Source organism: Micrasema longulum, unplaced genomic scaffold, assembly GCF_059751315.1.
Source record: "Micrasema longulum isolate JH-2025_06_02 unplaced genomic scaffold, ASM5975131v1 h1tg001856l, whole genome shotgun sequence".
In the NCBI taxonomy this organism is placed as follows: domain Eukaryota; kingdom Metazoa; phylum Arthropoda; class Insecta; order Trichoptera; family Brachycentridae; genus Micrasema; species Micrasema longulum.
The window spans coordinates 33,048-105,136 of record NW_028279030.1 but is presented as its reverse complement, the minus strand read 5'-3'; the positions used below and the strand labels follow the sequence as shown (position 1 = coordinate 105,136).

The following is a 72,089-nucleotide window of genomic DNA, read 5'->3' as shown; positions in this document are numbered from 1 at the left end:
TTTCACCTACATACAAGGCAACGCCTGAAAATATTTATCATTTTTTACACTTCTTCTTGGACCAGGTGTATTTATCAGCAATGTTTTGAGTTTGTCCAAATGTTTGTGAATAATGTATGTTTTTGGCTAATTATTATTATTATGGATAACTTATATAGCGCCATTTTCGTAATATAATACCTCAAGGGCGCTTTACAAAGTGATTATATAAAGATATAAATTTAATTTTAACTTTTTAATTTAAGAAAAATAATGTACTTTGTCACCACGCGCTAAGAATTTATTCAAATGATTTAGTGAACAAGTGGGTTTTAAGTTTCTTCCGAAACATCACTTTACTCTCACAGTTTCGCACCTCTGCTGGGAGAGTATTCCATGCCGTAGGGCCTGCGACCGCAAATGCACGTTTGCTGAATTTAGTGCGCTGTTTGCGTAGAAGTATAATTACTTTTCCTTTCGACGTAGATGTATTACCAAGAAAAGGAAAAGCCATAATAAATTTAATTGAAAAATAAAAAAAATATTTGACTACAAAGTTAATGCTCTCAATATAAAAAATAATAAAAATAATTTTGGTTTTTTTCGGGAAATTTTTTTTAGCATGTTATTAAAAATGACGGTATCTAATAGAAAATCTACACTAGTTTATTTATTTACGGACTTATTTAGTCCATTAAACGATAGTAAATACATTTCTTAAATATAAATAGGTACAATTGACAAAAAATACAACCAAAGAAAATTAAAGCCAGGACAAGTATTTACTACCTTAAAACAAGATCTGGTCTATCTTAATTAATAATACTAATAATAATAAATCTTTACTAACTAACTAACTAAGTTTGTCTACCATGCAAGAGGTCTCGGGTTCGTTTCCCGACATGGTTGATATGAAATATTTATTTAAAGGGTGTTTTCACACTAGCATATTCCATAGTCCCTAGACTGGTACCTGAAGCGTAAGACTGATCATCTTACCTTTATGAGACAAAAATGATCAAGATACGCTGTGATTGATGTGTAAAAAATTCATTAAAAAAACAAATAGGTATAAATATATATTTTATAAATATATTTTTTTGTTAAGAAAATACAAACAGTTAAAACATTATGGAAGATTGTTAAAATCTAGAAAGACTTGCACCAAAATAGTCCAGATGTTGTCTCGAGTTTACAATGCGACACAATCGGGACATTGGTACCTGCAAGCCATGGTTTGTGCTGTGCTGATCGAGGAACAGCACATTATTATTTCGCAACAGGTGGATCGGAATATTGAATGCCACTTGTTCCAGTAACGATGGTACATTAATTAAGCCATTTAGTAAAAGTTAAGCCATTTATCTTTTGTCACTAAAATAATCTGAATAGCGTGTCTCACATTTAGCAAACGATGCCACGATTGCAGATTTGATCCAAAAATGGCCAGTCCGCCAGAGTGTGTCCCAGGCCTCAGCTAGCCAGATTTGGTGCCTTAACCAGAACAAGATTTCCAATTATTGAATCAATATGAAAACCTTAATTCGTCCTCAATTCTACATACTTCAGATCTTAAGGCGTAGGTGCCAGTGAAAGTTATGGAGATGTCAAGGATAGTCATCAAAAGGTCAATTGGATTTGGCAATGCAATATTTGCACATGGACTCGTTCGTACGACACTTTTACGTACAAGGAGAAATAATTAGAAATGCTTGGCAGGCGTTAATTATTTTCCAAGAAGAAATTCGCCCAGCATCGCCATTTCAAAAAGTCTGCGTTTTTGATGAAGCACTTTTTTTAATCTATGCTAAAAAGCTAAGCATTTTGGTTTTTTGTTCGTCAGACTCTCGAGGTTTTTCAGAGTGTTTACGATGTATACATCGTATAGGCTGTGAAATGACTGAAATGTAAGAATGAAAAGTATTTTATGAGTACATCCAGTCCACAAATATGTAATGAAATAATAATGGAACATTATTATCATTATGAATACCTTATATAGCGTCATTTTCGTTAGCCCTGTAAATGCCAAGACTTCCATATTCCCTTATTTAAGGTATTCACCATCCCTGTTGTAATTTGTTATATAATTGTAACATTTTTCTTTGTAAAGGAAAAATAAGAAACTTGCTGACAAGCCGGTTTTGCGGTTTAGTGGGTTTCATTATTTTTCTTTTTATATTTTCTGTTCATGTTTACCTTCTTAATAAAAATAAAATAAGTACAAATAAATGCACGTACACATGCTCACACTGAAAATAAACCACTACTACCAATGCGTCTACTTCACACCAAAAACAGGACATGCGTGGTTTCGAGTTCGCTGTAATTTGCGACATTAACGCAATACTCGTCATTCCATTCGTGGACATGATTGGCCGTTAGTTGTACAACAATAAACACTTATAATATTGCGAGATTCGAGATTCTGCGAAGCCCCAAAAAAATCGACTGAACTAGACGAACCGTTTGCATTAGTCATAAGAGACGTCATACTGAAATCATTGAATTAACATAACATTATAGGAAAGATTTGGACACACTCAAAACACTGTTGATTTAACTTATAGAAAAACCAAGAAGCTCAATCATTAAAGTGTTTCAAAGCTCCCTTAGTAAGTGCAGAAATTCCACAGAATCTCACTCAAATTAATTTAAAAATTGAATATTTTACCTCATAAATATCAAAAGACAGAATTGGCATACAAAGGAACATTTTAGGGGAACGCGAATTTGAATACCTAGCCTAAACAAAACCTTCAATTAAAAATATGCTCTAAAATACTTGAATCAGTACACCATATAAAATATTTGGGAATAATTATTGATAAATATTTTAAATAGACAGAACACATCGAATATACAACACAAAAAATTAGAAAACTTCCATATCTTTAAGTCAATACTTAACATCTTATCCCTAATTAAACTCAAGAAACTATATTTTATTTTATGTAATTCAATTATAACTTATGACATAATAGGATGGGGAGGCACTAATAAATCGATATTAAAACCTCTCGAATCTGCTCAAAAATCAATCATTAAAATTATTTTAAAAGGCCCTTCAGGTACCCCAGCGTCAAGTTATTTGGGGAATTCGAGATCTTAGATATAAGACTATTATATATTTTTAGAATAATAATGTTTGTGCAAGTAAATTATTCTATCAAATCCCAAAAGGAACACTCCCACACTACCAGAAGTCAAACTAGAGGATGGGTCATGGGGTCTATCGCAAACTCTGAATTCGGTCAAAGGAATTTCAGGTTTCTGGGCCCAAAAATATTCAATATGCTACCCAAAGATTGCAAAACCATGACTCGGATTCAATTTAACAAATTTGTAAAAAATTGGTTACTGGATTTAGGTCGAGAAAAATCGGAAAATTTACTAAAAATACATTCCTAATAAATGAATATTGTATAACTGTTTAGTATATTAACAAGTAGGTAGTAATGTTATTGTTTATTTTTGCATAAAAATGTCTGCCTAGTTAGGCAGACTAGACATGATCCAGAGAAATCTATTACCTAAGCATTTATGTAGTAGATAAAGTGATTGTTATTTTTGTAAATAAACTTTGATTATCATTATTTAGAGTGATAAATAGGTGCGTAGATTTTCACGGCATCTTTAAAGACTGATCTTGTGTAAGTTGGATTTGTGGACACTAGTCACGGGACCACAACCCGATTCTAAACATTTTATTTTGTAAACATGTTCAATTACCGGTTACGGACGAAGATACTTTGAATTTTCATACAAATATACACACTTTCGTACAGAAATATCGATATTAGTTTTTACCGTCTCAGTACATAGATAAAGATAGCCGTTCATAATCGCGGCCCAGGAGCCTTCTTCAAAGTTAGCTGTATTTTTCGTAGAAAAAAAAATGTGTTTATGTAAAAGTCATTTGTACCGTGTCTCAGTCGGCAGTAGCTATATTCCTTGTCATTTTTGTAATGTGTAGTACCAGGAACCATATTGAGTTTAATTTCAGCCCGTTGTCTCTGTTTATATTAGGCTAAATAAAACTCAAAATGGTTCCCGGTACTACGTACTACAAAAATGACACGGAATGTGCCTACTTAACTGCTGACTGTGACACGGTACAAATTACCAGTACATAAACACATTTTTTTATTTCAACAAAATACACAGTTTACCCTTAAGATACAAATATTAATTTAATACGTTTATGTCCGCCATTAACTGGCTTTAGTAGCCACTTTACGCAATGTGTAACATTTAGCATTCTGCTTGTGTTTTTTTATATTTTTTTTAAATATACTTGCGTTCTTAGAATTGACCCAAACATTTCAATCTTTGGACCGTTTTTAACGAGTTGTAAATAACTCACTATTAGAAAATTGGAATTACGTTGGGGTAGAGTGGGGTTCGAACCTCAAACCTCTGATCCGCGAGTCCGCAACACTAGCCACTGGTCTTCAGCTCGATTCTACGTATTTGAACGTCTATATTCCTTCATTTTTTCTACCTGTTGATTTTTAGTCCAGGTGACAATCCTTTTTTTGTGACTCGATAAAATTGGGGTAAATAATGACCTTTAAATTAATGGTGCTGGATGCATAATTATGGAACGCATCTTTAGAAGGGCGTTGGAATTAGGAAAATTTTAAAAAATCATGCAATTTGATTCGGCGTTCTCTCTCCCTCTGTCTACCCCTACGGAAAAATGGCGTGGTGGTTAGTTTGTTTATTTATTTATTTATTCATTCAAAATTACACTAGTTTAAATATTAATGAACTTATTAAGGCTTTTTAGGCTATGCCCGTGTCAAGCCACAGTAAAAATACATAGTAAAATTAATTAGATCAAATTACAATGACAGAAAAAAAAGGTAAATGTAATAAATAATAAAATTCCAAAGAATACAATGCAAAAAAGATAATCAGAAATAATTTTTAAAATATAAATTATACAAATTAAAAATCACACATAATCAAATATACAAAATAATGGTATCATTAAAATCAAAATAAAAGTATCATTGAAATCAACAGAAAAAGAATATATATATATATATAAAAACTTAATTGAAATGATAATTGAGATATGTTTTCTAGAAACTCACTCAATACTATAGTAAGAAATATAAGGACAATAAATCATATGCCAAATAATAGTACGTACTAAATTAAATTATACAAAAAAACATAAAATTATCAAGATATATAAAAAGCAAATAAAAGTAAAAGTATGGAAGGAAAGCAGATTTGTAAATTTGTTTTTTATTCTAAATTGATTTTATTACTTTAATAAAAATGAACTAATGGGCATAGAGTTTTGTAAATGATAATACTCGTATCTGACAACGGTCTTCCATATAATTTGCCAAACTCACGGCGAAAGGGCAGTGAAAGCTGAGTTAAATTCAATTAAAATCGCGATATTTGAATTCGAAAAATTGAACATTTCAAAAGAGCAACTCGTATGAATGAAATCAAATGAACGGGGCTCTTCAAAATGTTTTTTTTCGGGAAAGAGGGAATTTAGGCACTGTTAATCGTTGTGAAGTTAAAGAGTATTGATATGGGTGAGATTTATGTAAATTAAATATTTCACCTACCCTAAATTTTTCAATGTTTTAACTTCTTCACGTCCATAATAAAGCTTTTTTTGTAACAATTTTGTACTGTTAAATAATTGATAAAATAAACACCTTTGTTTACATTTGTCCCTATAAAGCAGTTTTTCCAAAGTGGGCGGTAACGCCCATTTGCGGGCGCTTAAGGTCCCCAAGAAGCCCCAGAGAAAATCGGGGGGCATTGAGACAGTCTAGGGGGGCGATGGTGGGTTGAAAAAATACTTTCAAAAGGCATATAACAGATACAAATTGGTCCCGGCCAGTATGGCATATTCTCATGATTATATTATGAATGTCTACGCATTTTATTACGTGGGAAAAGAAAAGTTCATAAAAAAACGTTATAACGTGCGTATCTAGAATTGTGAGAAAAGGTTCGATAAAAACCAACGAATAGAAGTATTTTATCAGCAAAGACGCGGGAAAATTGAATTTAGAACAAGAGCATGAGAAACTTTTACTTTTAAAAAATATAATTGGTGTTTGCTTTTGTAGGCATTGCTAAATATATTAGTACCTAGTAGTAGATTAGTCCACTCCTTTCTAGTTTTAAAAATCTTAATCATCTCACTTCACACTTCCCATCGCTGAAAGTAAAATAAACCTGTCATAAAAGTTTTTAAAAAATGTGTCCCACCAAAAAATCTTGAGACGTAGTGGGTAACAAATTCTTATATGTATTTTTTAATTATTAAATAAACGCTGCTCTGCAGCTCTGAAACTGAAAAGAACAACATTAGAAAAACACTTGACTTATTAACTTTGTAAGATTTATGTTGCTGGGGGTTGGTGGAGCTCCTACCCCAGTTAGAGATTAACGAAAGACACGAGGGTGCTGTTTAATGCGTATTTATTACATGGTGAATAAATAGTTAACTGTGTTACGCGAGTGTTACGGCGATGATGGGTTGAAGAATCTGCACTTGAACCACATGCTGGAACTGAGTGACTGACGGCTGAACTTTACTGGACTGGGCGTTGACTGCGCCCTGTTGTTTCTTTATAGGCCACGTTCTTTTGTTCTTCATATCTCGATGCTAGGGACGATTTACTACAGGACGTTGATCTCGTGTTTCGAAGAATGTAATGAATTAAATTCAATAGAAAACACTGAGATTCTTCTTGAAGTCATGACTATATTTGAGGCGAAATTATTTAACACGCGTCTGTCATCGATCAAGGACTATGAACCACAGTGTGTAAAGTGGCCACTTAAACCAGCCAATGACAATCAGTCATAAGCCCTGTAAATGCCTAGACTTCCATATTTCCTTCTCTATTCTCCATCCCTGTTGTGATTTGCTAATCTTCATGACTCCCTAGGGGCTGAAATCCAGTCTTTTCTCTACCAACATTTGGACAAACTCATAATATTGTAATAAATGTAACGTAAAAGCAAACACAATATCTTGTTGATCAAACAAATTTCTTTAAAATGACGTATAAAATTTAATTTCTTTTTAAATTTTGACTTATGACAACACTTTATTATGCAAATAAATACCAGTTTTCAGTACTTAAATAAAATAAATGAATATGGAATATGAAGTGGAAATAAAATGAAATAATGAAGCAAAAAACGTAATGGAGACATACGACGGCAGACAAGGTTATCGGTATGTTCTTTTGACGCCGCAGGGGGGTCATTGAAGACCCAGGGGATCATTTTACCCTAATTGACCATTTTATACACTTTTACCCTAAAACACATAACTATAAAATAGAATGCTTTGCTTGTTTTATATCTAATGTAGATTTTAATGGGTAAACTTTTAGATTTTAATTTGTTGCGACAGAAAGGAAAAACATTTTAAAGATGGTAATATGGAGGTCTAGGCATTTACAGGGCACACGACTTGTCATTGGCTAATTTAGGTGTAAGACACCTCTTATCAAAATTTTATTCTTCCTAATTGGCGACATCTGCCGAGTTTATGGCCAAGTTTTATAAATAAATTTGTATTAACAATGTTTGCGTATGTTCAAATGCTTGCAGACTGGCTAGATTTCCTCCCTAGGGAGTTATTAATATTAAATTTTATTTCAACAGAGAGGGAAAACATTTTTGAGAAGGGAATATGGAAGTCCAGGCATTTACAGGGCTTATGACAAAACAAAACAGATGGAAGAGTTGAGGAAATGTGGATTTTCAAACATGGGCAAAATGGTGAATCAACAATATTTTGAGTTTGTCCAAATTTTTGTAGACAAGGACTGGATTCAACTCCCTGGGGAGCTGTTCATATCAACATATTACAACAGAAACGAAAAACATTTAAGAGAAGGTAATATAGAAGAAATATAGATGTTAAAATATAGGCAGAATGGTGAATATTACACATTGTGTAAAGTGGCCACATAAACCAGCCATTGACAGATCATAAGCCCTGTAGATGCCTAGACTTCTATATTACCTTCTCTTAAATGTTCTTCGTATCTGTTGTAATATGTTGAGAATCTTGAATGTTACACAGTGTGTAAAGTGGCCACTTAAACCAGCCAATGACAGGTCATAAGCCCTGTAAATGCCTGGACTTCCATATTCCCTTCTCAAAAATGTTTTCCCTCTCTGTTGAAATAAATTTAAAAAATTTTATTACTTTATTTTACGGTTTACTATTCTCTTGGATAATATATAATATATAATACGGCTAGAATACGCTCAAGTATTAGTTTTACTTGTATTTTTTTCGTTTTTTTTTATTTCAAATTTTAACCAAATTGACAATATTTGAAAAAGTCGATATCATTTTGGACGAATACTGTAATTTTAACCCTAAATTCCACTATTGGTCTACAAGGATATAGACTAACTCAAAATGTTGAGTTTATTTTCAAAAAATATTTATCCATATTGATACATGTCAGCCTCGTGGCTTAGTGGTCAGCGCGTTTGCCTACCATGCAAGAGGTGTCGGGTTCGATTCCCGACATGGTTGGTATGAAATACATATTTTAAAGAGTACTAAATGTTATTAAATATTTGTATATAACCACTTTCCAACTTTTCTATGTCTACCGGTACGGTCTAACGTACCCGTCTTTTCGTCGGGACACCAATTAAACAAACATGCAAACCAACATGCAAAACCCACTATACACCTTCACCATAGTTGTTGCACAAAAATATTAACCCAACACGACATGCATTTTAATAAACACATGCACTGATTAGGACAAACATGCACTAATTAAATTATGAAAATATCCTCTTGTTTAAGAATTAATAAAAAAAGTAGAGGGGATGGAGGGAGAGTATAAGCTTAATAGGTTTTATGGGGTGACCATTACAGTGGAACATAGTATAAAGGACTATATTGGAAGTTTGTTTAATTATTTTTTTAAGTTTTTTTAAGTAAGGGTAAGGGTACGTCTCGAAACCGGTAGACATAGAAAAGTCGGTAAGTGGTTATAAAAAAATATTTAATAACATTTGGTTAAATGTTTGACCACAAAGTTAATGGTTTAAATATTAATAATATTTTAAAGGGTGTTTTCACACCGGAATATTTCATAGTCCCTGGACTGGTACCTGAAGTGTAAGACTGATCGTCTTACCTTCATGTAGCAAAAATGATCAAGATACGCTGCGATTGGTGTACCAGTGCAGTGCCCTATGCACCATTAGGTGCGGAAAGGGAATGATGATGATATATGAACCTAATTTGGTAGTTCTTACTAACACGTCACAAGTATTAAGGTGCGTACCTATGAAAGTGCCATTTATACAAACTGGCCATTGAAAGCCTCCACTCACTTACCCGGATCTGTTTTAAAGGTCTAATGGCCTCTTTTCAGATACATACATTGCAAAAAAATTTTTAGCCGTAATGAACGGTAATTTTTTTTATCCTATCATCCAACCAACACGCAATACAAAAACCCAATCCTTCATACTATGACAGCGTCCCCAAACACCCACTGTTAACGAAAAGGCGGACTGTAAATGAAAAACGAATTTCATTCAGTTTTGTGATTAGGAAATATTTGAAAAAGGATAGGAACATGGAATGGATACCTACATTTAATATGATCTGAATATTCTTCAACTTCTGGCACTGGATGACAAAATGAACAGTGTTTTCCACGACGCGCGAAGAATCCAACCACTTTTTATCCGATTTTATGTGAAGTCAAAAATGTCGTTTGGTTTTTGTTCTAAATCCGAATCTTCTAATTTTGAATTTCTTCTATCTTGATTTTAGGTAGGTACCAAAAATAAAAAAATGCGCTTTCAGTGTAGCTGACGCGCTACCAACGAGTTAGCAGATCCACAACTTTCATTAGGTCGTCCCTTCCGCTAGTTATAAGGCAGCGGAAACCGAAGAACGAAGCACACACAGGTTTCACTACAGCCAAAAGCCAAATTACTCGGTAAAGGACTCTTAATTCCGAAAGAAAGCGCCGCGGTCGGGTCCGTAAGGTGAGGAGTCCAGTAGTCGAATCCAAGGGCAGGCGAAGGTCTTGTAGAGTAGTCGGTATCGGCGGAGGGTAGAGCGGGAGATGATATGATGATCATATAGAAACTATAATTAACAAGGCATACAAAATGACTGGATTTATCATGCGGCTGTGTAAATCTTTTAAAAACTTAGGTTCATTTATATTGCTTTACATAACATACGTACGCCCCCATCTTGAATATTGCACTGCTATCTGGTCTCCTGTTTATTAAATTAAATATTAATAGAATCGAGGGTGTTCAAAAAAAATCCTAAAAAAAACTAGAATACAAATTTCATTTGCATTTTCCAAATTATTTAGCTTCATTAAAATTGTATAACCTTGATTCATTAGCACACAGAAGAGATATGTTTGATCAGATCCTGCTTTATAAAATTGTCAATAATAAATTCGATTCCCCGGAACTGATTAATCTACTTGCTTATCGTGTCCCCTCCAGGCCAACTAGACCCTCTGATATTTTCTATATTCGTAAATATAAAAGTAATCATCGGAAACATTCTACGATCCCTCGTATATGTGAAACATTTAACAAAAAAAATAATAGTCTTGATATATTTAACACTCCATACAATATGTACAGAAGAGAAATAATAGGCTTGATTCATGCTCTTCATTCATAATTCATTTAATCATTAAATCAAATGCAATTTTCCACTCTTACGAAAGTAATTCAATCATCTTTTACCACTCCTGATCAATTTCCTTCTTTTCCTTTCCACTATCTCATTGTTTTGTCCATATTTATCTTATTTTAATATATAGTATATTTATTATTTAGATAGTTTAAACTTCAAGCCGTCGTCGCTTTATTACAGTATCATTTAGTGAATAGTGAATTGGATGACAGGCCCTACTATGTATACATTTTATATGGTTTTTTTTTTTTTTTAATATTCATTTAACCTGTACATCTGTTTGTATTCGAAATAAATAAAAAAAAAATTTAAAAAAAATGATTTTTTTGTTTTTTTACAATATACATAAGAGGTAAATAGAGTATTAAAAAAATAAAGGATAATTACATAACAATGAAATGAAATACATATTAACAGTAAATTTAGTAAACAAAAAATCCCACAAAGGCATGGCCCGTTCGTGGGTATACAAGAAATGTTTATGAATTTTTACTCCTAAAATAAATAGACAGGTATAATATTTTTGTGAAATATAAGAAAGAGAAAAGAAAATATTCTGTAAAAGATTATAACGTACTTTTTTTAAAGTAATTAAAAAAGGAAATAAAAAATATTAAAAAAAAAACATAAAAATATTCCTTATTATTAAAGGGCAACAAAATATATCATAGAAAAAAAGAGCTAATATCTTTAGTTTGAATCCAGGATAGTGCGTGTTTTTTTGAAAGTTTGGGTTCGATTAAATATTTTCGGTAAAAAAGGATTAAAAAATTTTGGGCCTATAAAATATGCATGTCTCTGTGCTAGCCTCGTTTTACAATGTGGTATTTCTAACACACGATTCCTTCTTTGACTTGATCTATTTGAATTACTTGTAAATACATTTTGGTTCTTAAATATACATTTTAAACATTGAAAACAATGTTTTTTTAATAAAAACCTTTATTATCATAAATAAACAATACACTCAGTAAAAAAATGAAACACTTAAGGTTGAACTTGCCAAAAAAGAGTCTGGCTCTTGTGTTTGGCAAGTTTACAAAATAACATAAAAAAGAGACAAAAAATGCAAAACAAAATAATAAAATAAATAAAAAATTAAACAATTTTAATAATTAAGAAAATATAACACTAAATTTTTTTTAATAAAAACACAAAATTTATAAACACAGGCACACATTAAACATATATTTTTATTTTCAAAATACAGTTGATGTTAATTATGTCAAGAAGCTTTTTTTTATTTATCCTTAAATTTTCCGTAATTTATTTCTTGACGTAGATTTTGTGGTAAATGAATGAAAAGCTTCCGTCCTATGTAAGTATAATGATGTTTGGCCGTGGTAGTTTTAATTCTCTGTAGAGCAAGGCATCCCGTTCTTAACCTTCCCGTAATACGGTCCGATGGGAGGCTCTCCTTATGCACCTGGAGCATACAACACTTTCCGTAGATATATACTTGTCTTGAGTCTAAAAGTTAACTTCTTGGAACAATTCAAACGCAATGACAGATCATAATGCGTCAATGCCTGGACTTCCATATTTCCTTCTCAGTGTTTTTCCTCTCTGTTGCAATAGATTTAGATCAAATTTAATCATTTGACATCCAGCCAGCAATTGAGTACTCTGATAGATAAGTGGCGGATTCAATTGAAAGTCTACCACAATCCTGCTAGTGGCGGAAACAATCAAAGTACAAAATATATCATGGGTACAATGAATATTTCATATTGTATTGTTACTGATTATTTAATTGGTAGCACTGATGTTTGAATGAAACATTAATGACATCTCATTTTGTGTGATGTCTTTCGAAACAATGTCATACGTCACATTAATGTGTCATATACGAATTTGAATAGTTAACTCTTAAAAGACTGCGGTAAATAATTACTTTGCGCGCGGTGATGTAGCGTCGTGTTACCAAGCAAAAGACGGAACATTCTAAAGTTCAGACTTTAAAAAAAAAAAAATTGGATGGTACTGTTTAATGATTCCTTTTCAATAATTTATCAAAAATAAACATACAATTTACCCCTGTTTTAGCAAAATAAATTAAAAATCATAAATGCGTCGCTCGTTTTACATGCGTGCGTCAGGCGCGTGCGGTGACTTTTATCAGTAAGGATGCTGACAAAAAATAATCATGTTCTAATTTTAATTGGTTTATTCTGAATTATTTAATAAGCTATATAAGTTGTTCATTAGAGTAATAATAATTAATAGTTGACAATTAATAAATTAACGGAGCACAGGCGCTTCTAGAGGTGAAGTTGTACATTTTCTTATTTTCTTCTTCTTTTTACACTCCTAAGTGGAGCATGTGGACATCACCAGACGCCTCCGGGAGACCTTATCGTTAGCCAGCACTCTCGCCTCCTCCAACGTCAATTCTGCGTCCCTTAGTTCCGCCGAACAAAGCTGAAAGATCGCCATCGATGGTCTTCCAGGACGGTCCCGTCGGTGTGAAAAGGAGATAAACAATATAAACATCAAATCAACTAAAACAAGACCCGAGACAATCGTTCTTAAATTTGGGCCAAGTGTCGATAATGCGCTACTTCAAACTTTATGATAAACGTTATTAGAGTCGTTTTTTCTTCGCATTATACAAGTTGGATGCTTCTTATCTCTCCGAGTCTCGAAAGAGAAATCTAAAACCTTATGAATCTAAAGGCGTGCGCGAAAATTTGGACAATTGCTATGGGAACTAGACGCAACTTGACAAGCAGTATCCCGCGTATACAACAAATACTATCAACAACAAGATACCTATACTCAGTACGTACGTTGATATAGGAAATACGCGTATGTAGCTAGGTATGTATACTGAAGATATTGTTTGAATCCCGTACACCTAAACGTTCTCAGTCAGAATTTTAGGGATACATATTTGAAGGTTTTATTTCGTATTTATGACGTTTTTTTGGAAAATTCAAATTATTCTGTTCATTTTCAAAGCATGCGCCGCATCCACAGTATCTATGGACGGAACGCGCCTGGCGTGCGTCCCTCATCACTGTCACTAACTGACTGAATCTGTTTCTCACAAACACCGGCTATAGAACAGCGTATCTGTCTTCCTTGTGATGAGATCTTCGTGATCTCTCTTATACAATTGCTGTATTCGTTCTTCACGTAGCAAAGATAAATATTTTTTTTATTAAAATCCAGCATAGTTATACAAATTTTACTTTCCAAATCCGGGGTAAAAATGTCAATTTGAAGATTACAAAAATACAACTTCATTATTTTAAAAAATAAGAGAGATATATCAAGTCTTGCAGACTAATGTGACATCACAGCCCCACAAGAGTTAAATACCCTATATATCATAGGAAACCAAAGCGTCAAACTGCGGTCGACCGGTCGAAAGCCCGTCTTTTTGTAGTCACCCGCCTTTCTGATGCGTCGAAACAAGAACTACTGATTGATGACGAAATTCTTAAATTAAAATGCGACGTATTTTTAAAATAACGAACTTCTTCACAAAGTCATCTTTGGAATTTACTTTATGAAGAAAAGTATCCATGTTTGTGGAGATGTGCGGCGTATTTGACAACTTTTTTTCGGATCCATTTTCCTCTGAAAATCTACATTTTTAACAATACTCTCGTTTGACAGATGACCATTTAACAATATGTTTACGAATAGCTTTATGTAATTATGAACCAAATTATGATAAACTTAAATAAAAACTATACAATGTCATGTTTCCAGCACTCTGATACTACATAAATAGTTAATATATTTCACGAATTGTAAAACTAATAATAAGCATATTTGTTTGGACATATTTGGTGATCCTTTTCCAACTTTTACGAATAATCTGAAAATATTTTCAGGTGGTGTTGTCTAGTAGGTGAAATAATTCAGCCAGATAAATCTTACCAACATTAATAAAGGTTTCAGCTCTTTTAATTCACAAAAATCAACAGAGGGAAGAGTTTAGGAAATGGAAATGTTATTTTTTATTTATATATTACAATCTTCCATATAATCTCTCCCTTCACGCTGACTTGTAGGTAGTACACGTACACATTGCATCAAATATCTCCATAAATAAAATAAATTATGCGTTAAGATTTTCGTTATTCCACTGTTATACATTTACGAATCGGTTAAAATATTTTGCCAATAAATAATTAATTCTAATTGGGAACAGAAAAAGCGTTTCACCGAAAAATCGGAGATAAACCGCCGATACAGTAGAAAGTTTACCAATATGTCGAATGTTGCGGAGTACGTAGTAAAAGAGTAATCTTAATATATAATTGTCTCACTCATTATTTATGTCTCACTCTTGATAATACGGGTATACTTTGGAGCGAGATAAACAGTTTCATGCGTCATATGCGCGAACAGCAAAGTTTCTAGTACTTCTCCCAGACATCAGTTAATTACTATTAGCTATGCGACTTTCGTTAGGGGCGGTTCTTTCGCCCGCGCTGGGAGCACGAGCTTATGTTTTTTTTCATGTTTCGGCAATTAAATTAAAAATATTATTAATTTTGACATCAACTATAAATAATTTAATAGGTTGCATTTGAATATTCCAATTTAAAATCTGTCATTTTTTGCATGTGTAATGACTACACACCGCCGTAACGCGCAGATGTTTTTGGGATAGTAAGAGATAGGTTAAATCTTGATATCTCACTGGGGAGTGAAATCCAGCCTTGTCTAAAACATTTGGTAAATTTTTTTTATTCATTAATTTTTTAAACAAACACAGTCATAGTTATTAACAATACCTAAAGAATAACAACAAATAACAAGACCAATTACAATAGTAAGTAAATATAATATAAAATATAACAATTAATATAATATATAGTTGGCGGCCTCCGTGGTGTAGAGGTCAAGACGCTTGACTCACACGGAAGGTTCCGGGTTCGACTCCGGTGAGAACACAAAAATCAAATGTGATTTTTCTCAAGCCTGGGTGTTCTGTGATGTAATTCACCACTGTAATTGGGCCTCCTGGCCTGTTGTGGTGCAAAAAAATAAAAAATTATAAAACAATGAAAAAAGAAATAAAAATGTATTTAAATGTACACATACAACATACATACATATACATATACACACATACATATATATATATATATATATATCCACATTTAAACATGCACACACATACATACACACATTAACATATACACATACACAAATACACATACATACGCGTACATATATTTAATTAATAATAAAATACTGTTATTCTTCAATTTTCTCAACTTTCTTCACACTTCTTCTTTGTGTTTGAGAAAGTGCATTGAAAGTTTCTTAACTAATCACTTGCATGACTTTTAAAGGACTTTCTAAATTCTGGCGTCCTTTTAAAATATCGCTTACTAACTTAATAAATGAGTTGTTCCTTACATTACCTTTCCCTTCAATTAAAACTTGTTAATTAATCAAGTAACTTTCTGAAATACGAGACTTGGTAACCTTTCAAAACGCAAACACTGTATTTGAAAAATATTCCTTACTAAGTGAAACCATTTAAATTTGTTAGTGAATGTTCTTGCTGGAAGTACATTGTAATTTAGTTTAGAAATATTAGACGGTTGAAACTTGAGATGGGTGAAATCATAAGCCTTATAAATGCTTAGACTAGCTTTATTTCCTTATATTATACCCAGGCCCACGGCGCATTTATAGCTTCTACATAGGGGTGTTTTTTAAAAAAATAATATAAAAAGCTCGATGTGAAACTCTCTAGGCAGATAAAGAATACAGTTCTGTGTGTGAAATAAAACCGGAACCCTGTAGCTCAATCACAAATAACTATTGATGTGCTTAAAAACATGCTAAGCGTTTGAGCGATCACAATGAACAATAATGAACATGCTTAAGTAATTTATTATTTATTTATTTAGTTTACAGAAACAAACAGTCGACAATGATATGATAACATAAAAAAGATACGGTTTAAGGACAGACCAGCCAAGTTTTAAAATAAAAATCACACATATTAAATTGTGGTACAACAAAAGGGTGTGTTTATGTGTATTTGTATGAGAGTAAGTGTATAGGTGTGTTTATGTGTATATGAGAGTAAGTGTTCAGGTATATGCAAGTGTAAGCATCATTAAATGGCAAGTGGGATCGTATCGCAGCCAGAAAGAATAAGTCTTAATTTATTTTTAAATAAATTAAGGGGCGTGTTAAATATATCAATAGATGAAAAAAATTAAATATAGTTCGATCAAGAACAATACAGGAAAGAGTGTTGTGCATAGTTAGTGCTACAGACTGGCAGATGGAATAAATACTTATTTCTTGTCACGCGAAAGGGGACATTAAGATTAATTTTGGAGAGTAGGTTAAAAGAGTCTACTTTATTATTTGATAATTTATATAATACTCGTAGCATGTAGACTTTGTGGGCATTTTTTCCAATTCATGTTATAGCTTAATTTTAAGATGTATTTTTCTAAAGGGTATTTTTGTAATTAATATGTGTGGAAAAAAAAAAGGGGGAAGCGTACGTCACGGTACACATCTCTACGCACTTAAATGACATAGCTTTATTATGACGTCGTAGGTGAAGATAAATTATTCTCCCGGGTGATTACGAAGATACACTACCGATCCCGCATCGATTCCCGTTCTATAAACAATTTCTGATTTGCGAAATGTTCCATGGCTGAAAAACCCTGATTTATGAGGGTATTAGCAGAAATCTCCATTGAAGGAGTTACTGAGATATTTGCGGAAAACTTTGAAAATAGAATTGTGAGATTTCTAATTATGCTTCACAAACTCAATGGAGAATGCTAAGTTTGCGGTGTCAAGTAGTATAATTGAAGTCTGCTTTTGCAAGATTTAGGGACGGTTTTGAATTACGCTAATATTTAGGTAGGTAGGTTTTTATGTAAAGTTTATTTTGGCATCAATAACTAATTTTCCTTTTTTGGTAGAGATATCTAAGTTTGCTTCTAATACCCTCAAAATTTAATATGAAATGTTAAAAATGTTGACATCAAGCAACTTATTTTTTAAAATCTTCTTCATAGCCGTATTATAAAATAAAATAACCACAACTCAATAAATGGTAACACTTTATTTATTGCTTTCATACATTTACTAATCTACAAAGAGGCAGTTTAACATGACAAGGAAATATCACATAATAAAAATATTGTAAATTTATTATTATATAGGTACATTACGAGTATATACACAGAATCAAAATAATTTCAAATCTTTGGAAGTAGCTTAAAATATACTAAACATCAGACTCGACTTACAAAATCGAGACTTGCAGAAACAACTCCTTAGAAGATCAGAAATTAAAACATTGCAACCTTTCATAGGTAAAACCCCTAGAGATAGGATACCAAAAGAAGAGATTCGCTGGGTTTGCGATATAGAGGAGATTGTGAGACGGAGAAGGCAGAAGAGACGGTTCTAGAGAGACTGCATCGAGAGGATGGACCCAGCGAGAACAAGATCGATATCCTGTCTTAGATAACCTTAGAGTAATAACCTAATAGAGTCGCCCATACTGAAAAAAAACATTCTATGATTATTGTCCACGAAGTAACAGATTACAGTAATACAACGGACCGTAGGTACTTACGTTGAAAATTGCAAGCGCTTACCGAAATCGTCCATTACACGTTTGCTGTTAAACTAAAAACCAAACCAAAATTTGAAACGCTTTTGTTCTATGCGACAAAGCTTAGGGGCTTCTCTAGAGAACTATTACTCAGAGGTCTGAACCAGTGGCGTCATTGATACCAAATTTCTAGTGAAGCTCAGATTTTAACGATTAGTATAATATGCGTAAATGTTAAGTAGGTACCTTTAGTAAATAACACAGTACGGACCGTGTTTGTAGGCATCTTTGAGCAGTTTCATATTGGTTGCTAGTTTTTTATCTTCATAATGCGTTGATATAATGCGAATTAAAATACATTTTAGGTACTGGTGAATAGCAATGATTTCTCAGTGAGGCTCAGCCTCACTTGCTTCATAGGCTTCTTCGCCCCTGGCCTGAACAGGTTGCAAGATCTATACAAAGAAGTAGGAAGTAGCTCTCTGAGATGAAGTCTGTCTTGTTTGCTAAAAGATTTCACCTCTTTTGCTTCGTGAAGCCAACAGAGGGAAGAATTGGATATATATCGATGTTCAAATATAAGACAGAACGGGAAATGTTACAGTGAGTAAAGTGACTACCCAATTGGTCCTAGAATGGCAGAAGAAGTGTCGGCATGCCTCAGGCAAGGTGGTCTGACGATATGAGACGGGTTGCAGAAAGTGGCTGGTGCGGTCGGCCCAGCATAGAGAGATGCGGAGAACTAAGCGGGAGGGATGTTCACCATTGGACACAAGAGGGCTGATGGTGATGATAAGGATTAAATAAAAATTGTATAGGGTGTCTCAAAATCGACTTGATTTTTTAAAAAGGAATAACTCGCTAAGCCTCTATCTTGAGGCTTGTCAGCAGGTGGGATAGAGAGGATATGGGAGGAGGTAATGAAAAATACACCACAACACCCAGAGCTATTGAGAAAACAATCTTTCTTGCATTTTCTTCTTGCAACTGGCGAGAATCGAACCCGCGACGCCAGTTTCACAGATAGCCGTCTAACCAACTGCGCCACGGCGCCTGTCTAGAGCATATACTGCAGTTGAATGTTGAAGGTGTTTTCTTTTCAATGTAAAATATGGACACGAAGGTTACGTTTGGAATACAACATCAGACGAATGCCCGCCTTGGCATTCTTGGCAAACGTTAATCCTTTTCACGAAAGTTTCGATCACATTTTGACATAATTCAATTTCATCCAACGCAGGCCACAAAAAGTTTGTTAAGATATCGCATCGACGAAGACCATTGACGGTAATTGGGTAAAATTAATACGGGCCGATGATTCCGCCAGTCCAAAATCCACACCACATGGTCTGATAAGTATAGGTTGCTGCTGGATCACTCGTGGGTTTTCGGTCTCCCAAATTCGACAGTTCTGTTTATTGACGTGTCCATGAAGTTAGAAGCAGAAGATGTTTTTTTTTTAATCGCCATCCACTTTTTGATGCTCTATTATCCAATTGACGAATTTTCGGCGCTGCGCATGTCTTTAGATGTTGTGTTAATTGAATCTTGTAAGCGTGCATGAGAAGGTCTTTAGGTAAACTTCGTGGCAGAGAGCTTCTGAAGACGTTTGATTGTTGACAACGATGACGAATGGAGGTGGATGGGAGTTCGTGTACACTTTCTCTAACTGCCGCAATGTTTTCAAGCGATCAGCCCGTACGAGGACGGCCACCAGCTTTAGCATCCTGTACGGAGCCAACAGTTTCAAATGCATTAATTAAATTCTCCACAGCGGCTCGAGATGGTGCATAATGATGACCGTAAAATGTGAGACATTTTCGAACCGTCTCTGTAAAGTTTTCACCATTTCGGTAGTGATTTTTTACAATTTGCGTTGCTCGACTGAAAAACGCTGCATGACTTCACTTCAAACTTTACTGATAACAACCATGTAATTCGTCATTATTTCTGAAGACAAATGCAAAATATCCACGTTCCATGTTTGACACAGCAAAAATTATTCGAAACTCAACATTCAAGTATGTTTTGAGACACCCGATCGCTAGAAGTTTTCATAAAAATATATATGTACCTTAAAGCTGAAAGGCTGGAAGTAACATTCTTGCAAAATCGAGTTGTGAATGTCATTTTGTTCATATATTCAGATTCTATTAATGCTGAAAACATTGGAGTCCTCCGGTATACCACTACTGAAACAGCTTGTTCTAAAACACCAGTAGTGCAGTAATAATACTCGTGCTTTCAACAAAATTCAACGGTTTGCTGGTATTAAAGAAGTGGATACCGAATAAATTCCACAATTTTTACAACAAACTACCTCTGACGCAGCGAGGGATTTTGCACAAGATTTAGTCTTATTGTCACAATCAACCATACTTAACCACTACGTCATTTCTTTTGCCGTTAATTTCATTAATTCACTTTGCTTTTTTTCAAACTGTTTACTTTCAATAACTGTTTTATTGCTATTAATATCATGTCATTACATTTATATTCACCTGTTTTTTTCATAAATAATTAATGTTTTAATCAATGGCAAATAATTTAATGTTTTTGCCTGAAGAAAGTTTTATAAATACATTGTTTTTCATTAAATATTCTAAATTACTTTTTACACTAAAGACCGAGGAGAAATTAGGGCGCGGGCTGGGCGGTTATAACAAAATACACCGCAGACTCATAGTTATTTGATAGTCCATACTTTAAATGTTTTTTTCGTAAATATTCTTATCAATAGCCTATAAATCCTGCTAAACAGCAACAATTTGTGTTTTGACTTTGAGAGATACATTTGAAACAGTCTTACAACTTCAAACCGCTCTCCTGAACAATTGACCAAATGTGACTTTCAGCTTTAAGGTACAGATATTGTGAAATGATAAGAAAACCATTTTGTCGACCTCGTGGAGCGCGTCTGTCTACCATGCAGGGGGTCTCAGGATCGATTCCCGACATGCTTGACTTTAAATATTTATTTAAAAAGTAGTTTTTACACTAGAATATTTCATAGTCCGTAGACTGGTAACTGAAGCGTAAGACTGATCATCTTACCTTCATGTAACAACAATGATCAAGATACGCTAAAGGGAATGATGGTGAAGAAAACCCATCAATATACTTAAAAATACGTACAATTTGTACTTAAATATAATTTATAAATAAAACACCATTATATTAATTACTTATTCTGAAAATATTTCAGTATAGACGATCTGTATAGATCGTTCACATAAAAATTAACAGGCTTTAAAAGCTGAGGAATATTATCGGAAACCATAATTATTGTCAATATAATCAAGCGTCCACAATTACTACACTATAGAGGGATATAAAAAAGCTATTATATATATTTTACATTAAATGTACATGGTTAAATCTCTAAACATCGAAGACAACAATTGTAATGTTTATATTTATTTACAGACTTAATTCAGAAAACGCAAGTCCGCAAATAAAAACAATATAATATTAGGGTTAACAAAGGTTATATCCGTTTTTTTTCTGATTTGTAAATGAGCGCAAATAGTCAAACAAACCTAAAATTTCTGTTCTACAATATATTGCGTTTGCTTTTACGTTACATGTATTATTTTATTTGAATACAAGCCTTTAAAAGTGAGCATTTTCGACACCTTCTTCTGTTCGCGTTCAATCGTGGAGGAACTTCAGCCCTACGGGAAATTGGACACAATAAATGTTTTCTTAAGCGCGGTAAAAATTGGAGCTTTAAAGTGTACGGCAAAGTTTCTTGAAAATGTACGAAAAAAATAAATACATATATATATTTCAATAAAAACGAACTTCTTTGAACGACGTCACTAGTTCATATGAATCAACCAATGATAAGAGAGTTATGGAAGATTTCCGGTATGCTCACCGTCAACGGACCAATGGGCAGAACTGATCTAGAATAAACGGAAGAGAACCTCTGACGTCACACGCGGAGTATGGCGCTGATAATACATTATATAAAAATTGGAAAAAAAAACATTTGGCGTAGTTTAATAGTCGATTAACAAATAAAAAAATATATAATTAAACATATTACAAATTTGTTTATAACGTATTATCTTTCATTATTTTAAAACAAATTAGTCAATCATTCATACTGCCCAAATAATATCGCGAGCAGTTTTGGCAGCTTTAGATATTCTCTCGACTGAACGTGAACAGAAAGGGTGTCGAAAATGCTCACATTCATCCATTTGACATTCCATTTTGAAGGCTTGATATTTAAATTTTAAAAATACATGAGACCCACCCTATCCTCAAATCCATACAGTAGAAAATTGTGTATCTTTTAGAACTAATTTTAAGGAATCTGTTTAGATAGTAAAAATGACATTTAAATAAAATATAATGCATATTTAAATGTCATATATTAAAAAAAAAATGTTAAACGAATCCGTCTCTAAACATGAGTTTTCACTCTATTAGAGAGGTAGACACATTATTATTACGTCGGCCTTGTGGTGTAGTGGTCAGCGCGTTTGCCTACCATGCAAGTGGTCTCGGGTTCACTTCCGGACATGGTTGACATGAAATATTAATTTAAAAAGGTGTTTTTACTCAATTTTTTACTACTTAGAATATTTCATAGCAACTGAACTGGTATCTGAAGCGTAAGACTGATCATCTTACCTTCGTGTAATAAAAATGATCAAGATAAAAAATATTGTTTTTTTTTGCACCACAACAGGCCAGGAGAATGGGGCGAATTACACTACAGAATACCCAGGCTTGAGAAAAATCATATTTAATTTTTGTGTTCTCACAGGGAATAGAACCCAGAACCTTCCATGTGTGAGTCAAGCGTCTTGACCACTACACCACGGATACCACCGAACTGCGATAAACTGCGATTGGTATACCAATGCAGTGCCCTATGCATCATTAGGTGCGAAAAGGAATGATGATGATGTACGAAACATTTGTAATTTTATACTTAACAGAAAAGCAAACACAATATTTTGTAGAACATAAAATTTCCATTCGAACGATGTATAACCATTACCATTTTATTTTCCTTGCGGCGCTTATTTTAAAATTTGGAAAAAAAACAACACAATTTATTTTAACTCCTAACATTGACTTATATTTAGAAAATTAGGCAAAGTATCTATTTAAAAAGAGTAGAAAACTTAATTTTAAACGCTGGCCACTCCAATTAATCATAGAATTTAAATTACATACACACCTCACCACATGCACAAGTTTTTAGAATAAAAAAAAAGTAAAATAACCGTTCATTAAAGCTTAAAACTTGTTTTTGCAATGTGCGAATGTGAAAAGGGGCCATAAGACATCTAAAATGGATCCAGGTTAGCAGTGGAGGCTTTTAAAGAAACGTACAATTGAACGCAGCATTGAACACAGTTCAGCGCACCGTCAGATTCTCCAAATCTGACGGCTGACAACCCTTTACTAATTACTTAATTAACTTTTGTTTTTATACCCCAATATCCAGAATATCGTCGAACTTGGTTATTACGAGGAAGACAGGACCGACTGAATTTGCTCGTTATAAGCATTACTCGTTGTACCAGAGAAAGGCTTTTTAAATCCAATCGCCATTGCATATTATCACTATTGAAAATTGTAATAAATGCTTATCAACATACTATAGTCCTTAAAATATAGCTTGATTTAAATTACAGCTGTCAAACTAATGTCACTAGCGATGGAAAGTTATTAATCACTGATCATGTACCGATCAAATCGATTTTATCAGTTTTTTCATGCAAAGATGAGACTCTGTTTCCGAAAATTGATATAAAAATGCAAAAACAAGCCTATTATAGTGTGTTTGAGACTATTATTCACCAAAAAATCAGATATTTATACTTTTTTCATGAACAACATCAAATAAATAATTTTTTTATTCAATCAATTTACATTAGTCAAATTGTCCCATCTCTAACGTTTTTGCAAAATGATGTAACCTTGTAAGAACGTCGTTAATAATTAGGTTTTTTTTTTGTTTTAAAGCTGATTTTATATATTTATGTTGATTTATATGTCAAGCATTGCATTAAAAAAATTAATTAACACGCCAGATACGAATGATTTTTCGTGTGTCAATAAAAATCACTCGTTAGACGTTACTACAAAGTTATGTCTTCACTTTTGCTGACAACTGTCATTCTAATTAAGCTGTATTTTAAGGACTATAGTCCCCGTGCACTGAAGCAAACTTCACACAGGACATTCTAGTTAGTAAAACATTACTAGATAGTACTGAACACTACGCGTTTGCAGTGTTCAATTGTGCACTGCAAATTAGTGTGTGCAATGATGTGCATGCACACATTTTAAGTTGTATGATTTCTCACTGCCACTTCACAATGTTTGGTCTCATCGTTAGATACCACAATGTCACAACATTATGTTTCAGGACAGCTGTGCTTAAAATTTTACTAGCGTCCTCAATTATTTACTACTCTTTTTTGACAGAATGATATTTGACGTAGTTGATGAAGATGAGCTGTATTTAAATTTTAATAAAAGCTCTTTACGTCCAAATAAACAAGTTCATTATTATTTATTGTAGATAATCAATTCATATATACGACCTAATAAAGCTCAGCCTCACCGAGCGAGGGTTATCACTAGAGCCCGCCCAGGGCACTGCAGATTGAACAAACGCCTTGCTAGAATGAACCATTCCCAAACTTTATACATTCTATGCAAATGTGTTCATGAAATCATGAAAGGAGTCTCATCCTCGGGAGACCACTGGTTAAACCTGAGGATGTTAAAAAGGGGGAGATTTATCAAAATGAGAACTCTCGCCTTCCACACAGTAGCCAGGCTCTTTATAGACCTGGGCTTGGACGGCGAGAACTATTCACAGGGACCCGTCACAATAAGTCTTCACAGGTCGCAGTGGCGTCAGGAGCTTGCGTAGCACTGACCCCCACCACTAAGAATAGTCATTACAGATTGATATAATCTTTATTATTTCACATTACATAACAATATTTTTAGTTTGTCCAAATGTTTGTTGACAAAGGACCGGATTAGAATTTCACTAAAATCAACAGATGGAAGAATTGAAGTAATATGAATATTCAAATGTATACAAAATGGTGAATATTACGCAGTGTGTAAAGTGATCACTTACCAGCCAATGACAGTCCATAAGCCCTGTAAATGCCTAGACTTCCATATTCCCTTCTCTAGGGTGTTCTCTATCTCTATTGTAATTCGTTAATCTTGATGCCTCTCTAGAGGGGTGAAATCCAGTCTTCTGTGTACAAAAATTTGGACAAACTCAAAATGTTAGAATTCTGGCAATTGCCAAGCATGTGTTAACTGTAATAAAAAATATCGAGCTTTATTTAAGCTCTTCTGCAGACCTCATAAAATGCAGATTCAATAGTATACTTAGAGAACGTCGAAATTACTAATCGTCAGAATATTTTCATCTGGAAGAAAAACAAAAAATGCTTAAAATAATATGTAGCTATAATACTTTGCTAGGAAGCAAGTTCTGACTAGTAACTAGGGCAGGCATAAAATTTTCCATACCCCGGGGCTATGACCGAGCGTGTACCCTTCAATTATGTTTAGTCGTGTAGGGTTGAAACATTTCACTAACATAATACATGTCATGTAATCATTAAAACTTAATAGTAATCTACTAAAATGTATATATTTATTTAAGCATATATCAAAGGCTGAGTAGATGGCTAGGACTGACAATTTTTATTGCGTCTGCAGAAAAATACCGTGATTATAAGATTATGGCAGTACATTTTGATTATATAAGAAATTACTTGGATATCAAATATTTATGATTAAAAGTTTTAATTTTAATTTCACAACACCCACCATAAGACGACGATAATATTTATTGCAGAAATAAATTCGTAAATATTATCATTTATTATAATCGACTAAAGACATAACATATCAATGTGTGCTACGTAAAGTGCTCTATCTGCAAATCAGAGAGAGTTTGAAAGGTTTTTTCATCATATATATTTTTTTGTTGATTAAATTTTGTATTTGAATTGTATGCGTTTTTATAAAAAAAAATTGTTTAAAGGTAAGATTTATCACTCTCAGAATCAATTATACGATGCGCTGTAACTTCTTGGGGGTTATCAAGTGAAACTTCTATTAATTTTATTCAAACTTTGCAAAATTCTACGATCAAATTGCTACTCCATATATATGTATACCGCCAGAGACACAATATTTCAATATCATGTATAAATCTGTAAATAAATTGTCAGTTGGGGCTCTGCTTTGGAACAACTTAATTTGTCAGCATGCGTCGCACTCCGAGTATAAACACAAATTGGTACACGATTACAATACCAGGTTTAGTAGTATGGAAGGGCTAGCTGTTCCAAGATATTGTAATAAATTTTCCAAAAGGACACTGCAATACAGTATACCTAAAAACAATATTAAGAAGATTGAGTTATACATTATTAAGAGTTAAATAAAAGAGTGAGACGTATGCTCAAATTATGGCTAGTGGAAAAAAGTTTTTTGTGTTAATGATTGTTTTTAATCTTTAACCGTTTTAGTGCTACGCTTGTTTGGCAAGTATGTTTGTAATTTGCTACGGTGTTTTTGTGTTATTAGATTTTAAAAAAAGGTTGATATTAAATCAAAATAGGCTTTTGGTTTTGCATCAGAAGGAGGAAGGCGTCTAGGTCCGGGAATATCAAAAAATTTGTTTCTACAGTTATCTGTGCCTTACGAAGCACACGACAAATCCGAACATTCAATTTTAATTCGCAATCTTTTATTGCGACCTACAATAATGTTACTTAGCGGTGGAGGGGGGTCGGACCACCTGGGTGTGGTAGTGGGGAGCCTTCTCAAGAGACCAATATTTTTTCCAGTCACCTGCGGGCAAGCGGAGAGTAAGCACATTGATTTCCGAGAACCTCTGTTAAGAAGTGTCGTTGCGATCCAAGATGAGGAAAAATCTCGAGCAGCGCTACGCCATCAAATTCCGAGACCCTCGAAATGATTAAGGATGCCTGGGGGGATGCTGCCATGAGCCGTTTAACGATTAAGCGCTGTGCCACACCGCGCTGCTGGTGAGGGAGTTTCTGACCAAGCACAGGGTTGCCACGCTGCCTCACCCTCCTACAGTTCAGATCTGGCACCACCAGACCTCTTCCTCTTTCCTCGGCTTAAGCGGGATCTCAAGGGAAACCGATACAGCTCTAAAGAAGACGTCCAAGGAGCCGTGACGGCATCTCTGAAGGGGATTCCGGAAAGCGAGTCTCAGATGATGTTTGCGCAGTGGGAATCGCGTTATACGTGCTATGTTGAAGCACAGAGGTGTTATTTCGAGGACTGCTAAGGATTCGTACCGATTAGTTCAATAAAAAAAATTTAAAAATTCAGTAATACAAATTTTTGATCCTACCCTGTATTGTGTAAATATTTTTGGAAAAAAAAAACTGGATCATATAATGAAATAAAAATGAAAAATTTGAGTTTGTTATTTTTTATGATTGTTGCGTTGTTGCAATTAGAGTACTTTACGCAGGACACGTCAATATATTTGTTTATATAACACCACTTTGTTTTGAGTTTTCGACTTTCAAAGGCATAAATATTCTTCATCATCGTGTCCCTCTCCGCACTCAGTGGTACATAGGGCCCTGCATTGGTAAACCAAACGCAGCGTAGTTCATTCATCGATTACATGAAGGTAAGACGATCAGTCTTACGCTTCAAGTGCCAGTCCAGGAACAATTAAATATTGCCGGAATTAAATGTGCCAACCGCTATATAAGACGCTGGACTTATCTCCACTGGATTTCCTTATTCGGGACTTTTACCCAAGAGCAAACATCGAGTCGAAAATACTTTAAGTGTATTCTTCAACGGTCTGGGCATGATACATAAATATTAATTAATTAATGCTCCCTCCCGGTGATGTGTAGCTAGTACACATGGCGTCTAATAACTATAATATCTTTATAAATATTATAAATATTGGGTTTAGATTTTCAGAATTCCTCCATTACACATTTACGTATCGACTGAAATAATTTGTTATTAAGTAATATTAGGTACTTCATCAAAAATCATCAAAAGTATACTCACAGTATACCAATGTTTCGCATTGTTGCGTATGAAGAAACAGTAACGTAGTCCAGTACTAGCTATTTAGTAGCTCTCGGGAAGTTGGCGCGGGTTCACCTTTCGCCCGAGTCGTTGGCAATACCCAATAGTTTTTTCATGTTTTCAGCAGTTAGATTTAAAATGTTATCATCTTTGAATTAAAGTATGGTTAATTAAAGCCATTCCCTATAAATCTTCCATTTTTCCCCTTTTAAATCTCTTATTTTTTTAATGTGTGGTGCCTACACAGCACCGTAACGCGCGGGTGTTTTTAGAACAGTAAGAGAAAGTTTAATAATAATTTTAAATATAAAAGTCAAAATTTGAAGCTATGTAAAAGCATTTTTTAATTTGTTACTATTTTGATGCTTGATGTTTTTACTAGTTTCTGGACTGGCAGCTGAAATGTAAGACCGATCATCTTACCTTCATGTAACAAATATGATCAAGATACGCTACAGTTGGTGTACCAAGGCAGTGCCCTATGCACCATTAGGTGCGGAAAGATAATGATGAAGATTATTACGTACCTGTATTATACTAAAAAAACTAATTTCTGAAATTTCCAATAGATTTTACTCTTACCGTCATTGAGCTCAAGAAAAAAATTTGAACCAGGTTGTAGTCCCGTGGCTAGAGTAGTGAACCACGGACTGAAGAAGTCCAAGGCTCGAACCCCGCTCTACCAAAACTTGTTTCCAATTTTCTAATAGTGCATTATTTACAACTTGTTGAAAGTGGCCCCCAAAATTAAAATATTTCAGTAATTCATAAGAATGCAAATATTTATTTTCAACGAGGTTTTGAGAATATCCATTTGTTTGTAAACAAAGCTGGATTTCACTCCATAGGTCATAGGCTAGTTTCCCTGTGGTGCAATAAAGTTCAATCTCAATAATTCCCCAGGGAGCGAAGTCCAGCCTTGTCTACAAACATTTGAACATACTCAAACTATTGTTGATTAAACTAACTGGTATAAAAAGACGTACAAAAATTGAAAAGTACTTTCGATGCTGCCTAGTGGGTGAAATAGTTCAGCCAAATGAAGCTCTTTTACTTCACCAAAGTCAATAGACGGAAGAGTTGAGGGAACGTGATGTTTAAACATAGGCAGAATGGTGAATGTTGGACAGCGTATAAAGTGGCCACTTAAACCAACCTGTGACAGGTTATAAGCCCTGTAAATGCCTAGAGTTCCCTCTCCGTTGCAATAAGTTTCCATATTCATTTTTAGAAAAAAATACAAAATAAAATTTAAATTACGGTACCACTTAATTCCTCGTGATTATACATTATCGACAAGCAGTTCACTTGTCAAGATACCTCTTCATCTGTTTGTTCTGATGCTGCATGGAATGCTGGGCATTATCAGCCTTCATCAGCAAGGAATCCAGTTTGTCTATTTGCGAGGAGACCTGCTGGTTTATGTCCTTGCCAACCGAGGACCTTTGGTTGTCTCTCATGGTGTCCAGATCTTCCAAGGCCTGGTTTATGGATCCCCGAGCCTTGGAAGGAGTGGAATTGGGACTGTCAGCAGGGATGTAGCTGGGATCAGTCGAGTATGACATGTTATCTTTTGACCCACCGAGCTTATTGCGAAGAAGATCCGTTAGACTGCCGCATACACCCTAGAAACAAAATTCAATTATAATTGTGGCCAATGGTTTACATATGACAATATTGTCTTGTCCCAGCTCCGTGAACAGCCTCGACTGCGCTGGATAAAATGCTACTTTATAAACAAATTAATGTTTATATTATAAAACCCTTAAAAAAATAAATATGAAAAAATGTAAAATAATGTATTTTTATAGAATGAAAAAACCTATCTCCTTTGATTACTAAATAGAAAATATTAATTTAGATGTATTCAAGTCTATTAAGGACCTCGGAGTTATCATGGACTGTAATCTTACCTACAATGAACATATTGATACTATGATTAACAAGTCACTAAAACTCTTGGGTTTTGTTAGTAGGACATCTAGTGGCTTTACTAATATGTTCACAGTTAAAACACTATATTGCTCACTTGTTTGTCCTCTTTTAGAATATGCATCCGTGATCTGGTCTCCCTTCTATGTAGGCCGGATAAATCATATTGAATCGGTGCAACATCGTTTGCTAAGAAAAGTAACATGGATGATTGGCCTCGAGAGGGGAGACTACACTTACGGAGAAATGGAGTCAATGTTAAAAATCTCAAGTCTACAAAAACGTAGAAATAACATTGACTCCATATTTATGTTTAATTTACTGAATGGCTTAATTGATGTACCATCAATGCTGGAACAAAAGGCATTCAATGTTCCAATCCGCCGGTTGCGAAATAATAATGTGCTGTTCCTCGATCAACACTGCACAAACTATGAGTTGCATGCACCAATGTCCCGATTGTGTCCTATTGTAAACTCGAGACAAGATCTGGACTTTTTTGGTGTAAGTCTTTATAGATTTAAAAAATCACTAAGATAGACCGGATCTTGTCTTGAGGTAGTAATTTTAATTTTTTTGTCCTAGCTTTGATTTTATTTTATTAGTGCCTGTATTTATTATAAGAAATTGTATTTACCATCATTAGAATGGACTGCATAAGTCCGTCAAATAAAAAATTAATATATTGCTCTTTTGAAAATGCAAATACCCAGAAATGATCACAAATGTTTCCGGAGGAAATAAGTAGAATGGTTTGATGCGCAAAACTTACCTTAAGTCTGTTGAGTCGCCTTTGAGTTACTGACAATATTGTGTTTAATTCTGTGAGGCCACCGGACGTTTTGTTCAAATCGTCATTTTGTAATGAGATATCCTGAAAACCAAATATTGATATAAAAAACTCATATTGTAAAAGGCATTTTAATATTTTTTTGTTTCTTTTAAAAAACTAAATACATTGATAATTTATACAGGTCCATTATTGAAATATTATTGATACCCAATAAGGAAGTTCAGTTGAGTCAACCCGAGACCTCTTGCATGGTAGGCAAATACGATAACCACCACCAGGAGGCTTGAGATTTTATAGTAGGTGAAAATTGTTAGTAATTTGTCTCATATATATTTACGTTTTCTCAACATAACTTAAAAAGCTTTACCCATCTTTGATAACAGATTATATATGCTAATAATATATTTATTTCAATAGCCCTAATGGCGTTTAACGTATAATAAATGTGATATTTTACTTCGAACTGAGCGGCCTCAATTTGTTCTTGTTCGGAAAATCCAGCGGGCTGGGTCCTTGCAAAATCGTCTTTATTCGGTTTATCTAGGCCCAATAACTCGGCACGCATACAAGCATGCTCATAAGTCCCTTCGGCCATTGTATCAATATAATCAAAGAACAGAACAATAAGAATTATCCACGAAAACACTGGACAACCCCGAGCCCCGCTCGCTCGTCGCAAATGTCAACTGTCTTGTCGAATATATTGATTATTTTCTCTTTGGTGAAGAGACTGAATAAAACTATTGGTTGAATCGTTTTAGCTCTTAAAACTAAAAACTGAAGTAACTGTGCTGAAGTAAAAGTAATGCTCCTTCGTCTTTACAGTATTCATTAAATGCGCCACATTATTATTTTATAAAAAATATTTTTTACAAAACATTTCAAAGTACGCGGTTGTCAGTTTTGTGTCAGTCAAAACCAGCGTAAAAAATAAATGTTACATTTTTTCAATATAGTATTGTCAACGAACAACTAGAATTTTCAACAGCAATTAGCTTTAGCATTGTGAAATATTAAAATGTGAATTATTTTTGTTATTATTTATTCACGAGAGTTAAAAGTTTTTATTGATATCAACATTCCATTCTTTATTCATATTCTAACTATCCTGTCCCCACCCAATAAACAAGTGTTCAAAATTTTATATACAATAAATATCTAGTTATAAATGGCGTTAAAATGTAAGTATGTTATATTTTACGTAAAGTTTTCAAAATATTAAATACTAACTTGAATATATTACTAACACACGTGTAAATATGTAAATAAACGAAAAAACAGAAACCTGGCACTGGCCAGAACACCAGAGATGGGAGGTGAAAAGGCTATAAAAAAACGAAGAAGAAGTTTTTATTGATACCTCATTAAGGCAATTTAAACCCCCAATAGTATTTATTTGTTAACATCAAAGCAAGCGATAATATTACAATATTTTAATAGTACGTAGAATTATTACATAAACCATCAAATGAGATGTCAGTTTTTTCTTTCGTCTCTGTCGAAATATCAGTATCTAAGATGAAATTTCAAAAGGGATAAATCACAGTTTTAATTTGTCAAGACAGTTTAATAATAAAACCGTCAAAAGGGGTAACTTGAGACTGGGGTCTAACCTGAGACGTTTAGGATGGAATTTTTAAATTGGTATAGGAGACCACAATGACATAATAATTTGTCTCGCCATCAAATTTATTTACTGTCGTGATACCAAGAAATCGAAATTTCTTACAACAAAAGCGATGTCAAATCAGTTAGTCCAGATTAAATAAATACTATTAAAAAAATGCCTGAAAATGTTTCTAGAGGAAAACATTTTTTTTATTGATCCGGAAATATAATTGCCCCTAATTTTGTTTTGTTAAACATTTTTTGTAGTACTTATTTTTTCAAATTTCAAGTATCTTAAGATAATATTTATATTTTCCATCTAACTCGAGATATCACAAGAAAATAAGCAGTGTCCCAAGATACCCCACCCCACCCCGCTTTGCCGTGCAACTTTAGACTAGTTTTTTTTTTTAAAGGAGTGCTCTAGGCTTTTAATGTGCTCAGTAAACTTCAAGGGGAACATCGACATATGGATCGGATAAATGCACTATTTTATTGAATTGAAAATGAACTTTTGGTCGAAGCTCAAAGTTACTCCATATGACGGTACTTAATAATAATGATTATTTGATCAGTAAAATATTTTAAAGAGTTGGAAATAGATGTTTTCAAAATTAACTACGCATTATGACATTTTAATTTGTTTAGAAATTGTTGTCATAAACAAAAATTTTTTAAGACTTTGAAAATCCTACCATGACGAAAAATAGATTTTAATTTCTAATATTGAAACTACATGTTACCTACAAATCATCATTTCTCTATTTGTACCTAGCGGTGCATAGGGCACTGCATTATTTCTCCAACTGCAGCGCTTCGTGATTATTTTTACTGCATGGAAGGTAAGGTGATCAGTCTTATGCTTTAGGTGCCAGTCTTTGGTGCCAAAGTAGAACTATCTTTCAAACCAATATTTCATGTACACTCCGCCAGGAATTGAACCCAAGACCTCAAGCATGGCAGACAAATGTATGAACCACTACAATATGAGGCGGACTTATCTCCATTTAGTTTCCTTTTTCAGGATTGTTACCTAAGAGTTGTTGTTGAGTCGAAATCACTCGTCCAAGGTTCTGGTTCTATTTTTTTTTTAACAGTTTGGGCGCACATAAACCTATTTTTATGAGTGCCCTAATAATCGCTTTTAATTCACCTGGATATTTTCAAAAAAATATTGTTAAACTTAACAGTTCATTAAGAAACAAAAAATAAATTTAAACTAACAAAGTGTACATAAAAAAATTATAATTACCCATATTGTTGACGAGATGTTTTTTACACTTTAATTTTAATGATTTCATCATTACCGTCATTCTCTTACCGCACTTAATCGTTCATAGGGCACTAAATTGGCACACCAATCGCATCGTACGTAAAATGATCGAATACTGCGTACGTAAACACCAGTTTAACTGCCACAATCAAGTTTGTATAAACGCATACGATAATTAAAATAGTTTTGTATAATATACATCAAGTATTCAAAATAAACTTCATTCAAATTTCTTTTTTTTTAACGAAATCGTAAGGTTTTTTTCGTCCCTCCTGAGATGGTTCTTTCGCAGTATTGAACTTACATGAACGATATATACTCTAAGATTGAGATTTAATTTAATAATAATTTAATTTAATCAATTTAATATGACAATTTTGTTTTGTTGTTTATGTATGATTAGTGTAGCTGTTGGCTATCCGAACAAAAAACAAATAAAAAATTAAAAATAGCATTCACGGTAATGTAAGAAACTTCGCATGCTATTTAAATTAAATAAAAATAGCAATAATTGGCATCGTGATAATATCAACTGCATAGCGCCGCATAACTGCATTGTTTGTGACTCTTTACTGTAGCCGCTCGTGTATCATGACAAACACAAAATAATGTCAATTTTATTATTATGTATTACTTTGTTACGTCTTTGATTTAGATCGGAGCTCATTGGATTAATTATTGGTCTTATAAAGGGCTTGGATATTGTTACGCTAAGATTGTGATTATTACCTTTGCAAAACATTGCACTACTGTTTTGACTGTGGCATAAATATCTCTGCAAAAATACTTACTCGACTTTTGAATTTTCATTCAATTCAGTGATTCAGTGCAGTTTCTAATTCGATCATTCAGCAGCGTTCGGGATAGTTCAGGATAAGAGTGATAAGAGTTATTGCTTATTGCGCGAGTTTGTTAGCTTTGAGTTCAAGTACTATCATAATCATTACAATTTGTACTGATTTTGCTGACCAGGTATAATGTCTGCAGGTAAGAATTCACTGTATTTTTAAAAATAATTTATAAATCTGATAAATGTTTGAGTTTACAAATTCGTGTATTTTTGTCTCAAAAATCGGCTTGTCATTCGTAACCCATATTCCGGTCTGTCATCGGCATATATTTTACTAACGGGATTTTTTTATCGCTTTACCCATAGTTTACGGTTATTTTTCCCGTAATTATTGGTGACCTGGTTTTATTTATTTATTTATAACTCATATAAACAAATACTTGACCGTTGCGATACAAAAATTAGATTTGTATAACTCGCTTCAACGAAATCGACATAATTTTAAATTTTACTGGCTTATTGTTCACATATTAATGAGAAAAAAAGCTACCTACTTGGTTTTAAAATATTCATTTACTTACATTATTGATATGTATCTTACATTGAATTCAAATAAACTTATTCAAATATTTTATCTGTAGATCAAAAAATATAATTTTTTTAGGTGCATTATTGTTCAAAAAAGAGAATTAATATTGTCGAGAGAGATTTGGATTAAATTTGTTCTCTTTAAGTTTTTAATGTCGGTAAATTTGATTCATTGTTTAAAAATCAGGCTAGGAAGCCCGCCGATTCTTAAAACTATTGATAAATACTAAACGTTTATATTTTTAAAATGCATATTTTAGTGAATTTTTGTTCCATAATACCTATACATTTATCCTGGCTCTATTTTCCACGAGACCACAATAATTCTGAGATTTTTAGGGAGCCTGGTTCAAATTGATAATTTGAAATCAAACATTAAAAATTAACCATTTACAATGGAGTCCTGATGCAGAATCCTGATGAATGAATGTATGCTGAATGATGTCAAAATGCGATCTCTGTGTGGTCAAACTGTGATAGGTGCACAAATGTCGAGATCCATGTATTATGTCAGGCTGAGATAAGCATTATCGGCAAAATCAGGATAGGAATTGACATGGCGAGCAAATAGACAGCGAAGGAACGGCCAACATGCGAATGTTAATGGATGCAGAAATAATTGGCGTGCGTGCATGAGAAGACGTATTAATGTAGAGGAAGCGAGGTCTATATGACGGTGTGACATGCCGTTCTATCGTATCTGCTTACCCCTACGGAAACAGCGTGGTTGTTTGTTGGATGTCAAACAGACAATTACGTATTCAATCTTATTAAACTTTTGACTAGAAGTTATAAACCGATTACTTTAATAAGTACATTGAATGATTTAGTCGGAAGTATTTGCGAGCGCAACGCTCATAGATCGATGACACATATACGTGCCTAGGTATTATACCGGAAAGCAACTAAGCATTTTCTGTTTAACACAAACATTGTATTGTGCAAGACCAACATATTACCGACTTATGAAACCGCTTTAGGGAACACTTTTTTACAACTCAGATGAGGTAATAAAAAAATCAAATGTGACTGAAGAACATAGAGAAAATCGACTACCAAAAGGGTTTCGCAGACTGGATAAATCGCTGGCATAAGTGCATCGCAGTCATTGTGGATTACTTTGAAAGAGACAATATAGATCTATATAAATATGGTTATAATAAAAATGTTTTTATGAACGATTATTTACATTTTATTTTTAGTTCCCTTGACGTTGGAAAAACTATCTCAGCTAAAAAATGAGTTTGAACAGGACCCGAAGAACATGCTCGCCCAAAACATCTGTTCTAGAGTAGATCCTTACGAAGTTTGCCTCTCCAGGAAGACTGTGGAGAATATTCAACATGTTTACACGCATAAGGTACATTATTCTTTGTTCTCGGAAGCGTCCGTTTACCTCTCCAATCCTCGGATTAGACCAGCTCGTTCGTCAATACGGAGAGGTTGATATTTTTTATTCAGAACAACTTAATTCACAGGTAATAAGTATGCCAAAATTGCAGATTAATAATTTTGTCTTATGAAATGTCGATGAACTTTATTTTTATTCATCTTATAAATATTTTTTGTTAAAATGAAACTGCAAATGGAACCAGGTTATAATATGTGATCCCATAGCTACTTACAACTCATTGAAACTTACCCCCGAAATCTAAATATTTCGTAAAATGTAATGCAAATATAAAAAAAAAATATATTGATGCAAGTTCAGTGTGTTCAAATGTTTAATAAGCGATTTGTTAATGTGTTAGGGTCTGTCGGAGAGATAAGTAAATATACATAATTTGTTTGTGTTAATAGGCACATGAGAATATTTTATTTGAATGGACTCTAGTTTCTTCGTAATAGGCTGGGGAAAAAGTAATTTCGTATTTTTCGCTTTATTTCAATGCTTTATAAAAAGTGTTATAATCATTCGATTTGAGTTAACTATGCGCCGTTTTGTTCGATAACTTGTTGCCAACGAGAATCCAACTTCATAATGCCCCTCTCGTAGAAGCCCTTGTCCCTATTGGCAAAAATCTCGGACAACCAATTTTCACAGGCCTCTATTGAGGCCAAATTTGTACCCTCAAGCGGCTTGGCCATAGACAGGAACAGGGGGTAGTCACTTGGTGCTAGGTCTGGTCTATAGGGTGGATGCATAAGAACTTCACATCCAAGCTCCCGGAACTTCTGGAGCGTCATAAAAGATGTGTGCGGTCTGGCATTGTCCTGATAAAATACGATTCCTTTCCTATTCACCAATGCTGGGCGCTTCTGTTCAGCTTCAAACGGTCGGGTTGTTCACAGTGTTTGGCCATAGGGGAGCAGCTCATAGTAGAGTATTTCCTGCCAATCCTACCAAACACACAGCAACACCTTCCTGGCCGTCAGTCCTGGCTTGGCCACGGTCTACGGGCTACGACTACTAACATGACTGTCTATCTCGATATTTTCCATGATTTTATCGACATTTTCAACGACAGGCTTGCCAGAGCGTAGTGCATCATTCACCTCCGCTACACCAGAACGAAATCGCTCGAACCACTGTTGTGCAGCACGAACCGGTGTACCGAGTATCGGCGCCATATACATCGCAAATTTTTTTGGTCGCTTTCGATGCGTTTTCCGGTTTCAGGTAGTAAAAATGTAAAATATGGCGAATTTCTTCCTTTGAGACCTCCATACTCGACGCACAATAGTTCACGACTGAACCAACCAAGCGCAATACTGTCAAAGAAGGGTATGATCCGATGTGACCAATAATGAACGAGATAAACTTAGTTGAAAAAAAAGGGCCGAAATACGAAATTACCTTTTCCCCAACCTGATATATATTTCAAAACGTCAAAATAATACAAATTAATCAGTTTATTCAACCTCTTAAAAAAAAGTTTGTAATATTATTTTTATATGACGATATTCCGTTTTCTAATGATGACAATAAGACACATTCTATGCATGGAAACTAATTACATTCTGCATAATATTACATATTGTAGTTAATTCCTTTGCTCTAAGTTTTTTTATTGATGGCATTGGTGTTTTAAAATAGTAATTTGATTGGGTGTATTAATTCACAGGTGGAAACGGAAGGGAAGCCGGTTACGAATCAAAAGATCAGCGGTAGGTGTTGGATTTTCTCTGCCCTTAATGTCATTAGATTACCCTTCATGAAGCAATTCTCCGTCGAGGAGTTTGAATTCTCTCAGGGGTATGTATTATTAATTATACGGTTTTCACTGTTTATATCTGATGTCTCCAATTCAGAAATAAAATTAAGCATGTCTCTAATAAAGGAGGATTCAGCACTTGGCCTACACATACCAAGGTTCTATACTATTAAATATTCGACATAAATGAAAGTCCAAAACAAATAATTTATACAATGTAAATAGCGGCTTCCATTGTCTCCAGCGCGTCCGGAACAAGTGCGTTCCAGAAATGTTACGAAGATTGGAAAAATGCTGGCATAAGTGTGTTGTATCCAATGGTGATTACTCTGAAGGCGACAATATTTATACTGAGGAATGAATAAAGATTTTCTTTACATATGCACAAATTCCATGTATTTTTTTTATCAAATTTCGTCTGATTATCTCAAGTGTTAAGAAAGTATCAAAAGATTTTTAGAAAACTAAACTCTTTTCGGCAGCTTTCAAAAAGAAGTAGGAGTGCGGCTAGGAATAGCAGGCGCCACATTCAACAGTATGAGGGCTGTCTGGAGATCGGATATTTACTCTGTGAAAACCAAATGCCGCCTATATAACGCCTGCATAACACCTATTCTCTACGGATGCGAATCGTGACATCTCACTAGGGCCCAAAACAGCAAAATACTGAGTTTTGAGAATATGTGTGTGCGGTGGTTTGACTTTGTGCGGAATGAAGGTATGTGAGAACAGACGCAGCAAACTCCGGTGACAACTGTCATCAAGCGGAGGCGATACTGTCGGCTCGGCCATGTACTGCGGATGCCTTCTGAGAGCCTTAACCACGCTTGCATCAGGTTCTCGACGTCCTGGACGTCCACTGCTGACTGTTCGTCGGCAGTTCATGTCAGAACTACGGTACACGAACCTGACTCGGGAGGACCCACAGGAGCTGGCAGCCGACAGAGATGCCTGGAGGATCTCGGACATGGAGTGATGATGAAACTCTTTGAACCCTCACCCATGTAATATTGAGTCCTCGTATTTCACGCTTAATTAATTTTGGATTCATGTGGACTCTTATTGTAAGTTGCCCTTTGTTTCTTGGTTTGCTACGATGTTTAATAGCCAATGTCTCTTCCAGCTACCTCTTCTTCTGGGACAAGATAGAAAGATGTCACTACTGGCTTCACAGCATTGTAGACACGGCACGAAGAGGAGAAGAAGTCGATGGAAGATTAGTAGCCTTCCTTTTGCACGTAAGATTTATACACAAATTTCATTCATTTTACACACACACACATTTTTTTTTTAAGGAATAACCCGCTAAGCCTCTATTTTGAGGCTTGTCAGCAGGTGGGATATAGGGGATATAAAAGGAGGTAGTGAAAAATACATTACAACACCCAGACCAATTGAGAAAAAAATCTTTGGATTTTTTTCTTGCAACTGGCGGGAATCAAACCCGCAACGCCAGTTTCACAGTTGGCCGTCTAACCAACTGCGCCACGGCGCCTGTCATTTTTACATGTATACACTTTGTAATTGATTTTGATATCAATTCCTAGGTTTATTTCCTATCCGCACAATGAACGCCATAGCCTTTAGCGTCCCTAGGTACACATGGCTGGTTTGATTTTGTTTTTTAATTCTGTAAATGATCTTTTCACAATGGCAATTATTTAAAACAATGAGGAACTTCAGCCCTACGGGAAATTGGATACAAAAAAAGTTTTCTAACGCGTGGTAAAAATTAGAGCCTAAAATCATATGCCAAAGTTTCTTGAAAATGTACAAAAAAATGTTTGAATGAAAATGAAATACTCTGAACATCACTAGTTCATTTTTTTTTTTTTTTAAGCCAATCAACAGGCTTATGGAAGCCTTAATAAGATGGCATTAATGAGTATATAATAACACTTAATCTAAATAATCACAAAATCTATTTAAATTTACAAAAGTATAATTATGGCCTAATCTAGGCGGACATGGCAAGTGTGTCATCGCGAGTCAGGAGTAACAACACCGCTTGCTTCTTGAACGCTTGCCCCTGCTGTAGGAACACATCGACTAAACGACTAAATTCAAGCAAGCTACGAACAAATGATTCATACAATGTAATTGCAATTTTTGGGCTTTTGAATGGCTTAGATATTTGCAAAATAAATCTACAGATTTTGGACGCATTCTTGGAAATGTGATCAATGTGATGGTTGAATTTAAGTTTGTTATCAAAAAGTCATGTGAATCAACCAATGATAAGAGAGTGGAATATTTCCGGTTCACTTGCCGTCAACGGACCACTTAACAGAACTGACGAAGATGAAGCAAAAGAGAACTTGAGACAGAAATACAAAAAAAAAAAAAATAAAACAACTTTGTTTATAACTTTGCTTGTTTGCTTTGAAACCGGTCGGTGAAAAATAAAAATTAGTGGTTAAAAACAAAGTTGTTTTATTTATTTTATTATAATGAATAACCACAAAGTTAGTGCTTCAAATATAAACTTTATAGAAATACAAAACTTTAAAAAATCATAGCGCTGATAATACAATACATTTATTTTTTAAATACCACTGAACTTCCTCACTCTCTGGTGTATTATTTTACAGCAAAAGCAGCACATAGCATTCTTTCCGCAGATTTAAATTAAACTTATAACAACATCCTCGAGTACATTACTCAAAATGCCGCCCAGTTGTGCAACTTTTTCTTATTTCAGTGATATTTATTAATTTTCTAAATAAAAATAACGTTTTTATTGTTTTCGTTTATTTTTGCCACTCGTATCATTTTTAAAGTAAAAATGTGTTTTTCTGGTGGCCAGGTTTGTCTCGAGTCTCAAGAGGATAATTCTTTAAAATATTATGTGGCCTTAAAAGCAAAAATATCAATATTATACTGCATTTTTTTTCACAAATTCAAATCCGGTGTCCTGGAGAAGAATACATTGTGAATTCAATGGTTCATTTTATTTTAACACTTGTGTAGTGATTTGTTTTGTAATTTCGTACATATTGTTTGTGTAAAACATGACGTACTTATGGGTACAACGTCCATAAATGACACACAGATGTGCAAAATTATTTTTCCGAAGAAAGCAACTTAGCATTTTCTGTTTAACACAATACATTATATTGTACAAGACCAACTTATTAAACACATAACAAAAATCGCTATTCAATTCTTATTATTATTATTAACTAAAATAACAAATTATCCTTGCAGTTGATTGCGTATTACTCAAAATGAAAAAAAGTGGACAGTGCCATCTTTTTGTTATCACGCCTTGTGTATATCTCTTTCTCATGCAAATGTTTGCATGAGAAAGAGAAATATTTAAAATAATAATAATATTTATTATATTTTAATATTTCGGGAAATATTTAAACTGCCTTTGTTTTCAAATAATGCTACATACCACACACCTATGGCCCGCATGTGTCGGGAATATAATATATACTGTCGAAACAATAAAATTTACATTTTTCATGATACTCTCAGCTTTTGCGAATAATCTCTTAGGAATAAATCTTATTCAATAAGTACACACGTACAACTTATTTTTTATTGCATTGTATCCTGTATAAACAAAAATATTAAAAAATATGTATTATAACTTAACGTATAAATCTATTTTGTGTAATTCTATAATTGAAGATATATATGCATGTTAAATTATTTCGACGAATGCTTTAAATTGTATGTTTTCTAGTATGTATCTTTGTTGAATTACCTAATAAAATAAAATAAAATAAAATGTGTATCTTTGCTATCTCTTTTTTTCAGATTGTTTAGGGCAACTCAATCTTTGCTATATCTAAGATGCTTCTAGTCAAAGAATAACGTGTCTATATATCAGTAATCACAGGTGTGTGTTTTTGTATTCTAGGATCCTACTTGCGATGGTGGGCAGTGGGACATGTTAGTAAATCTGATCAACAAACATGGTTTAATCCCTAAGAAGTGTTTCCCCGAGTCCTTTAGCTGCGAGGACAGTCACCACATGAACGCCATACTTAAATCCAAGGTATCAACAACAACAATATTTATATGCAAATAAAAGCTTTAGTTTGTTTATGGTCATTTTCACATCAGGCGAATATTGTCATTATTATTATTAAAATCATACTGTCTTAAAGGCAAAAAAGTTTGTGAACTTGGATGTACGCCGTAACGCCGCGCCGAGTGAACTGGAGAGGAGGGCTCACACTACCCCCACCTCTCCCGGTCCCACATCGGCTGCAGAGCCTGTAAATAGCGGCTCAGAACACTTATGCGGGCATTTCTCCTATGACCGCGGCGCACTTGACATTGATCTTTATGGCCGCCCTTTTTGGACCTGTAACACATTTGAATCATCATTCTTTTAATTTACACGAAATGCCTATACTACATTCTCCCCAGTATTGCTAAGGCCAATCCCAAAAAACTTTAGCTTTATTGAGGATCCAGCACTTAGCTAACAGATACCAGGGATCCTAACTAATGAAAGTCCGGAACAAGAACATCTAAGAAAAATGGCATGAATAGAAATGGAAGGAACAAGTATGATGGTTGTACTTGAGGTTTTTACAACGATAGCATGAAGGAAGACAATATATTACCAGTAAATATTAGGCTAATTATTTGCTAACCTAATTAGCAGTATAAACACAGTCTAAGTTACTACCTGATGTTGGCCTGTTAGATGCGTTAAAATCTGTTTTATATGCCCTTTCATCATTCCTCCAACTTTTTCACAATTGTAAAAATCTACTTATTATTCCAGCTATGTCATTTCGCGAAGGATCTCAGAGATTTGGTTGCCGCCGGCGCCTCTGAAGACGTCACGCAAGCCGCCATCGAAATGCAAATGAAGGCCATCTTTAAAATTGTAGCCATTTGTCTGAGTAAGCATATACTAAAAATAATTGCAAATTTAAATTTTATAATGATAGAACGAATTCTAATTTTTGTATTTATTTTTTTGTGTCTGGGCGGAATGACGAATTCAGTTTTGCGTGAAACTGAACCAGTACCTTAGACGAGAGTTTTCAACGTGGTTACTCCTAAATAATGTAAAATTCCTAAATAAGGAAATTGAGTGTAGATCAATCCGCCTCTTTGTATAGATATTAGGGTATTCGCTTACCACTTTGTAATATTCTATATGTAAGCAATTTTGTACATGTACGAGTATGTAACAACAGTACAAAAGCTATGTAACTGATCCGCCACTATACTGCCGTCATAAGCAAAACGGCAGTTATTTGCAAAAGTCATAATATGAAATATTTAAAAAAAAAAACTCAAAATAATCATAAATAAAAACACAGTACGCCAATAAGGAAGTTCAGTGTTTTTTTAATCTATTTTTTATTCGTAAATAAACATTTTTTTTCAATGTTTATATATCGTATTATCAGCGATACGATTTTTTAAGTTTTGTAAGTTTTAAGTTTATAAGTTTTGTATTTCTGAAATAATTCCGCGTGTGACGTCAGAGGTTCTCTTCCGCTTATTCTTAATCAGTTCTGCCCATTGGTCCATTCACGGCCAGCAAACTAAAAATATTCCATAACACTCTTTTAAAACATAAAACCTGTGTGTCTCATAATATATCTACACTGAGTTTTTGCTTATTTAAAACATACCGTTTTTTATACTGAAATAATTTTTTAACTGCTCATTGCTATATTTATATTAAATTGTTCAAAATGTCTCGTAGAACATTACCTCATATTTAATTAATTACGTGTTTTTTGACAAAAAACTGCCTTTTTATTATTTCATATTTGTTTTTTATTTTTCTACATAATCTCCTTTTACGCTTCTCCCAGCGATGCTCACATCTCTTCAACCCATCCTAATAGTAGGAAGAAGGTGATGGCCTCCTCATTAGATGAGAATCTCTGTCCTCCGAGCGCCACTTTTAGCTCAGGGAACAAAAAAGGTCGCTCGGGGCTAGATATGGTGCGTAAGAGGGTGGCCAAGCAGGTCAAAAAGTAATTTGTGGATTTTCACCATGACAACCGCTGAGGTGTGAGAAAGTGCATTGTCTTGGTGAAACAATTTTTTTTTCCTTTTCAAATGTGGGCGTTTTTCCGTGATTTCTGTCGTCAACTTATCCATTAATGACGCGTAGTATGCTCCCGTAATAGTTTTTCCTGTTCTTAGGTAATGGATGAAGATAACTCCGTGACTACCCCAGAAAATAGTCGCCATCACTTTCCCAGACGAAGGAACAGTTTTTGCCTGTTTTTGGGCCGATTCCCCCTTCGCAGTCCACTGTTTGGACTAATTTTTTGTTTCTGGAGTAGCATGGTGAATCCAAGTTTCATCTACCGTAATTAATCGGCGCCAAAAGTCTGATTTATTATTGCGCCTCAACTGCGAATCTTCTTGGGTTATCCCCGATCACTGGACTATGCAGTTTTTATCAGGTCATGGTAAATTTAATCAAAAATTCTTTTTTTAAATATTGTTCACTCCCCTTCGTGCTGCTGCGGATATCCTAACCAATCTTCTGAACACATCCTGTGGTCTTGTCCCTTTCCCCTTCTCTGTGGTTACCGAATGGAGCTTCTCGCTACTATCCGTAGCCCTGTTATAAGGTCCTGTCGGATATAGAGATCTGGTGGCTTCTAAAAAGAATTTCGAGGCTTTTAAAAAGTTTTGTAATCATTTCGGCGAATTGATCATGTCCAATTAATTTAATCCCAGTCGGTGAATAATTTACTTCCCTCTCTTCTTAATCCAATGAAGTACATATTATGTACTTCTGGATTACTTTCTTTCAGCACAAAGATGCTAAGGCTACCAGATTTCAGAGAGCTCCTTCGGGCAGCTTTTCTCGTTTGACAACGAGCAAATTTTCCGTGTATGTGGGCACCGCCAAGGAGACTTATGTCCTCAGATGCGGTGTGCGGTATGTGGTGGGCAAACTGCGCCTCAACTGCGCCAACAAAGCAATACAAATGTTCATTCGAACTTGTTTTTGGTCCGGAGTGAGCAAACGCGGCACCCAGCACGCGGCCGGCTTTCTCATGCCTAAATCTTGTTTTAATATGCAATAAAACGTTCTATGGACACGTTCATAGACTCTGCTATCTCTCTACCCTTGATTCGACGGTTGTCCAGCACCATTTGGTGAACTTGGGCAATGTTATTTCCAGGGGTTGCTGATTTTGGCCGCCCCAAACGTTCATTCAGCTGCCCAAAATTTTACTGTTCTGCAGTCTTTTTTTAATTATAAGTTTTATTCAATTATTGTCGATTTTTTGTTTTGATTTTTTTTGTCCATTAACTAATAAAAAAATGTGATAAAACCATTGACCTTCCTCATTGTATTATTTTTTCCCGTAGGCACTCCCCCCGAAACGTTTACCTGGGAGTACTACAACAAGAGTAAGGCGTACGGCTCTATCGGCCCCATCACCCCCCAGGAATTCTACGAGAAGCATGTCAAACCTGTCTTCAATGTGGATGACAAGGTTACTTTATTTATTGGTTTTTTGGTTTATTTTATTTAGTCTAGACATGTATGTGCATTTATTGAAAGTCAATATATTGGGTGTTAATTTAACTTGTGTAATTTAAAATTAGCATCAAAAGTAAAACAAAGTGGTAAAGGTTATACATCATTCGAAAGAATTTTTTCAACTCTAGAATATTTTGTGATTGCTTTTACAGTACACATATTATATTGTTTGATTACAAACCTTCAAAATGGAATGTCGAGTAGACAAAGGGGAACATTTTTGACACCTTCTGTTTGACGCATTCAATCGAGGAAATAAAGAGGATAAATATTTTTTTTATTTTTTTATTTTTTTTATTTCAGTAAAATGGCTATATATAGTGCAGATCCAATTCTACCATGTAAACATGAACATAATTATAAACATAACCATAAACATAAATATAAATATAAACAAAAATATAAAAATAAACATAAATATAAACATAAAATAAAATTTTATATTTTATTTAATTTTATTTTATTGAAATAAACGGCACTTAGTGCCTTTTACATATTAGTTACAAATACAATTAAATATACATACATGTAAGCATAAGTAATACAGAGCATTTAAAACAATATTATTAATTTAGAAAGTCTAAGAAATATAAACTATATAAAAGAATAAAATATTACCAGTTATAGAATTATCGATAAAAAAAGATAATTTGGTATTAGAAATACTGTGAACCAGTTAAAAAAAAACTAAGAAGACAATTTTGAATAACATTAAATATATATATATATATATGTTTTATTATTGAAAACTAATATTTAGGTAAATAGTATATGTTTATGTATAAAAATATATAATGATGTAAAAAAAATGATAAAGAGAAATATTTTTTACTTATAAATTAATTAAGAAAAGATTCCCGGAGAGAACACAAAAAATAAATGTGATTTTTCTCAAGCCTGGGTGTTCTGTGATTTAATTCACCACTGTAATTGGGCCTCCTGGCCTGTTGTGGTGCAAAAAAATATGTAAACTGTTGTCAAATGCACATGGACGCGTGAAATTCTAGCAACATAAAATTATATCAATAAATTTACAAAAATAAACTGAGCAAAGTAAATAATTTGTCGAGTGTTCATGCGAAAAATTTAACAATAAAGAAATAATAAATAAAGCACTGTTTCAACATTATGGTCAACAAAAGAAAGAAAGATATCCGAAGGGTAGCTATTGTAGGTTGTAGGTATCATAGTTACAGCCGGACATGCGGGTAACTGGCTGCTTGCTGATTCCTGGAAGTTACCGGCTGTTACCAAAGGATTGTGCGTATTGTTCAAATGACTTGGTGTCCAGTTTGGTCTGAATTGTTAAATAGGTAATTCATGAATTAAACATATGAAACATCGCGTAACCACAAAGTAGATCAGCTCGATCTACTAAATACAAACTCTCCTTCCCTTTCTAGATCTGCCTGGTGACGGACCCTCGCTCGGCCCACCCGTACGGCCGCCTGTACAGCGTGGACTGCCTGGGCAACGTGGTGGGCGGGCGGCGCACGCTGTACAACAACCAGCCCGTCGGGCGGCTGCGCGAGGCGGCCGCGCGCTCCATCCAGGCCGGCGAGGCTGTGTGGTTCGGCTGCGACGTCAACAAGCGCTTCATGCCCAAGCTGGGCATCGAGGACGTGCGCATGTGAGATTTATTATATTTATCACTAATATTCGAAGCTATGTCGTCAAACATTTCTATAAATATCTGTAAATACTCGCATACAGCCACTTATCAACTTTTCCGTGTCTATAGTTATTTGTGATTGAGCTACAGGTATTATGAAATATTCTAAAACCCTGGACTTCCTGATCGTGGTTACTTCTCCTATAAGGGATTTTGTTTTTGCAGGCATGACTTCTCTCTTGTGTTTGGCACCGATGTCCAACTATCTCTAAACAAAGCAGACCGAGTTATCTACGGAGAATCCACCATGACACACGCAATGGCGTTCACTGCTGTTTCAATCGATGTAAGTATATTGTCATGTTTTTTTTATTTTAAAACAAAATGTATTATTCATTTATATGATCGACCATTGTCTTATGCTAGTGTACGCTTGAAATAATTCGATTTAATTACTTTACAAAGTGTGTAAAGTGATTGCTTAAACCACCCAGTGACTGGTCATAAGTCCAGTAAATGTCTATATTTCATCATTCCCCAATATTCTTCAAAAACATTATTTTTCTTCATCTGTGTTAAGATATTGGTCTCATTAGATGAAATCTAATAGTGTTGAATTCCACTATTCGCCTAAAAATATTTTTACATACTCAAAATATTGTCCGAATACAGCTTCTTCCTCCATCAGTGGGTCAATTCACTTGCTGAATACGGCTTCTATGCCCATCAGTAGGTCAATTCACTTGCTGAATACAGCTTCTACACCTATCACCTGTCAATTATCTTGTTTAATACGACTTCTGCACCCATCAGTGGGTCAATTCACTTGCTGAATAAGGCTTCTGCACCCATTAGTAGGTCAATTTACTTGCTGAATACGGCTTCTGCACCCATCAGTGAGTCAATTCACTTGCTGCATACGACTTCTATGGCGATCAGTAGGTCAATTCACTTGATGATGCGGCTTCTGCACCCATCAGCGGGTCAATTCTCTTGCTTAATACGACGTCTGCACCCATCAGTGGGTTGATTTGTTTGCTGAAATGACTTCTGCACTCATTAATAGGGCAATTTACTTGCTGAATACGGTTTCTGCACCCATAATCTCATATATATTGTGTACTAATATTGCAGAAAGAAGGAAATGCCACCAAGTTCCGCGTGGAGAATTCTTGGGGTGAAGAGAGAGGAGAAAAAGGCTACCTACTGCTAACGGCCGAATGGTTCGACGAATTTGTTTACGAGGTGAGTTTTTTTAAAATTACCTTATTTATCCATCGTTCCTCAAATAATAATTGTTTTTCCCCATGCATCATTTATTTCTTACAGTTATGATAATATAGCATAAAAAACTGATGGCATCAATAGGCAAATATCACATACTACAAATACCGATAAAAATATATGAAATGTATTTAGAAAAGTAATTTGCATTTTTGAAATCAATATGGATATTGTAGAGAATTGTTTACATACATAATTTTTAAAAAGGATTTATAAAAAAATATGTTCCTAGAAAAACGCGACATGTTTGGCATTGATAATGAGGAACTTCAGCCCTACGGGAAATTGGATACAAAAAATTAGAGCATTAAATTTTACTGCAAAGTTTCTTGAAAATGTACAAAAAAAATAATAAAAATGAACTACTTGGAACGACATCACTAGTTCATATGAATCAACCAAATACAAGAGAGCTGTGGAAGATTTCCGGTTTACAGTAATTGAACGGACCAATCGGCAGAACCAACCAAGAAGAAGCGGAAGAGAAGAGAAATCATTGTGCTATGCCTTGACAAATAAGCATGTCTAGCTTTGAAACCGGTCGGTAGAAAAAAAAATAAATGGCGAAAAATTCTCGTAGGTTATTTAACGCTAAGCTTTGTACCTATATTGTTTGTAGAGATTTCACTGTAATTTATATTTTTTGTCTTTTCCAGGTCGTTTGCGATAAGAAATATCTGTCCGCTGAAATCCTGGATGTCTTCGAGCAATCCCCCATCATCCTTCCCGCTTGGGATCCCATGGGAACTTTAGCCCAATAGGCCGAACATTCATATGCATTTAGTATTCATAGCCAAAATCTGATCCCCCACCTTCGGTTCAATCTCATTCGGAGATTAGAAATGATAAAAAATAAGTTACTGTTAGCATTTTTCCGAGTTTTTATGCCGTGTTTTAATAACGATTTTTAATTCCTATTTCCGAGGGTTGAATGGCATCCTCCACCCCAGCCTATTTCAAAGTGGGTGAGAAAGAGTTTTCTTACCTTGTTTTTGACGTAGTCTCCTAGGGGCGATTTCTGATTCTTCTCTAGCCTCTAGATAGTGGTTAATTTAGGAATTTTTATTTCTTGCAAGCACCTAAACTTTTCTTGATTTATGGCCACATTGAAGATGAAATGTCAAATAAATACGAACACATGAAACCACATACAGTAAAACCTGGTTTTTACATTCCTCAATTTTATGTTTTCCCGTTTTTTACACCGAAATGTTCACGACCCATTTTTCTTCATACAAATATTCCCCCCAATTAACTTTTTTTACATTTTTCATCACCCTGGTTTTACGTTTAAAAAATTTCGGAATTCATTTGATGTGTCAAAAAAGCCAAAATTATGTCGTAATAATGATGCCGCAGGCCGCGCGCCACCGCGTGTGCCACGTGAATGAAGAATAAAAACAAGTAAAAAACTAATAAAGGATAAATTATTGTCTTAACCTAAATTCAAAGCAGGTGCAGTGTAATTGACCTTTTTGTTTAAGTGTCTTCCTTTTGGGTTAGTCTTAGTTTTGGGTTGGATTCCTGACACGGTTGACATGAAATATTTATTTGAAAGGTGTTTTTATGCTAAAATATATAGTCCCTGGACTGGTACCTGAATCGTAAGACCGATCATCTTATCTGCATGTAACAAAAATGATCAAGATTCGCTGCGATTGGTGTACCATTGCAGTGCCCTATGCACCATTAGGTGCCAAAAGGAAATGATGCATTATTTATTACCTAAAACACTTAATTAGATTGAATTGACCAAATTGTATTAATTTTTTATACATCATTTGATGGTTAATCATCAGTGTGGCCATTATGTGAAGCAAAGTATTGTCGCATTCAAAAAATAAATCCCCAAATTAACCACCGTCTAGGTGGTAGAAAATATTCAAAATACCACCCCTGGACTTGTGCACACTTCTTCCAGCGACACTCCAACATTTCTGTAGCTTGCTGACTTGTCTGACCACTGCCTACATTGTCTCATTGTCTTTCCAATTTTTTTTTTCCACACAAATGTTCCTCGAGTTTTGGGGATGGTCGGTAGTCACTGGTGCTAGATCAGGTTGATAGGAGGGGTGTTCAACCAATTCAAACCCAACTTTGTGAATAGCAGCCGTCGACACTAATGCCTTATGTGCTGGAGCGAGCATGGAGATGAAGCAATACCTTGCGTCATTTTGCAGTAGTCACCAGCCTGTTGTAACTAAATCGTTACAGGTTTAAACTCGTTGCCGGGTACAAGATATGAAGCTGTTGGGAATATACAAGTCTGGGCATTTACAGAGCTTAAGCTATGTCATCGGCTGGGTTAAGTGATACCCAGTGTGTAAAGTCTATATATATATATATATATTTTTTTTTAATAGAAAGAAATATTTGCATTCTTTTAATTAACCCAAATATTTCATTTTGAGGGCCATTTTCAACGAGTTGTAAATAACTCACTATTAGAAAATGGGAATCAAGTTGGGGTAGAGTGGGATTCCAACCACAGACCTTTGGTCCGTGAGTCCGAGACACTAGCCGCAGGACCACAACCCGATTCAATATTTCAATCAATATTCTTAATAGCTTCATATCTATTGAAAAAAATACTAATTTCCATGTCAATCCTGTCAGGCAAACACTTAGTATCATTCGGCATGACTAAAATATTGTTAATTCAAATCATCTGGTTTAAATAAGTAAGGTTCGTAAAAAGTTAAGATTTTGCCAAAATGAATATTTCTGGTCTATGAAAACCATACCCCTTTGAACAATAGATGTCGCTAGTTTTCTCCATACTTTTATTCTCCATAGTGGGCCAACTCGCATGCAAATGTAATATTACCAAGCATAATATATAGAATATTGAAAAATGCCGTATGTGAATATGGAAGTCCTACCAGCAGGCAGAATGGTGAAAACACTTAAGCTCAGTAAATGCCTAGACTTCCAATTTCTCTACAGCTTTGTCTCTGTTCTGTCTCTGAAAACATGTTTTCATTCCAACAAACCAGAAAAAAGCTAACAGCGTTGAAGTAAATAAATTTTTGAAGGGATTTTTAAATATGAATATTAACTGATCTTAGGTAGTTATTGAAATTTAGCTTTTTTAATTGTATTTAATTAACAAAAAAAAATATTGAAAAGAATATGCTATCCGGTGGACCCTGGACACCCCTTGAGACCCGGATGAGTTAACACTTGTGTGACTATAATTCCACTTGAGTCTACATAGAATATGAAACTTGATATAATATCTCTTATTTAAAAAAAGAATTATGAAGTCATATTTTTCTACAACATCCCAAAATTATATTATTTTTATAAATTATGGAAAATGGATAATTAAAGAGTGTACATACAGGGTGTTCTTTAAACCCTGTCACATCCGATACCACGATGATCAGTATGAGCAAGAAGACATTGGAACATTAAAATATTTTTTTAGAATGAATATTTAAAAAAAAATATATATCAAAAAAAGCAAATAGTTGCTTACTTCTGCAGAGGTAAAACGAGGAGGGGGAAGGGGGAGAGTCTGATACTGCGCCGCGCTCCCCTCGCTTCTCCCCTGCAGAAGTAAGTAAGTAAATGCACCCTTGTACAAGCATTACTACTACCCATTCTAGATTACGCTGATGTTTCCATTTGACTGATTTGAGATGTGAGCAACTCGATAAACTTGATCGACTTCAGAATACATGCATAAGGTACATTTTTGGTCTTAGGAAATATGACCACATTTCTGATTATCGTAGGCAACTGAAATGGCTCAAAATTAGACAGCGGAGAGACTATCACTCCCTCTCACTTCTGTTCAATGAACTTCATAGTCTTAACGCTCCTATATACCTGCGTGAAAAATGTCAACGCTTATCAGTTCGTGGTTTACCTCTTCGTTCTAATTCTCAAGGCACTCTCTTAATACCCATCCACAATTCCTTTTTCTTCTCTAACTCATATAGTGTCCATGCGGCTCGACTGTGGAATCATCTCCCATCCACCGTCAAAGATGTTACTACATTATCTCTGTTTAAATCACGTCTGAAGAATCATCTCCTTTCTCTTCCTTGATCTCCCCTCCTTTCCTTTTTCCTCTTTCCTTCTTTTTTCCTTTTTCCCATTGAGTGATAGTTTTGATTTAAGGTAATTTATAAACAAATACGTTTATTTCTATTTTTATATATCTTTAGCTTTTTAATCTTTTTTTTCTATTGAAAATGTTCTGTAACTTGAATTATAAAAATAAAACTTTTATTTTATTGGTTGGTTGGAAGAAATTGCCATTTGGCAATAAGCCTGCCAATGTACAAATAACATTATGTACAAAAAGTTAAATAAATAAATAAAAAAAAGTAAGCAACCATTTGTTTTTTTATATATTTTATTTTCAAAAATTTTCTTTGTTCTAATTTTTTTTTTTAATATGCTAACATGTCTTCTGGCCCATACTGATCATCGTGGTTTCGAATGTGGCAGGGTTGAAAGAACAACCTGTATATGTGTTAATTTTTTATTTTTAAATACCTGTATTTCAAAATATCTCGTATTTTGCTTAATGTAACATGACATTACGACACCGTTTGCATGTGGATTTTTTAGCTCAGTCTTTCGAGAGTTGAAAAAATGCTCCCACAAACATAAAATATACAGATTCTGTATTTCATAATTTTTATTGCTGGAATGCGATATATTTATGTCACAGCATGTTATTTTTAAGTATATTTATTCAATTGGGGTGGTTCTTTTAATTTTAAGTAAATAGTTCAAATCAATTTTTAAAATACGAATGATTTTATGTCTTTAAAACGATCCCATTTTGAATGAAATTTTTATACCTGAATCAACAGATATTTTGACAATCTATCAAATCTTTTCAGACCTTAATTGATTCCGCGGATTTAAAAAAGATTTTGTATTCTATAACAATTATTTGACAATTTTTTAAAAATCTTTTATCCTCGATAAATTATTAAACATTTCTTTATAATGAACACTGGCTCTCGAACTGATTATAAATTTACAAACTTTACGAAACATTAGTGTTTTTCTAATATGTAATATAAATAAGTTTATCCAATCAATTTAGATTAATTTTAATGAAATGTATTTAAATCTCGCCTTGAATATCATTTGGCAGGGCCACAGAAACAAGCAAGCCAGCTGTTAAACTGATTAAACTTCTGTGCAATGGTGACTACCATCTTAAGCCGAAAAAAATAGACATATTTAGGGATTCTTCTTCTTAGTTGTTGTTGACATCGCGCTGCTACGCCTTGAACACCACTGATCTAAAGTCACGAAATCCGGATTTTTGTGGTTATAACTGGAAATAAGCGACCAATAGCAAGAAGGACACATGCGAACTGACCAACGTATCAAAGATCACTTAACTGTAGAGCTATGAGTTGTAATGATTGCTGTACACATGGGGAAAAAGCAAAGACAAATGTAAATTGTTATTGAAAAAATTAGGCAGAAATATATTTTGATAATTTTTATACATTCTTAACATTATGGGTTAGGATTATGCAAAAAATTAAATCAACGCATTGATTAACAAAAAAGTCACTGAAAACAATCTGCTCCTGGGGTGGTATTCTGAATCTTCTCTACCCCCTAGAGAGTGATTAATCTACCCTTTTTTTTTGCCTGCGTTTACATTTTGCTTCATATCTGGCTACACTGATGATTAAACGTCAAATAAATATGAACATGTGAAATCAAGCATGATGATTTTCATCAAGAGCATTATTAGGACCTCAAGCATTACTCAAAACACTTGATTAGGTTAAATTGACCAAACCGCATTCGTTTTTCAAACAGTTTTATACATCATTTGACGTTTAAACATCAGTGTGGCCATTATATGAAGCAAATTGCCGTCGTAAACTAATCAATCTCTAGGGGGGTAGAGAAGATTCAGAATACCAGCCCTGGGGGACTTTTATAATCCCCCTTAGGCCCGAATGAGTTAATTGATATTTTGTATCAAAATTATTAACTATCGAGTTTTATAAAAAAAAATCATGTCTACACATTTCCCTATAGGGCACTGCCCTTTGATTCCAAATGCAATGTATATGGATCATCCGTTACATGGAGGTAGGGTGAACAATCTTACTCTTTAGGTACCAGTCCAGGGACAATCAAATATTGCAGTGTCGAACCACCTTTGAAGTTAAAATTTCACGTCCACTCTGCCAGGAATCAAGCCTGGGACCTCAAACATGATAGATGAACTAATTTCAACCACTATTCTACTAGGCGGACTCATCTTCACTCGATTCCCTTTTGGGATTTTTACCTTTGAGTCAAAATCACTCATTCAGGGTTCTGGTTCTCTTTCACACACAGAATTGTATTTTCATCCCTCTGGACACAGACAACATCCACAAGTGACATTAAAATTGTACTTGAATTATTTACCAGATTTTGCTAAATATAATGTAATTTTGTAAATGAGGGCAAGTATTGTAATATTTATATAAGTATATGTAGCAATGTTTAATAACTGTTTTAACCATTATACAATACATGTGTTCATTAGGTATTTATTACTTTTAATTTATAAGTTGTTATTTCGCATTTTGTTAAAAGGAACTTGCAAATATAACAAATTACATCCCAGAAACTTGTTATTTTTTTACTCACCACCTCCTACGCTATTTACAAACACATCCCTTTTCATCATCATCTCCTATGCTATTTACAGACACTTCCCACATCATCATCACCTTCTATGGTATTTACAGACATAACCCCCATTGCCATCATCATCTCCTATGCTATTTACAGACACATCCCACAAGGCCATCACCTTCTCCAATGGTATTTACAGACTAACCCCCATCGCCATCATCATATCCTATGCTATTTACACATCTCTCGTCTCAACACGTCTCTCATCGTCTAAACTAAGTTAAATATAAGTTATAAACAATTAATATAATACTCTGTAACTTTCATCGTTCCAGCACGTCCGAAACATATGGTATTTGCAGACATAACCCCCATCGCCATCATCGTCTCCTATGCTATTTACAAACACGTCTCTCATCGTTATCATGATCTCCTATCCTATTTACGCACACATTCCTCACCGTCATCATTATATCCCATGCTATTTACAGACACATCGCACATCATCATCACCTTCTCCTATGGTATTTACAGACATAACCCCCATTGCCATCATCGTCTCCTATGCTATTTACAAACACGTCTCTCGTCATCATGATCTCCTATCCTATTTACGCACACATTCCTTACCGTCATCATTATCTCGTATGCTATTTACGCACTCATTCCTCACCCTCATCATTATCTCCTATGCTATTTACAGACACATCCCACATCATCATCACCTTCTATGGTATTTACAGATATAACCCCCATCGCCACATCATCTCCTATGCTATTTACAGACACATCCCACACCGTCTTCACTTTCTATGGTATTTACAGACATAACCCCCATCGCCATCATCGTCTCCTATGCTATTTACAAACACGTCTCTCGTCGTCATCATGATCTCCTATCCTATTTACGCACACATTCCTTACCGTCATCATAATCTCGTATGCTATTTACGCACTCATTCCTTACCGTCATCATAATCTCGTATGCTATTTACGCACTCATTCCTCACCGTCATCATTATCTCGTATGCTATTTTACGCACACATTCCTCACCGTCATCATTATCTCCTATGCTATTTACAGACAAATCCCACGTCATCGTCACCTTCTATGGTATTTACAGACATAACCCCCATCGCCACATCATCCCCTATGCTGTTTACAGACACATCCCACATCGTATCAACACGTTCGTTTTGTCTCAACACGTCTTTCATTGTCATCAAGATCCCCTATCCTGTTTACGCTCTCATTCCTCACCGTCATCAATATTTCCTATGCTATTTGCCCACCTATTCCTCACCGTCATCATCTCTAAATACACAAGATAATACGGCCGCGAGAGCGTTTGGAATATCACCCCTGTTGCTCAATAACAAATATTTATCGAAGTGCTTTAAAACATGCTAAGCATTTGAGCGATCACGATGAACAATAATGAACATCCTTAAGTTATCGCAGTCAGCTAAGTCAACGCTTGTGTCGGTTTGTTTTTTGTTTTCCTCGTTAATAAATACAGTTCACTGGCGAAAAATCAGCGTTTACTATAAAAAATAATACAAAATATTGCATTTGCAAAATAGTAAGGAGTAAGTATCTAATACAAAAAAGTGAAAATTAAATTACAATTACTATGGCGACTGCTTTTCTTGACATTTGGCTTGCCAACCGCCGGCCTTATGCAATAAATAACATGACAAATAATAAATAAAAATAGCAGTTATGGAATAGCTTCCATATTTACACCGGTGAAATTCAAAGATGTGATTGCGCAGCAGGATTACACGTCGCGAAACGTTAATATTTTGACATTTAATATAAGGTTTTCACGGATGTTCCATTGTGATCGCGAATACGATAAACAACCATGGTGAGAAATTGTTATCACGTCGCTTATTACGAGTAGCGCGTCGATAGTTATTTGTGATTGAGGTACTGAACTGTAGTCTGGCAATCGAGCGGTTAAATGTATTCAAATGTCGCATATTAAAACTCTAATTCTTTTTTATTTCGTCCTCATTTCTTACTCTTCTTGTTATATTTTACATACAATGAAAGCATCCACCCCTTTCCCGAAACTGTTCATAAAGACTTGAGCCTTTCTTCAGTTTCGCATATCAATATCAATTTATTTTTTTTAAGCGAAAATTTAATATTTCTTTACAATCAAACCGCGAAAATAACAAAACAAATAAACTTTAAAAACTTTCATTGTACCCCTCACTGCAGTTTTGTCAGTTTGTGATCAATCAAATACACATGGTCAGCACAATCACCCTTTTCTAATTTCCCAGTATTACAGTGGAGGAATACAGTGTTAGTTCTAAATTGAGACCGCGGCCTCACGCTCCAGATCCCGCATCGGAAAGGAAGAAGAACGTAGTAATACAAACAAATCAATCAAACGACACGAAACCCAAATACATATAGGAAACATTAGAATAATTTGCCCTATACAACATGCACTCAATCAACAGAAGAAAAACAATACGTATCTATAAAAAATCACAGTGGAACATCAAATAATCAAGACACTACCGGCAAAATCCTAACACAGATCCTAACATGATCCCTATCGAACTCAGGCGAAATTACTTTTCTTCATAGTACTGAATTCCTCGCAAAAACCATTTTCCTAATACCAACAGTAGAAACAATCCTATGCAAAGACCTTAATCGTCCTAACAATCTCACAGACCTTAAAGCAGACGAAACGGGTCCTAGAGCATGGTCGGCGCGTGGTTCTCTTGAGTTAGTCTACTATTTAGATTTGTAATTTACCATTTCCCTTCTATGGGACAAGAACAATATTTTACATAAAGAACTGTATTCTTATTCCGCCCGGACACATAACTCCTCAATTTTCTTGCTTTTTCACAGATTACAGTCCTAAAAAATATATACTGGCACAAGTATTTCGCTACAGCCTTCGTGCGGTAATAATATGGTTCGGTTGCGGGTTTTGAACCCGCGATATAAGGTAAATATGAACTCTTGTCCCAGTTAATTCAGGTTATTAGCGACTTAACACTCGAGTGACGTTACTCCCACAATCATCTTCATTTAATTTTAATACATTTACGGATCTAGTCTGTTTTGAACACGTATTGTAACAAAAAAGACAACCATGTGCATAACAAAAAACTAGAAACGAAACAATAAAAGATAAAAGTAGATAAGAAAACCGGCTAGAGTGCAACTTTACAATATGGACTCTGTAACGGACGGTTAAAAATATAGTTAGGGCCCCCGGTATCTGTCGGCTAAATGTTAGACCTACAATAAAGGATGAATATTCATTTTTCGGGTCTGACTTTAGCGATACCGGGGTAATATAGAATAGAAAATTATATTACAGGCCCTAAAAAGGGCCCGGAGCTTAGGGTATTATCACTCAGGAGGAATATCGGACTTAACCTACTCTACAAATAAAAGATTTTTCAAAGATTCTCCTAGTGTTTATATATTTATTTATTTAACTTTTTGTACATAATGATTATTTGTACATTGGCGGGCTTATTGCCAAATGGCAATTTCTTCCAACCAAGCGTTTCTCAATATAAACCCTTATAATGAATAATTTCATTCATTATTTTCGTTTCGAAAATAAGGTCTTTCGAAAACGATCGTTTCTCAAGTTGGTATTAAGTTTTGTCACAAAAGTTCACGAGTAATGCATTCATTTTAATGTTGGTAATGCCACAGGCCACAGATAGAAATATAAGGAGAGTTGTCTATGCATCTTATCTTAAGCCCCCCCCCCTTACCCACTCCACACTCCAGTTCAGGCACTGACAGATGAAAGTAAAAACGGATTATATCTTACATATCGAATTTCTTTTATGGTTTTCAACCTTTTGTAAATATGAATTTATTATGATAATGATAAATTGAATTATAATTTATATATCACGTTTTTTGTTACATTTAAAAATTAATAAAGGTCTATGAAATACTGTCCCGTAACATTTTTTTTGTTGAAAATTATTAGTAGCATAAAAAATCATTTTAAATTGTGACTTTTGAATTCCCACAAAAACGGCCATTCCATTGGCCACGCCCCTGATACGTCACGATTCATCTTTATTTGTTCCTGGCCATTCAAATTTATTCAGAACAATATCACGAATCTTGACGTCACAACAACCAAGGCCAAACACGTAGCATTTTTTAGCAACGTATTATTATCAAATTTATTTTTTAATATCCATATTGATTTTAAAAATACAATTTATTATTCCAAATCCACTTCATATATTTTTATCATATAGAGAGAACAGAGTTATTTTCAATTGTCTTTAAAGTAAAATGGAATTGTATGAAAAACTGAATATTCAAACTGCATGTTAGAAAACTCGGCCCTTCGGGTCACAGTCAATTGCAATCTCGGGTACCTAAATATTCAGCCCTTCGAGCCTCACAATGTACTTTTTGTTACACTAAACGACCAGAAAATATCGTGTTATTTTTTGTCGAAAGCGCTGTTATGTAATTTGCATTTTCTAGCAGTAGTAGCATTTTTCTAGCAACGTATTTTCATCAAATTTATTTTTTTAATTTGTGTATGATAACATTTCTCCACAATATCCATATTGATTTTGAAAATACGATGAATTATTCTTAATCCGCTTCATATATTTTTATCTGTATTCGTAGTATGTGACATTTTTCTTTTGTCACTAAACTTCTGTTTCAAGTTTCAGATAATTTTAGCAACGAGGTAAAATTCTCTGAAACTTGAAATTAGTCATGAAGAAGAAAAAAACATTACAGACTTGCTAAATTTATTCAAAATTGTAGATTGAAAAAAAAAATTGAGTAATAACCTAATCCGGAAAAAAATCCATTTTATGACTATTGACTATGAAGTTAGCTACAGATTGCAGCAATTCAACTGAGAGTAAGTACTTACATTAAGAATTGCCAGCGCTAATCGAAACCAGCCGTTACACGTTTGTTGTTAAACTAAAAACCAGACTAAAACCAAACCCAAATTTTTGCATGCTTTTGTTCTATGCAATAGAACAGGGCTTCTTTAGAAAATTGTTACTGTTAGCTCTTTTCACATTTTTTTTTTAAATATAAAAAATATGTATTATGCTAACGGTTTAATAATTAATTCGTTAGACGTCGAATACATTGTCTACATTGGTTTAAAATATGCATATTTTGAATTACTTAAAAAACGAGCAACGTATATATTATTAGAATGTTAGATTATAAGTTTGTGAGAAGTTAGAAACGCATTCGGTCATGACATGTGACGTCATGACCGAATGCGTTTCTCAATGTTTGATGTCAGCATGACGTGTGACGTCAACATGATTTTTAATGTCAGCATGACGTGTGACGTCAGCATGACGTGACGCCAACTGCCAGCTGTTTTGTATGTAGGGGAAGGTTGCCAGTATTGGACCACTTAACTTTGGAGAGATGTACACGTATTGTTTTAGGATAAAGTATACTATTTGACTACAAACTATCTGGGAAAATTGTCAATCGTTCAATGAAAGCGAAAGATTTGGGTGTACTGATGGATGATAAGCTTTTATTTAGAGATCACATAAATACAATAGTAGATAAGGCGTACAGACTTCTAGGGTTTATCTTACGAATCTCCAAGCCATTCTCATCACCAAATACATTCAAACTTCTTTACTATACTTATGTGCGAAGTCAACTCGAATTCGCTTCATTAGTATGGTACCCTCAATAAGATGTATATATTAATCAAATTGAAAATATTCAAAAGATATTTATAAGGAGCCTGGAATATCGTTTTGGCAACATTGAAAATGATTACGGCGCATCTTTGATCAATTTTAATATAGAATCACTACAAAAAAGGCGCCTTACATATGATTTAATTTTTCTTTTCAAAATTCTCAATAATATGGTTGATTCGCCGTATCTTTTACAAAATATTGGTTTCCGTTATCCTCTTCGCTATACTAGATTAAATTCCCTTTTTTATGTACCAACTTGTAAAAACAATTATACCTCGAATTCATTCATTAGACGTACCTGTAGAAATTATAACGGACTCAGTATTGATGTAGACATTTTTAACTGCACGTTGCATTTGTACAGAAAATTTCTTCATGGGGTCGATTATTTGGGATAGTTGCTGAATGTGCATCTTGAGTGGTTTATGCTATGTATATGTGCCGCATGTTATGTATATGTGTGTGTATGTTTTATATGTGCGTTCATGTGTGTGCGTGGATGGCTCGGAGTGTACATTCGGTATTTTTATTTATTTTAATTTATTACCTCCATGGAAAACGCAAATGTCAACAATTATTCTTTTCTCACTTAAAATTCTTACTTATTTTTTATTTTTTTGTCACATTTAATGTTTATATTTTTTTAATTTATGAAAACTTAATTGGTCTTTTTATGTTAAAAAATTGCTGTTTTTAATACTTATTTTGTATGACTGTATGTTTTCTGAATAAAATAAAATAAAATAAAATAAATAAATAAATACGTAGTTAATAAAAAGCATTCTATGAATACTTAATTTATTTATAGACATTACAGAATGTCTGATAGATTTTTTAAATTAGCAAATGCATAAATGGAAAAAACAAAAAAATACATTACAGCAACTTATTTGGACTAGTAAAATTTTGAATGGAAACTTGTTTTTTATTAATCGATAGTAATACGAAAAAAAACGTAAACATCCGCTTTAAATATTTAACATAATTTTTTAACGTTACCTCCCGGTTTGTTAATACCCTTTTGAGAAAATAAATAATTTTTCAAACTCTTTAGTTTGCAAAATCTTTCACAGTTTGTAATCATCGTCCGCACCAGATGATGCATAGGGCACTGGATTGATACACGGAATGCAACGTATATCGATCACCGGTTACATGAAGGTAGGGTCATCAGCCTTACTCTTCAGGTGCCGGTTCAGGAACATAAATATTGCAGTGTAGAACCACCCTTTTCATCAATATGTCGACCTTCCCAGGAATCGAACCCGGGACCTCAAGCATGGTAGGCGAACGCGGCAAACACTTAACTACGAGAGTATCCATCGAGCCGAAAGCACTCGTCGAGGATTCTGGTTCTCTTTCAAACACATAACTGTTTTCTTAATCCGCCCAGGGATAGAGTAAAAAGTTTGTAAAGTCATCCCTTAAACCTAGACTTTCATATTTCTTTCTCAAAGAGGCGATCCATCTCTGTTGAGATGTCTGCCAATAAAATAGTGTTTATTCCGAAGTTACATAACCAATTATCTTTGTCCCGTTGTGATTGGTACCTTGGAGAAAATTTAACAATAGCATTTTTACATCGGTATGTAAGAATTTTTAGCGTGGGATATAATCACATTCAATAATATAAACGTTCATAGTTCATCTCTTGTAAAGTTTTTTGCAATAAATAATTAATGTAATTTCATACAGTAGATTAAAAGCACATTTTTCAATGAATTTACTTTTGGAAACTGCATATTTAAAGTGAATTAATGTTTTCTTTTAAAAACTAGAATTCTCGTCGTAAAATAAATATATTTCATAAATGGTACATTTTTTTATTCTATACAAATCTACTTCTATATCTAGTAAATGTTATAACTGTAACTCTCAAAAAAAAGTTACTTACTCTTGTGGTTAGAAAGTGCGTCAGCGCTTAGAATCTTCTTGAGTTATCCCCGATCACTGGACTACGCAGTTTTTATCAGGTCATGGTAAATTTAATCAAAAATTATTTGTTTTTAATATTGTTGAATCCCCTTCGTGCTGCTGCGGATATCCTAACCAATCTTCTGAACACATCCTGTAGTCTTGTCCCTTTCCCCTTCTCCATGATTACCGAATAAAGCTTCTCGCTACTATCCGTGGCCCTGTTATAGGTCCTGTCGGATATACAGATCTGGTGGCTTCTAAAAAGAATTTCAAGGCTTTTAAAAAGTTTTGTTATCATTTCGGCGAATTGATCATGTCCAATCAATTTAATCCCAGTCAGTGAAGAATTCACTTCCTTCTCTTCTCATTACAATGAAGTACATTTTATGTACTTCTGGATTACTTTCTTTCAGCACAAATATGCTAAGGCTACCAGATTTCAGAGAGCTCTTTCGGGCAGCTTTTCTCGTTTGACAACGAGCAAATTTTCCGTGTATGTGGGCACCGCCAAGGAGACTTATGTCCTCAGATGCGGTGTGCGGTATGTGATGGGTAAGCTGCGCTTGGAGAGTGACTTACACTGTTATAGTTATTTATTATTAGAATTGACATAATTCTGAATATCCAAGTACATAAGAAAAAAAACTTACTAGGATATAAAAAGAAAAACAGAAAATAATAATACATTCATACTTATTAAAATTGAGTGCAATTTTTACACTTTATTAAAAAAAAATCTTTAATTTATTTTGAATTTATTTATTGATGTATTAGTTTTAATGGTTTTTAGTTCATTGGGGAGATTATTGTAATTTTTGAAACCTTTGAAGACAAAGCTATTTTGACCATGACTTGTGTGGAATTTGGGGAGTTTAATATTATTTTGGTATCTGAGTGACTTATTCATCTCAAATTCTTATATTTTTTCTTCTTTATAAATTTGCATAATGAAATTTATTTTATAAATAGTGTCTACTGTATGAACTTTAAATGGGTATCTTCAGACTGTCTAAAGATGCCCGTTAGAAAGTGAAAGCGCTAATTGGTCGAACAAGTAAGTGAAAGTGTACCAAGTATTTTAAAATTAATAACTTACATGTAAATATAAGTTATTACATCATTACAATAGAATTCCTTCAAGAATTGTCAATAAATAATTTATATCAAATATTATTTAGTAGTTTATCGGGACAAAATATATTTTAAACTACGTCACTATGGAAATGTTTTCAGTACCTAAGTATTTTATTTTATTAACATAAACGGCAAATCTGCCTTTTAAAAACATTTATGATACTAACATATTTGGCTAAATATTTTTACTTTTTTTAAAAACATAATTTTCCTTATACCCAAGATTTATAAAAAAAAAATAACCTAAAAATTATACTGCATATTCAGTAGAAAGTTTAAATAATAAAACATTCTATGGACAAGATTTTACTAGATTTCAGAGTAAGTTTGAAAAGATTCTTGGTGGATACCCAACCCATTTGCCGAAAAGTTTTCAGTAGATTTTTAACATTTGACTATTTTACAGTGGATAGATACACTATTATGTAAAAGATTTTAGTAGACACGCAAATTCACAACTTTTAAAAGTTTCCAGTGGATTCGAGATTTAAAAAAAAAAAAGGGTCGAAATGGTCAATCAGATAGAAACATGATTTTTAAATTTTGTAGTCATTTAGGGTTAAGTGGATATATATATTCAAATCCAATGTCAATAATGTTTCATGTAATCTGCTACGTTCAGAGATATTCAACATTATCACATTAAATTATATAAATAATTGTTAATATTTAATACATTAACTTTGCGGTCAAATATTTTACTAAATGTTTACTAAATTCGTATAATTACTTACGGAAATATTTAACATTTGGAAAGCTAAAAAAAATCATGTCCCTTTGATCAATAATCAAACAACCTTTCAATATAGCCCGTTACACGATGTTTCATTGTAATGGTCACCCTAAAGCTAATTAACTCACTCCCTTCTCTTTGCTACCTCCCCTTTTTTTAACTATTTCTCAAACAACATAAAATATGTTCATAATCTAATCAGTGCATGTTTGTCCTAATCTGTGCATGTGCTTATTAAAATGCATGTCGTGCTGGTTTTATATTTTTGTGCAACAAATCTAATGAACGTTTACATTAGTGGGTTTTGCATGTTGGTTTGATTAGTGTTCTGACAAAGAGACGAATACGTCTCGAAACCGGTAGACATAGGAAAGTCGGTAAGTGGTTATATGCACATATTTAACAACATTACAGTATTACTTTTCCCTCTTTCCAATTGTTCCAAGAAGCTAAACTTTTAGATCTATAACAAATATATTGCTTTCAATGTTTAAAATATATATTTAAGAACCAAAATTTATTTACAAGTAATTCAAATAGATCAAGTCAAAGAAGGAATCGTGTGTTGGAAATACCACATTGTATAACGAGGCTAGCACAGAGACATGCATATTTTATGGGCCCAAAAATTTTAATTTATTTTTTTACTGATAATATTTCATTGATTCCAAACTTTCAAAATTTTCCTTCTTTTAAAAAACATGCACTATCCTAGATTCAAACTAAAGATATGAACTCTTTTTTTCTATGATTTATTTTGTTGGAATATTTTTGTGTTTTTTTTTAATATTTTTTATTTCCTTTTTTAATTACTATAAAAAAATTCCTCATCTCTGTTGTAATATGTTAATATAAACAGCTCCCCAGGGAGTTGAATCCTGTCCTTATCTACAAAAATTTAGACAAACTCAAAATATTGTAAAATAAATAGTTATGGTATTATTATTCCATCCGTCCCAACTCACTTTAGGAATGTTATCTTATGGAGTTGGGACGAATTTCCACATAAATGTAAATAAGTAGATTATTCGTAAATAAACAAATGTTTTATTTTGTTTCTGTTCATTTAACAAGAGTTAAAACCCCTGGAATTCGGGTAGGTCCGCGTCACACTCCGGTACTGCGGAACTATGCACCTGTCTTCTTCACATCGTCAGTCGCTTCTTCGACCACCTGTAGTCAGCTGGGTAACCTTGACATTGCCACGACACGAGGGCTCAACGCTTGCATATTATCATCCAAGTAAGATTTTTGTTCATTTTCATTTGATTTGTTTTAGACCTGCATATTTTTTTACTGGTTTACAGGACATAAAGGCCTTTTTAAAGATATAAACCTATCGTCGATCCAACCTGTAAAACACGCAAGTTCCTAACTTACTTTTATTTCAGGGGAGAGTTGAAACAGTTTAAAATTCGCGACTTAGGTGTTATTATTCATACGAAACTAATGTTTAATATTCATACTGAATCAGTCCTGAAAAAACGTATCAAATGGTCGGACTTATTATGACATGCAAACACGTTCCCAACTGAGTCACCAGAAGTCAAAATCTGCTATTTATAAAATCTTCTAAGAGCAACTTTGGTTTTTATGCCCCAATGTCCAGAATGTGTAGATTAGTCAATTCATCACACGACTTGAAATTCTTTGGGATAGATCTTCCGGCTTTTCGTAGATCTATTCGCGACTAAACAGTGAGGGATGAAGTTGGATTGGCATGGTTTAGCTCGAAGTCTTAGGTCTTTCGTTTTTATGAATATATTGTGTATAATTATTGTTTTGCCCTTGTTTGTCTTTGCTAAATAGTTTTATGTTCTTTTTGTTCAGTTTCTTGCATTTATGTTTCTTCATGTAACTGTTGTAATTGGCTTAGGCCGTATATATAATAAATAAATATGAAAAACTCTACAAAACATTTGTTCGTCCCCAGCTAGAATACTGTACTCCTATTTGGTCACCTTACTATAATTGAACCTGTAGCAATTGCACAGAAATCTTTAATCCGAGTAATTTTTAAAAAAACATTTCGCTATCCAAGTGACTTGCTCTTCAAAGAATTCAGAGTACTGAATATTATTCAACAGTATATATTGAGAACGGTAGTGGTTACACACATAAATAGAGACATTTACCCAAGCGTCAACCACAACGATAATACAAGATACTCTAATAGGGATCTGATACTAAGTGAGGGGGTCAACACTGTTCTGGCATCGAGACAACACGTGGGCAAAAGGGTCCATAACCTTTTGCCAGAATCGTGGAAAGACGGGAGTGTTGTCAAGTTGCGGAAGGTGTTGACCTCGCTCTTTCATGACATTGGTCGTAGGGAGTCAGAAAAGTTGATGCATGCCACGGATTGGAGATTCTTACTGGATGTCGAAAATAAAATATAAAAATAAAAAATACTTTAAAATAATACATTTATAGATGTTTGATTATGTCCAAATGCTCGCAGACCGACTGGATTTCCTCCCTAGGGAGTTGTTCATATTTAAATTTTCAACAGAGAGGGAATTTTTTTTAGATGGAAGAGTTGAGGAAATGTGGATGTTCAAACATGGGCAGAATGGTGAATGTTACACAGTGTGTAAAGTGGCCACTTAAACCAGCCAATGACAGGTCATAAGCCCTCATATTCCCTTCTCAAAAATTTTTCCCTCTGTTGAAATAAATTTAAACATTTATAGATGGCTACCATGAAGTTTCGCATGAATAAATGTCTATGTTTTTATGAATGTATGTATGTGTATGCGCATGGGTGTATGTATGTGTGTGTGTGTATATATGTGCGTATATATGTGTATATATATGTGTATGTGTGTATGTATATGTATCAAAATGTGTATACAAAATAAGTTTATATTGTATTTGTATGTGCTCTCTATTAATTTGTTAACTATTATAATATATTAAAATGTATTTGCCTAGCTTGGAACGGGGTATGTACCCTTGTTAGCTGGGCAAAGTGGACGTAAAATTGTATCTTGATATAGAGTGTAAATAAATAAAATAAATTTAAAAAAAATAAAATATAAGTATTAATAGACTAGAAAGGGTCCAACCAAAAAAATTTAAGCAGGTCGACTACCGGTTAAACATTAACTTCTCTAACCATGCTGAAGTATGCAGTACCGTGGAATAAAATCTCTTCAAAACCGAAGAATAATGTTAGACCAGCTATTTTTATTCAAATTAATAAATAATAAAATTGATTCTCCTAACCTACTTGAAAGACTTCCATTCCGTGTGCCATCTAGACCGACAAGGCAAAATCTTTTGTTTTACACAGAAAACGCGTCAACAAACTATTTTAAACAATCTGCAATACCTAAAATATGCGACCAATATAACAATATAGTATTTACCGAGCCTGATATTTTTTGTGACAATGTATGTAAATTTAGGTCAAAAATTATTGAAATTTTGAGAGAAGCAGACATTTAACTTTATTATAATGTACATATTTTTCATTTCGTTTCTTTTACATTTATTATATTGAACATAATTTAAATTATTGTATTAAGTGTAAACAATTTTTTTGGTGTGTGCATGAGTTTCTTACACTAATTTACAAATAAATTGGCAATATTTGTGAACATACTGTTTGTTTACCTAATAAAATAAATTCAGAAGCGATGTTTTTTTACGATTTTTTTTAAAAAATGCAACACTGTACGAATATTAAAGTTTTACACACTTGTAGATTATTTACAGATTCAAAAACTATTCTTACTCAAATGAAAGACATAACCCCAACAATACAACGCATACAAATAATAATATGATCACTAGTTCCTTAAGGGCACATCAAAATTTCGTCAAAATGGTTCCAGACTACTAACGCATACAATTGCAATTTTTTAACACACACTATTTCACGTTGCACCAAGGGTCACATAGATTCTTACTTGGCAAATAAATTATTTCTAACTCTGAATGAAATTGGATTATCCTAATCATTTAAATACTTATACCTTCGAAACTTAAATTATTTGCTCGTTCTCTTGTCGAGTTTTCACATTTAATTACAAAAAAACGTATATATTTTTCAAAATAAAATCATACAAAGTTTCAGTTAAAAATTGACTCGTTTTCAATTTTCCTATTATTACATCCTATTTCTATTTAAGCATATAGACATTTTTAAGCAACAACGCATTTTTCATTTTAATGCGTAATTAATTTACATGATTCATTTTACGCTATACTTACACAGGTACATATAGATAATTACGGTCACCAATTCCAAGAAAACACACAACAATAGAGATAGATGTATTTATGTATTCAATTGACACTTTTAAATAACACAACTTAAATAAATACACAAACTAGTACCACTTTCGGACAAACGGATTTTGAGTATTATGCTATTAAAATCTGTAACATACATCCACTGTCCATTAAAACAATTGGTAACAAAAAAATGTGGGCTATTGGACTTCTATATTTATTTCTGTAAAATGTTATTCATGTCTGTTATAATTAACAATAATAAATAACAAACTATCAGACAAAACTAAACGAAAAACGAAAACAACATTTTCAAAAGATGTTAAAAATATTGATTTAAAATTTACTTTGTTCATTTTGCATGACTTCATTAGTCATGTTTACGCATCTTTGCACCTTTTTTGTTAACCCGGCGTACCGAGTATTGTTGACGTTATATTTCACTCAGTCATAATTCTCATAATACATAATAATTATGTGAACGGTCGCACATTAAAACATCATTAAAATCAAGCGCTGTTACGTGCCAGCGACCAACATAATTAGCTAAAGCCAACTGTTCCTCGATCTAGTTCATTGCTATCACGGCATCACGACAAAGAAATAAATATACATCTCTTTGAATTCGATCAATAGTCTAAATTACTTTATTAATCAACAATTGCGGTATATAAAACCATTCCTAATAATTTACATTCATAAGCAAGTACAGCGTTAATTGGGAAAAAATTGGTACAAAAAATTTGCTTTAAAAATATAATAAATAAAAATAAGTGCTTATAGTGCTAAAAGCACAGAATTATAATATACCAGAAGATGCGTATACGGCGTGTCGTAATATTTGCCGCACTTATGGTGGCCTTAGCATATCCCGCCATCGCTCGAACAACGGTGAATGGATCCACCCTGCAGTGGCTTTGAGAATGCGTTGTTAGAGCTTTTCAGGCGTTCCCATGGGCTCCAGGCTCTTTGGCGAAGTAGGGCAGCAAAGGTGTTTCCGTCCAGCTGTGAAAATTTCGGAGGCTCTGCAATACCTAGGCGGTCCGAATAATTGCCCGTATGAATTATTATACGTGACCCTTAATTTATTCCATTGTTCCATAGTTCCGCTGTTACACTAGAATATTTCATAGTCCCTGGACTGGTACCTGAAACGTAAGACTGATCATCTTACCGTCATCTAACAAAAATAATCAAGATACACTGCAATTGGTGTACCATTGCAGTGTCCTACGAGCCATTGGGTGTGGAAAGGTAATGATGGTGATTAAAGTGAGTAGAATCAAGTTTGCATACATTCTGTGTCCAAAAATTGACAAACGAATCCCTTTCTGCACGACATCCCACCTGCGCGCATGCGTAAAGTGGCCGCGTAACGTTTCCAAACCGCGAACAAAATATTATCATAACATAAAAAATATAAGATATTTTTGTGCTATGATATGTTTTACCAAAAAACTATTTCAGCGATTTACTATAAAAAAACAGGTACTTCTATTAGGCAAAAGTAAAAAAATATATATTATAATTTAGAAATTAAGTCAAATGAATACCTGCTGTTTAATATTATACTAAGGCTTATTAATAGAAAGCCGGGTAAAAAAATCGACTACCCTGGCTATACTAACAAAATGTCCGCCTTGTTTTATTTTACAATCTAACAGACCGTAAAATAACCGAATCCTTAAATATATATTTTGTGAATTCGCTACTTACACATGAAATGTGATCCCACCCTATTCCCTTTTAATCTGAGCAGTATTTTGACACTTAAAAACGACACAACACGACGTGACTAAATTTAAATCGGCAGTTGCATACAAAGCGACGTTTACAGAGTTACTAATGGCCAAAACGTAAAACTTCTCATTTATTGGTAGTTTGGTCGTCTTCAGTTTGATGTGCGTACACTGTCTCTGTACTATCAAAATTCAATGGCTAAAAGCAGATAATTTAAAAAAAAATTGACTTGTAAAATTCCAAAAAAAGCTATTCTAAAAAGTAGGCATAATATAATTAGTTATATAAGGCGTTGTATAAGTTATCTATAATAATAAAGAAATAAATTGTTAGTGTTTTTTTAAAATTACTTACTAATCGATTTCTTAAACAAAAAAGAATACGCGAATTTAAGCAGCCAATGAATTTATAATGGAATATATTTAAAACATGCAATTAATTCATCCGTGTAATAAAAAACATCCTAAATCGATCCACACATAAAAAAGGACCACCGCGAACCTTTTTTGCAACAATATTAAAGATATGATATGGTACGTTTTTTCATCGGAAATATAATTAAAAAATAACTACATAAATATGTGGCATGTAGGTATACATAACGAAACTACGCTTATAATATAAAATATTGGAGGGCACTTATATTAAATTTATAAAAAAATTATTTATGTTTAATGAAATACAGAAAATTCTCATGTAATTTGTTACCATATTTCTTTGTCCTAGCGGGTTAAATTGAGGTGTGTGAAAACCAGAATTTTAAATATTTTTTCGTTTTTGCTTGTATATGTCATTTATAATACTTTTGAAATAATTTCTATGCATTTTTATACTTTTTTAACTTGTATTATGCACATGTAATTTTAATACGCTTTTCATATTGTTTTACATTTGCACTTGCATACTCGTTCAGCTTGCATACACATACATGTAATTTTTAAACTATATATATAATATATTTATAATTCCTCTGTACGTGTGATGTCACTGAACTCCTTCTAAACGGCTTAACCGATTTGCGTGCGGTTTTCAGAGAAATAAAAATCTTTACGCTGCGCGTGTTCGT

General features: G+C 33.9%; 2 protein-coding genes across 2 annotated transcripts; one reads left to right on the top strand and one right to left on the bottom strand.

Annotated features, from left to right (window-relative positions):
* Positions 1-28,480: 28,480 nt before the first annotated feature.
* Positions 28,481-31,997, bottom strand: LOC148273724 (uncharacterized). Its single transcript, XM_088238305.1, has 3 exons — positions 31,556-31,997; positions 31,078-31,179; positions 28,481-29,998 (listed from the first exon to the last, which is right to left on the bottom strand). Exons 1-3 carry the CDS (start codon positions 31,691-31,693, stop codon positions 29,678-29,680), a joined length of 561 nt encoding a protein of 186 aa, XP_088094431.1. The 5' UTR covers positions 31,694-31,997; the 3' UTR covers positions 28,481-29,677.
* Positions 31,998-34,531: 2,534 nt separating this feature from the next.
* LOC148273723 (bleomycin hydrolase) lies at positions 34,532-50,754 on the top strand. Its single transcript, XM_088238306.1, has 11 exons — positions 34,532-34,966; positions 36,560-36,717; positions 38,423-38,553; positions 39,636-39,750; positions 42,384-42,521; positions 43,263-43,383; positions 45,839-45,966; positions 47,417-47,643; positions 47,851-47,971; positions 48,760-48,870; positions 49,566-50,754. The coding sequence occupies exons 1-11, from the start codon at positions 34,957-34,959 to the stop codon at positions 49,668-49,670; spliced, it is 1,365 nt and encodes a 454-aa protein (XP_088094432.1). The 5' UTR covers positions 34,532-34,956; the 3' UTR covers positions 49,671-50,754.
* Positions 50,755-72,089: the final 21,335 nt, after the last annotated feature.

Bases quoted from the DNA above. Each gene is read 5' to 3' on its own strand.
- LOC148273723 (XM_088238306.1), top strand. The intron at 38,554-39,635 runs GTATGTATTATT...TGTCTCTTCCAG, and splicing joins GAGTTTGAATTCTCTCAGGG to CTACCTCTTCTTCTGGGACA. The intron at 47,972-48,759 runs GTAAGTATATTG...CTAATATTGCAG, and splicing joins TCACTGCTGTTTCAATCGAT to AAAGAAGGAAATGCCACCAA.
- LOC148273724 (XM_088238305.1), bottom strand. From the start codon at position 31,693: ATGGCCGAAGGGACTTATGAGCATGCTTGTATGCGTGCCGAGTTATTG. The intron at 31,180-31,555 runs GTAAAATATCAC...TTTGGTTTTCAG, and splicing joins TTGAGGCCGCTCAGTTCGAA to GATATCTCATTACAAAATGA. The intron at 29,999-31,077 runs GTAAGTTTTGCG...TTTTGTTTCTAG, and splicing joins GGCGACTCAACAGACTTAAG to GGTGTATGCGGCAGTCTAAC.